General features: G+C 54.8%; 1 protein-coding gene across 6 annotated transcripts; it reads right to left on the bottom strand.

Moving 5' to 3' along the window:
• Positions 1-8,709: 8,709 nt before the first annotated feature.
• On the bottom strand, positions 8,710-46,023 carry OVCA2 (OVCA2 serine hydrolase domain containing). 6 transcript variants are annotated; one of them, XM_078871135.1, is made up of 10 exons: positions 45,876-46,023; positions 43,824-43,846; positions 41,891-41,961; positions 40,772-40,855; positions 39,661-39,813; positions 34,633-34,698; positions 34,029-34,232; positions 18,258-18,383; positions 14,148-16,306; positions 8,710-13,339 (listed from the first exon to the last, which is right to left on the bottom strand). In XM_078871135.1, the coding sequence occupies exons 1-9, from the start codon at positions 45,912-45,914 to the stop codon at positions 16,080-16,082; spliced, it is 993 nt and encodes a 330-aa protein (XP_078727261.1). In that variant the 5' UTR covers positions 45,915-46,023; the 3' UTR covers positions 8,710-13,339; positions 14,148-16,079. The 6 variants fall into 6 exon arrangements, with proteins under 6 accessions (XP_078727261.1, XP_078727263.1, XP_078727259.1 ...); XM_078871137.1 differs by lacking the exon at positions 41,891-41,961 and having other exon boundaries at positions 45,876-46,017; XM_078871133.1 differs by lacking the exons at positions 43,824-43,846; positions 45,876-46,023 and having other exon boundaries at positions 8,710-11,953; positions 13,229-13,339; positions 41,891-43,816.
• Positions 46,024-56,143: the final 10,120 nt, after the last annotated feature.

Consider the following 56,143-nt stretch of genomic DNA (forward strand, 5'->3'; position numbering starts at 1 on the left):
ACGTAACAGGACAACTCCACCTGAACCTTACGAATCTCCAGCCCACTGTTTCAACGCACCTCGGAGTGTCTCACTCTCCGGGCCGTCAGGTCAAGCCATCAGACACAGCATGATGGGACCACACTCTCTGAGCCATGTGAGCGCACAGCCCACTTGGCTAGACAAGCCACGGAGTGTCTCGATCTCCGGGCTGTCAGGTCAAGCTGTCAGACAGCATGACGGGACCACACTCTCTGAGCCATGTGAGCGCACAGCCCACTAGGCTAGACAAGCCACGGAGTGTCTCACTCTCCGGGCCGTCAGGTCAAGCCATCAGACACAGCATGATGGGACCACACTCTCTGAGCCATGTGAGCGCACAGCCCACTTGGCTAGACAAGCCACGGAGTGTCTCGATCTCCGGGCTGTCAGGTCAAGCTGTCAGACAGCATGACGGGACCACACTCTCTGAGCCATGTCAGCGCACAGCCCACTAGGCTAGACAAGCCACGGAGTGTCTCGATCTCCGGGCTGTCAGGTCAAGCCGTCAGCCATTGCATGACGGGACCACACTCTCAGAGCCATGTGAGCGCACAGCCCACTAGGCTAGACATACCACGGAGTGTTTCAATCTCCGGACTGTCAGGTCAAGCCGTCAGCCATTGCATGACGGGACCACACTCTCCGAGCCCTGTGAGCGCACAGCCCACTAGGCTAGACATGTCACGGAGTGTTTCAATCTCCGGGCTGTCAGGTCAAGCCGTCAGCCATTGCATGACGGGACCACACTCTCCGAGCCATGTGAGCGCACAGCCCACTAGGCTAGACATGCCACGGAGTGTTTCAATCTCCGGGCTGTCAGGTCAAGCCGTCAGCCATTGCATGACGGGACCACACTCTCCGAGCCATGTGAGCGCACAGCCCACTAGGCTAGACATGCCACGGAGTGTTTCAATCTCCGGGCTGTCAGGTCAAGCCGTCAGCCATTGCATGACGGGACCACAACGTTCATGTTAGACACGCAACACTCACTGGGCCATCCTGGTCAGGACCTGCGCCCCAAGATAGGTGACAGCCAGCAGCACAATTCCAAATCCCTGGCCGCATGTCACCATCACAATTTAACACCATCACAACACATACAATTTGAATTCTGATCCCCCACAGAACTGATCCAATGCCGAACAGGTACGCACAATTTGTGACGATCCCGAATATTCAATGGGTCACAACAATACACCTCACATCCCGTATCCGTACACATCATCTCCGAGACTCGCATTGCAGCATGCAGCTGTACCAACCGAGTGGAGAGCAACGCAATTTGACGGCAATTAACGGAAACGGACCCCCGATCCATGTAGAACACAAGGAGCATTCTCGCACAAAAGACATCATCTGTGCAACAACGGACAGGAACCAACCAGTGAGTTTGAAACGAATCGAACCTGTCATTTCAAAATCTCCTTCAACATTAACCATGGGACTCAGGGCATTCGAATTTTGAGAGCAAAAAAACTATACACAAACCCCGAGAATCGCCAAATTGATTAATACAGTATATGCAGTATATGAAATTCGTACAGTGAATCATTTGGCGCAATGCTCCATCCAGTCCCCACATGGCAACACACACAATCAATACTCCAGACAATCCGTACATAGTAAATAATCACAAGCAAGTACCCAACATTCCATACACTGTTAACAATTCCAAGCAAAGCTCCATACGGTCTGTACCTTGGCAACAATGACGATCAAAGTTTCTTACAGTTACACGTGGCAATCACGAGCGAAACTCCATACAGTATACACAATAACAACGGCGATTTCGCAACAAAACGATGTAACAACACGAGTCATTAACACGGCAACATACAGGATATCAACGGAGCTCGGGACACCAACACGAATTAATCACTAACTACATCCAGAAGATACCGATCTCGACGCCGTATTTAACAACAACACTTGTTACAAGCAGAAACCCGCATGGTCGCCGCGTCACTTTATCACGCACACAACCGGACGAACACGCTCCGCAAACCAGCGAGTTAAAAAAAACACACGCGATCGCAACCCGGCGCACGTAAGATGGGTGAAGATTATTATTATTTTTCTTGGGGCCGGGTGCTTGTCATGTCACGACTCGCCTGGCAAACTGTGAATAGCGGAGGGCGGCAAGGTGGAGCACTGGAACGGCCCGAAGAATCTTTCATGGTGAACACGGCCTGCTCTTGCGAACCCATCCACCTCTCGCGCTCGAGCAGAAGGCTGGAACTCCCCCTCTGCAGGCGTTGATGTCGGCGGGAGCGGCATTTCGGCAGCAGGAGCGGCGTTTTGGCGGGAACCGCGCCCCGACCAGCCCTCACGTTGGCGGGAACCGCGCCCCGACCAGCCCTCGAGTTGGCGGGAACCGCGCCCCGACCAGCCCTCGAGTTGGCGGGAGCGGCGTTTTGGCGGGAACCGCGCCCCGACCAGCCCTCGAGTTGGCGGGAACCGCGCCCCGACCAGCCCTCGAGTTGGCGGGAACCGCGCCCCGACCAGCCCTCGAGTTGGCGGGAGCGGCGTTTTGGCGGGAACCGCGCCCCGACCAGCCCTCGAGTTGGCGGGAACCGCGCCCCGACCAGCCCTCGAGTTGGCGGGAGCGGCGTTTTGGCGGGAACCGCGCCACGATCAGCCACCGAGTTGGCGGCCCCACCGCGTGGCCCGCATGCCTGGGCCTCCCCCCGCCAGCCCCGCAGAGACGACGGTGTCCTCTCCCCGCGGCTCCATCGCTCCGTTCCCGATGGCGGCGAAGCAGCGGTGCGATGACAGTCCCGCCGCTCCGCGTGCAGCGCCATCTCTCTCCCTCTGTCACCGGGGCTGCCATCCCCGGGGCTGTCCGAAGGATGGTCGTCACACCATCCCCGTCGTACGAAGGCGTCCAGATGAGTTTTGTCTTTGTTTTTCGTGTGCCCATTTTACTTCCCTAGGATAACACCTAGCAATATTTATATTTCCACAACTTCTGACGCCAAATGTAGTAGGTTCAAATTAGGTGCACACACACGCAACTTGGAGGCAACACTATTTATTAAACGGTAAATAATATAACACTCTACATGAGGTGGTGACCACCTTCCTCAACTCACTAACACTCTGGAACACGACACAGACTGGACCAGGCAGGCATCGGCCTGCCTGGCCCAGGACGACGACTCGGGACTTGACGACCGAAGATGTCTTCACCTTGGAGTACAGTACAACAGCAGCCTCGCTCTGCGTTCACACCACGCTTATATTTGGTTTGGCGTGGCTGGCTCCGCCCCGGCGTGGCTGGCTCTCTTCAGGCCACGCCTCCCTTCCCAGGACACGCCTCACTTCCCCCACCTCTGGGAGGGTCCGGATCCCTCCACCACGCGACCCCCCAGGCACCCCCTTGGGGCCCCCAGCCTTCGTACGGGCCGACACAGTAGTGACCTTTCTCTGTCACTACATATGTACTGTGTGTGTGCTGTATGTGTATGTACTGTGTTTGTGAGCTGTACGTGTATGTGTATGTACTGTATGTGTGCTGTACATCTATGTACTGTGTGTGTGCTGTATGTATATGTACTGTGTGTGTGTGCATGTACTGTGTGTGTGTGTACTGTGTGTGTGTGCTGTATGTGTATGTGCTGTGTGTGTGTGTACTGTATGTGTATGTGCTGTGTGTGTGCTGTGTGTGTATGTACTGTGTGTGTGTGTGTGCTGTATGTGTATGTACTGTGTGTGTGTGATGTATGTGTGTGTACTGTGTGTGTGCTGTATGTGTGTGTACTGTATGTGTGCTGTATGTGTATGTACTGTGTGTGTGTGTGCTATACGTGTATGTGCATGTACTGTGTGTGTGCTGTATGTTTATGTACTGTGTGTGCGCTGTATGTGTATGTACTGTGTGTGTTCTGTGTGTGTGTGCTGTATGTATATGTACTGTGTGTGTGTGCTATACGTGTATGTGTGTGTACTGTGTGTGTGTGTACTGTGTGTGCTGTATGTGTATGTACTGTGTGTGTGTGCTGTATGTGTATGTGTGCTGTATGTGTATGTGCTGTGTGTATGTGTGTGTGCTGTATGTGTATGTGCTGTGTGTGTGTGCTGTGTGTGTATGTACTGTGTGTGTGTGCTGTATGTGTGTGTACTGTGTGTGTGATGTATGTGTGTGTACTGTGTGTGTGCTGTATGTGTATGTACTGTGTGTGTGCTGTATGTGTATGTACTGTGTGTGCTGTATGTGTATGTACTGTGTGTGCTGTATGTGTATGTACTGTTGTGTGTGCTGTATGTGTGTGTACTGTTGTGTGTGCTGTATGTGTGTGTACTGTTGTGTGTGCTGTATGTGTGTGTACTGTTGTGTGTGCTGTATGTGTGTGTACTGTTGTGTGTGCTGTATGTGTGTGTACTGTGTGTGTGTGTGCTGTATGTGGGTGTACTGTGTGTGTGTGTGCTGTATGTGTGTGTGCTGTATGTGTATGTACTGTGTGTGTGTGCCGTATGTGTATGTACTGTGTGTGCGCTGTATGTGTATGTACTGTTGTGTGTGCTGTATGTGTGTGTACTGTGTGTGTGTGTGCTGTATGTGGGTGTACTGTGTGTGTGTGCTGTGTGTGTGTACTGTGTGTACTGTGTGTTGTGTGTGTGTGTGTACTGTGTGTTGTGTGTGTGTGTGCTGTATGTGTATGTACTGTGTGTGTGTGCCGTGTGTGTCTACGGTGTGCGTGTGCTGTATGTGTGTGCTGTGTGTTTGTGTGCTGTATGTATGTGTGTGTGTTGTGTGTGTGCTGTGTGTGTGTGTGCTGTGTGTGTGTGTGCTGTGTGTGTGCTGTGTGTGTGCTGTGTGTGTGTGTACTGTATGTGTGCTGTATGTACTGTGTGTGTGCTGTATGTACTGTGTGCTGTATGTACTGTGTGTGTGTGCTGTATGTACTGTGTGTGTGTGCTGTATGCACTGTGTGTGTGTGCTGTATGTGTATGCACTGTGTGTGTGTACTGTATGTGTATGTACTGTATGTGTGTGCTGTATGTGTATGCACTGTGTGTGTGCTGTATGTGTGTGCACTGTGTGTGTGTACTGTGTGCTCTGTATGTGTATGCTCTGTATGTGTGTGTGCTGTACGTGTGTGTACTGTGTGTGTACTGTGTGTGTGCTGTATGTGTGTGTACTGTGTGTACTGTGTGTTGTGTGTGTGCTGTATGTGTATGTACTGTGTGTGTATGTGCCGTGTGTGTCTACGGTGTGCGTGTGCTGTATGTGTGTGCTGTGTGTGTGTGTGCTGTATGTGTGTGTGTTGTGTGTGTGCTGTATGTATGTGTGCTGTGTGTGTGTGTACTGTGTGTGTGCTGTATGTACTGTGTGTGTGTGCTGTATGTGTATGCACTGTGTGTGTGTACTGTATGTGTATGTACTGTATGTATGTGTGTGCTGTATGTGTATGTACTGTGTGTGCTGTATGTGTATGTACTGTGTGTGTGCTGTATGTGTGTGCACTGTGTGTGTGTACTGTGTGTGTGTGCTCTGTATGTGTATGCTCTGTATGTGTGTGTGCTGTACGTGTGTGTACTGTGTGTGTGCTGTGTGTGTATGTACTGTGTGTGTGTGCTGTGTGTGTGTGCTGTATGTGTTTGTGCTGTGTGTGTGCTGTGTGTGTGTGCTGTATGTGTATGTACTGTGTGTGTGCTGTGTGTGTGCTGTATGTGTATGTACTGTGTGTGTGTGTGCTGTATGTGTATGTACTGTGTGTGTGTGTGCTGTATGTGTATGTACTGTGTGTGTGTGTGCTGTATGTGTATGTACTGTGTGTGTGTGTGCTGTATGTGTATGTACTGTGTGTGTGTGTGCTGTATGTGTATGTACTGTGTGTGTGTGTGCTGTGTGTGTATGTACTGTGTGTGTGTGTGCTGTGTGTGTATGTACTGTGTGTGTGTGCTGTGTGTGTATGTACTGTGTGTGTATGTACTGTGTGTGTGCCGCAGGCTTCGGTGGGTTTGGCTCGTTTGGCGGGGCGGCGCTGGGCGACGAGTATTCTCCGTTCCCGTCATTCTCGGGCGCCCAGCGGCCCCAGCCGGCGGGCTCCTTCCGCTCCGTGTCCACGTCCACGCGCTTCATCAACGGCCACAAGATCACCACCCGCAAGTACGCCACCATCACCGCGTCCCCTCACAACATCGTCATCACAAATCATCGCAACATCATCACCACCCGCAAGGATGCAACGCCGCCACCCATCACCACGCCATCACAATGTATTTATCACGACATCATCACGACATTTTCGCAGCATCATCACCACCCACAGTTACGCTACGCCACCACCATCGCCACGTCACAGCATCTTATGACATCATAATGACATCATAATGCCATCACAACATCATCATCACATCATACCGACGTCATCAGTTACGCCACACCACCACAGCATTATCATCACAACTTCATCACACCAGAAGTCGCCACATCACACCGTCGTCATCACATTAGAACATTTTAACAACATCACACCACCTGCAAGTATGCCACATCGCCATCATCACCACGTCATAACATCACCACCCCCTCTCAAGTATGCTGCACGACAGACATGGGCTCAACATCGCATCATCAAAATACCGTCACCACACCTCCCGCAAGTATGCCAAGTCACCATCACAATCAAGACACACATCACCATCGCATGAACATCGCAGCATCATCATCTGCAAGTATAAAACATTCGTAATCTAATTGTCATGGTCACATCATGCAGCACCATCACAACATCACAGCCATCACACCACCACGTTAACCCGCAAGTAAGAATGATTATCACATCACACCGACCTGCAACATCACACCATCACACCGTTTCCCCGTCTCCTGCGTCCCCGTGTCTGGGTAACCATGAGCCCCCCCACCCCCACCTGGTTAACCCGCCTCCGCGTGCGGCTGCGGTGGCGCAGGATCGTGGAGAACGGGCAGGAGCGCGTCGAGGTGGAGGAGGATGGACAAATCAAGTCCATTAAAGTGGACGGTAAGGAGCAGATGGCCAAGCTCACGTACTAGAGGGCCGCCTGCAGTGGCGGCGGCGGCGGCAGCAGCACGGCGGCCCACAGCGCCCGGCCTCCTCCTGGGGCCGTCGAGGGCATAGGGGCTATGCTGGGGCTAGGGAGCACATCCCAGGTTGGGGTTGGGGGGGGGATAGGGTGGGGGGTGGCGGGAGCAGGGGTAAAGTACAGATGACTGTGATGGGGGTGGGGGGGGGCTGGGCTGTGCGAGCACCGCGACCCTGAGCCACGCGTGGCCGCCCCCCCACGCTTCTCGCACGCACTCGCACTCGCACGCACACGCACGCACTCTCTCGCACACATTCCTTCTCCGTTTTGTCCTCCTGGCGGTTGCCGGTAGCTCGGCCTCGGGTGCCGCCGCTCCTCCCTGGTAGCGGCGCCAGCTCCGTATTTTTATTTTCACCGTGGTGGCGGTGGCGGTGGAACCACGCGGAGACGCTGCCCCCCCCCCCCCCCCTGGGTCTGGCGGACGAGCGGCACGCGCGATTCGGTACAAAAACTAAACTAAATAATGAAACCCAAAAATATATTTTGTATTTCTCTCGTGACAAGCGTCGGCTAACGCTCCGCGTGCGGTCAAACTTCCAAGCCGTCAAAGTTAATACCCGAGAGCAATAATCTCGTGCATTCCCCTCGTACGAGCGCGCGACGCGATCTGTGTGTTCACCGTTATTATTTATGCAGAATTTACGTGTGCACGGGTGTGCAGCTGTGAAACTAACTGTCATTTTTTAAGTGACGCCACCATTTTTTTTGTTTTGTATCGCGTGAGGTCACTTTAATAAACACCCTTCCACGTTTGCGAGTGCATTTATTGTTTAAATTCTGTTTCACCTCCATTATTAACACCGCCACTCACGCTTGCCACCCCCCCTCCTCCGCCGCCACGCTCGCCACGCTCACCCGCACGTGGTGAGCGTGGCGGCCACCAGAGCGCCATCGAGGCGCTCTTGGCCTTGCCCGCGGCGCAAGCGTCGCGCCTTCGACACCGAGAGAGGTCACCGCGGCCCGGCCGTCAGGCGGCCGGTCGTAAACAGAGACGTCAAGCCCCGAAGACGGTCGATCTTAGGGTAAACCGGCGCCCGGTCCATCGTAAACGCCGCCATAGAAGGCCAGCCAACAACCCCAGCCGAAATGGCTGCCCGTGACGGTGACTGCTGCGGGAAAGATTGTGGGCCCGCGAGAGAACTCGCTGTGAAACATCCAGCCGTCAAGATCGCTGGCCATTCCTGAAAACGGCCGTTTTCTAAAAGCAGCAGTGTTAACTAAAAGTAGCAATCCCTAAAAATAGCCGTTACTAAAAATAGTTGTGACCTAAAGGTAGCAATTGCTAACCATAACCAAAGGTCGAGGGCCAAAGTAGCGGCCGTCACCGAGTGCGTGGGCCCTGTAGAGGCGTCGCTCCGTGCGGCATCCCCGTCGCTCCGTGCGGCATCCCCGTGGGGGTGGGGGGGGGAGTGTTGCATCGCACGGGGCCTCCCCACCCACGCCCGCACGCGTGTGTCCTGCCCCCCCACCCCGTGTGGCCTGCCCCCCCACCCCGTGTGCCGTGCCTCCCACCCTCACCTCAACCCTTGCAACTCCCCAACCCTCACCCCAATTCTAACCCACACCGCACCTCCCACATAACCCGATTGCTAACTGCAACCCTAAACCCAACCCTAACCTCAACCCTTGCCCCGCTGCTACAAACCACAACCCAAACCCCCGCGAATTCGGCTGGCACAAGGGATGGTCCGTACACTGGGAGGATTTGCTAAAGGCACGTCCACACTTAGGGGTTCGACTCCTGTTGCCCTCGGTGCCCTTGGTGGACAACTTGTTGGTTTGCAAACGTCACCCGTTCAAAAACATCACTCGTTCGTGTCTTGTGTTTTTATTTTCACCGGTGTTTTGCTCGTATTGTCTTTTCTGACCACAAATAGTGCTCCTCCACCCGACGTTTTCATCACCATCCTCATCACCATCCTCATCGCCATCATCGCCACCACCTCGGCACCTTCGTGAATGCACGATGCGTTTGTGAGCAACGTTCACTGAAAACGAGAAAATCCGCTCCAGCAAAGCTATCAGAGACCAGTCTGCCAGTCTATTACTGGCTAGAGACCCCACCAGAGATCAGTCTGTCAATTTCTTCCTATCTAGAGACCCATCAGAGAGCAGTCTGCCAGTCTATCACTGGCTAAGATAGATGGTGTTGCTGCAGTCGTGCTGAAGGACCCGGTGTGCTTGTGTCTTTGTGCTGCTGCTGTGTGCCCTGGGTCCTCAGGTGGGTACAGTGTGGCAGGCTGCGCACGCGTGGGCCCCGTGTGCGGCGCTAGCAGGGAAGCCGCGACCCCTACACCCGCTCCCCCACGCACGCACCTCCGCACGCATGGCTGGCCCTCGTCAAACAAACCTGCCTACTTGGCGTTCGTGGTTATAATGTTTTGGGCGAGGCCACGTTATTGATTCTGTCTGTGTCGTAAGACCCTCCACCATCTGACGTAGCCAAGAAAATTGAATTGTCACGTGTACAAGCGTTTCGGGACGAGCCAATTGTTTTTGGCTCGCTCGCCGTGGGTCAGAGTCGAGAAACAACTGAAGGCCAGATTTAGCAGCAGTAAGAACCCCGACCTTTCGCTTGAAACTGTGCCAAGCCCTCTTCAGGCCTCAGGTCCAGGAACTCGGAATAGACTCCAGGAAGACAACGGTTTCAGCCAGTCCACTTATGTTTTGGATTTGTAGCAAATTCATCGGGCGTCGTCATTTCAGCAAAAATTGCAAGTCGCAGTTGGGTTGCGGTTGAGTCGCTGCCTTGTGGCACTGCACTTTGCAGACCGGCAGTTTTGGCTGCGATGCTGGTGAGATTTTGGGGTCATTCAGTATTGGTCAATCAGATCCTCACACCAATAACTTTTTTTAATAAGGGTTGGGATGAAACGTATGAACTTGGATTCGATCATCACGCTCGCTTTCGTCTCGGCGTGATCGTCCCCGACCCGGGTGGTTGTGTGTGTGCTGGTGGGCACGGCGAGGGGTCGTGACCCCACCGTGAGGGGTCCCGTTTAACGCGTGTCACGGGGAGCGTGTGTGTCAGCGGTGAGCAAGGGACGGTGTCTTCTACTCGCATTCCAGGTCTCGCTGAGACGGCTTCTGCGTAATTATCGGATAGCACCGTGTTCGCTTCTAGAAGAGAGAGGGAATGATTCGGAGGCCGTGAATGCCGCGCTTTGCATGTATGTACGCTGAACTACTTTGCACCGTACGTAGCTAAACCGTGAAAATTGGAGGTGCGAGGGAAGAAAAAACTAAACACAAAGCAGTTCTAAAGAACATGAGTTTGTTAATCTAGATGATTTAAAATTGCATAGCTCCAGTGAAGGCAGAGCGTTCCAGATGGCCGGAGAAGCGCATCTGAAAGCGCACGATGCAGTGGCCAGCTATGTTCAATGGTTTACCAAAATCCACAGCGAGGATGACCTGAGTTCGCGTGATGGTTTCTGTTCCTTGAGATCAGCAAGTTATTGTGGTTCATTTGTGGCACTCGCTTTGTGTGCAGTGAGCGTGACCTCAACGTATGCGTTCGGTAACCGGAAGGTTTCGATTCCCGACTCGGGCACCTCTCTGTGTGCTGTCTGCGTTCTGCCCCTGTTCTGCGTGGGTGTCCTTAAGGTTCTGAAGTTTTCTCCCATACCTATTGGCCAGAAATGCGAATGTTGAACAATGACCTGCAAATTAGCCAATTGGGATCGTCAACAGCAGCGGCAAACATCCCTCCTGAAAACGAGCCTGCAGGCTCGGCGAGGGCTTTCCTCCCGGGTGAACGAGCAGAGGAGAAGCAATTGTAGCAGGCCACGTGGCACCAGTTGGTTGGCGCACCCAAGTCGTCGTCGTCGAATAGTACCAAGGTCACGTGTTGATTGATGGTCGACTTGGCCTAGCGTCAGAATATGTTGTCTATTTCGTGGAGGAGAAACCTGATGAAGCTCTTCTTCACCAGCGACGGGGCGGGTGGGGGGACAATATAAGAGCAAGACAGCGAAAAAGTCGCTATAAATTATTACAACGAAATAAAGTAGACGTACAAATAGCACAAGTACAAACATTCCTGCCGATTTGTCAACACCAAATGCAAGCTTGGGGCAAGGCAGCAAAACAGCAACAGCAACAGTCCCAGATCACAGCAAGACAACAACAACACACAAGCCCCTCAATTACATTGAACAATGAACTATCGATGATACACAGGATGGGGGGTCAAAGTTCCACATCACATTTGTATCGGGCACGAGTGGTTTGCTTCAGGATGTTCTTTGAAGGAAGATTTGCGATGTTCAGGGAGGAACCGAGGTTCGACAACGTGAACGGTGCTGCAAAGACGTCGTCCGTGGGGGGGGGGGAGGGGGGGGCGACCGGCACGTGCTGCGGGTCGACTTGACATCCTCATCCCCCTCGGGCCAGTGGAGTCACGTGACACGACGTGACGTCACAGTTCAACTCCAAGCACGCGTGCATTTGGTATTCGCGCCACTCTCCAAGGCCACATCGTCAAGGTGTTTCACAGACGCGGTGTGCAGTAGTTCCACAGTGGGGCGGTAAAGTTGCTATGGTGATGTGTAATCCCAATTAAGTAATTTGCGGTGTAATTTTTCAACATACAATGGCCTACTGTATTTAAAGGTCTTGAACGTCTTCTGCGAAGAAGGCAAGTACAGTACGTTTAATACGGCCACACTATTATCCAGGGCGGCCCCTGGGTGCAAACCACGAACCCCTGCAACAATCGGTGAACGCGCTACGGCCGTGCCACGTGACCGCCTTGAGTTCTCACCCGGCGAGGCGACACGAGAGACGTCTGCACATTCAGCGCAGGACTCCGTCGGTCTTCCGGGTCGCAGGCGGACTTGGCGCTGGAGTTGTTTGCAAGCTGCACACACGCAGGGTGAGTGGTGGGGTGGCGGGGCGTTGACGCTGGATGAAGATACAGATCTGGGGCTGCCAATGAGACCATGGCCCGACCTGTGAATGTTTGCACAATATCGCGTTTCATAACAGGAACTTTGTTCGCCCGAGGCAGCCCCTGTCGCGTGACTGATATCAGAGGCAGTGGTGGAGCCAAGCACAAGTTACAAAAGAGGAACCCGAGATGAGACGCGGCCAGCGAGCGGAGGAGGAGTAACCAGGAAGACGAACCACGCGCACGCCTGGTATCCGCAGCACCGTCTGGCACACGTCTGGGCGTTTGGGTTTCCTAACAGATGGCGTGTGGCCTGCTGTGGCCTGCTGTGGCCTGCTGTGGCCTGCTGTGGCCTGCTGTGGCCTGCTGTGGCCTGCTGTGGCCTGCTGTGGCCTGCTGTGGCCTGCTGTGGCCTGCTGTGGCCTGCTGTGGCCTGCGGATCACGACGTGGACGTACGCACAGGAAGTGTAACAAACACGGCGACGAGTCTCCGGGGGGTGGCGGGGCGCGACGTCCTTGTGCGGGGAGCCACACGAGCTGCTGTGGTGATGGCGGCAGAGCCCCAAACAAGGAGGAGGGAGTCTCGGGGAATTTTTGGCCAAACATCCCGTGTAGTTGGACGCTTAGCCAATTCCTCATAGATGGTTTTGTTTACGTTTGATGTGGTGGGGGGGAGCCAGGGTGCCTGCAGAAATGCCAAGATTGCAAGGAGATCGGCAACATCCCGCTTGCTGCACCGCACCCCGACGAGCACTGGGGCGTAGCCCCGGCAGGGGAGACGTCTCGGCGTGATCCCGGCGAAAGGAGGGCGACGAGCTGGGCGGGCCCCTCGATCTCGCGAGTGTTGCGACACTTTGCGTTGTTTCCTGCAAAAAGCCAAAATATCCCCCCGCTCCCCCCTCCCCCAGCCGCTCCGCCGCGGTGGGCGCACGGCGAGCGCAGTGGCACGGAGGCCGTGCGCCGCTCGCCCCCAGGGGTGCCCTGCTCCTGCAGCCACGCGGCCCTTCCCCTGGCTTCGCTCGCCACGCAGGCTCCACGTTCTTCCGCTTGTCGGAAGTTTTCTCGCTCGCTCTCGCCACTCCTGGCCGTAGGGCCTCCTCTTTAGGGAGCTCCAGAGAGAATTTGGTCTACTCTTTCATGCTGACCGGGCGTCTTGATGAATTGCCCACACTCTACCCCACCACACGTCACCTACTGCTGCTGGATGGACAGAGGAGTTGGGGGTGGGGATTTAAGAAACTCACCATTGTTTCAGCCGCTTCGCCAGGAGATGAAATCGAACCGGCGACCTCTGGATTGCTGGAGTCCAGTCCAGTCCATTGCGCTGACCGTTGCACCACCACAGTGGCAGCTCCCTGTGTGTGAAGACGTAACGAAAAAACAACGGTTATCTCGTAGCTCCACAGCCAGGCTGTGTGGTATGGGCTGCACCTACACGAGTGTGAAGCTGTGGGTTCGTCTGCCTGTCTACGTGCTATGGAGAAGGACCGTCGCCGATTTTTTTCTTATTGGTTTTTTCAAGGCCACAGCGTGATTGACATGTGTAGAGATTTGTGTTGTTAATTGTGCTCGTGCACTACTGGCAATGCAGCTGCTGTAGCAGAGCAGTAGTGTAGCATCAGCAGCAGTGTATCAGCAACAACGCAGCAGCAGCAGCAGTGTATCAGCAACAACGCAGCAGCAGCAGCTGCCGCCCTCTTGCGCACGCGATGGAGGTGGCGTTGTTTCAGCAGACCCGCCTCAGTGAGGCCTCTGACCCCGCAGGAAGGTCACGTTTCCCTTGGCTCTGCCATCGCCCCCACACCCCAACGGTTTAGTCGAGTCCATTCTCATTCAGAATAGATTATTGGGTTAGCCGACCTAGTGACCGGGCCACATTTTGTCGTGGAACCCTCCACCACTCCGCATGGCCAAACGTGCCACGTGTCCGTGCGTTTAAAGACGCGCCAGCGGTCACCGTTTCAGCTCGCACACCTCAACACAACCAAAGTTATCCATCAGACACGTGACGTTTCGCCGGGAACTGCGTTGGGCATCTTCGGGTCGGAGACCAAACAATTAAAAAAATCAAATTTGAGCAACCTTCTACGTGTCGAGTGAATGTCGTTGAAGCAGGTGTGAATTCAAGAGACCAGGACTCGTTAGCTCACTTGGAAGTTTTACCTGGTTTGGGCTGACACCTGGGTGTGACCTGGGACAGTCCCGGAATCGGCATCACCTGTCATCGTCTGCCGTCGTGTTCCGGTGGCACCGTAGTTGCTGCTGTGTGGAACTCTCCTGCGGGAGATGGCAGCACAGCTCTGAGAAACGTGTCCCGGTCTGGTCTCAAGTGGAGAAGGTGGCGACCGCAGACCTGCATGACCAACCTCACAACAATGTTTAAAACTAAACTGGTTTATTGCAGCAGGTGAAGCCCACTGAGCTATGAGCTCTTTTTTCAGAGGCATCAAGCATTGGGATTCATCGTAGCTGCCAAAACAATCTGAATGCGCGTTTCTAAATGCAGAGCGCAAAACCTGAGGACCTGGAGAAAAATACACGCGACCGCCATGGGGCGGGAGAGAGTGACGCAAACTCCAAATGCACAACAGGCAATGCCTGGGTCCGGGATGGTATCCAGGGAACCTGCGCACCGCGGCGAGGAACACGAAACAAAATCGGAGCAGAGCAACCACCGCGTTTCCAGTGTCGACGTGGGCCAGCGATGCCGGGTTCATGGCGCCAGCCGGAGGGAGGAGCAGCGGCTGCACGGAGAGCCGGGGCCGGTACCACACACAGCTGGGCCAGCTGCTGAGACAGGGAAGCCAGATCCACTCACGCACGTAGCAGGGCCTCGGATTCGGTGCGTTGTCAGGAGTTGGGTTCATGCTACAGTCTGGTTGTACAGGGTGTTGCAAACAGATGGACCCGATTTGAAATCGCTATATCTCTGCAACCACGAACCTCCCATGAAAAAAACTCTTACCACTGGAAAGGGCGGGGCACGGAGTTTCAAATGATTACCGATAGATGCCTCTCCCAGCGCACAAACAGCCCTTAGCCTCAGTCATTCACAAGACACTGCCTCAACGTTGGATAGATCGCACAGGACCCCAAGACTTGGCGCTACACTCTTGGCCCCCAAGATCCCCAGACATCATCACACCCTGCGACTTTTTCTTGTGGGGATACGTCAAAGACGGTGTTTCTGTGCCACCATTAGCGACTAATCTGGACGACCTCAAAAAGAGAATCACGGCAGTGGAAGAAGGCACTTTGAGAGGCGTTTGGGACGAATTCAACTATCTTCTCGATGTTGTCCGTACAGCAGGTGGAGGGCACATAGATCATTTATAAAATGGTTAGTAAAACTTTATAACTTATTAAACCGTTTGTAACTTTTTGTGTAATTGTAACATGTTGCCATCGTAAAATATACTGCTTTGAAATTGGGTCCATCTTTTTGAAACACCCTGTACAATTTAGTTAGGGCTTGGTGGTCGGGTTCGTTGTTTTCGCTTTCATTTCTATTCGCTTCATCACTGTAACTTTGTTTTTGCTTGCGTCGGTTTGGTGACCCAGGTCACCCTCGCAAATGAGGCCCTCTCCTGCCTGGTCTCATTCCGGTTACACAAAACCTACGTGTGACTGGCTGGTCTTAGTGTCGCTGTAGGATATTATTGTAGGGCCAGCGTCTGGCTCACTCGTGCGCTATTCTCCCTAATGATGGCGTTGCATAACACTGCCAAGTATGGCGAGAGTGGAGCGGCGCGGACTGACGTCGCCTGAAGCTGGCACACACCACGGCACGAGATGGGAGTGCGATGGGAGGGCGATGGGAGAGCGGGCAGTGTCATGCCACCCAGTCTGGCTACTTCAGGTCAAGAGGTCATAGGTCAGCCCTGTGGACAATGGTTGGCACGGACGTGCACAGGCAGACGCTGCCTGCCGCCCTAAATCAACACAGGAGGGATCTTTGTAGCCGCGTAACAAAAAATAGACCCTCACACTCGTGAGACACGCGCCCGATCGTGTGCGTGATAACTAATTAATTTGCACACATCGCATGCCGTGAGGTTGATGTTGGCAAGGAGAAGCCTCCAGTGGATTTGCAATTCAGAGGTCACAACGGTTCGATTCCATCTCGCTTCCGCTGCAGTTGAAATTATCGATTCCCCAACGATCTCGCAATCCCCGAAGATCGTGCCAGCTCGACCCTCCGCTCACACCCTGCGTCCCGCGGCCCCTGGAGAAGCGGCGATGCCGGGCGGCGATGCTGGCGCCTTGGGGTGGTGGTGGGGTGGATTGCAGCTGGTACCACCGACGCTGTGCCACGCGTGCACCTGGGCAGAGAAATATCTTAATGATAAGGCAAAGGGTCAAGAGGTCAACGGATGACCACAGCTGTTGCACAGTTGACATCTGACCCACAAAGGTTTACGCGCTCGCCGCCACCAGCGCCTCCTGGCTTGAGGTCTCCTCTACCTCGCTGTGCCGCCTCTCCATGCCGCTCGAATGCGCGGTCTCAGTGACCTGCCCTCCGCTTTCTTCCTCCTCTAAACTGCTCACGTGTCCCACCCATCACAACCTCCAAGTTGCTTGCCCTATCCTGCTACACAATTCCTAGCACCTCCCTAACTCTACGGTACCGATACGGTACTGATATGGTCACCGATAAGGTAGGGCAAGGCCGTAATTATAAGATATATTGGGGGGGACACATCCCCCCCCCCCCAATATTCCAATATGCTCAAAATGTCCCCCCCAATATATTGCTATAAAATAGATTTCTGTTTAAATTATTGTGGTTATGGTTGTACTTTATTAATCCCTAATATATGCCATTACATACAATTAAACAGGAAAAGGTAAAAAAGAAAAAACAGAGCAATAGAATACAATACACTATTAGACATTATTGTCCATCCTATGTGTTAGTGAATTTTTAAAAATATTTTAGGCAGGAAATGGCAGAAAATTCGTTTTCAAATTTAGATTTTTTTTCTGGGGGGGGGCAGACCCCCAGACCCCTGGAAGATTTGGTCCCCCCCCAATGTTGACTCCATGGCTACGGCCTTGAGGTAGGGTACCCATCGGGTACCATTTGTGGTGCCGCTATGATATCGATACGGGACTCGGCCGTCCAGACGCTGGTCTCCGGCTGCCTTGGGAGCGAGTTGGCTGCGGGGAGGGCGCAGTGCGGGTAGCGGCCACGTGGAGGGGATTGGGTTTATTTATTCATGAAATCGCCTCTGACGCACAAAATGCACATTTCAGCAGCTTCCTGATTTGGCATTTATGGCCAATTAGGTGAACTCGCGCATGCCGGAGGAAACGAAGAGAGAGGTTGGGGGGGGGGCAGAGAATGGGAGCCGTGCGTGAGAAGGCACAGATAGGTGGTGAGTCATGTGCACGTGACTGCACACTTGCCAATCAGATTGAGGCATGTACCAGATCCCAAACTCAAACCATGTTAACCAATCAGACTATAGCCCTGATCCTCCCCAAACTACCTACACCAGAGCTCGAACTTTACCCAAACCACCAGCCCACAGTTGTAGCCCCACCCACACCACCCACCCCACAGCTGTAGCCCCACCCACACCACCCATACCACCCACACCACCCACCCCACAGCTGTAGCCTCACCCCACACCACCCACACCACAGCTGTAGTCCTACCCCACACCACCCACCACACAGCTGTAGCCCCACACCACCCACACTACAGCTGTAGCCCCACCCCACACCACCCAGCCCACAACTGTAGCCCCACCCACACCACAGCTGTAGCCCCACCCACACCACCCACACCACCCACACCACAGCTGTAGCCCCACCCCACACCACCCACTCCACCCACCACAGCTGTAGCACGACCCCACACCACCCACACCACAGCTGTAGCACGACCCCACACCACCCACACCACCCACACCACAGCTGTAGCCCCACCCCACACCACCCACACCACAGCTGTAGCCCCACCCCACACCACCCACACCACAGCTGTAGCCCCACCCCACACCACCCACACCACCCACACCACAGCTGTAGCCCCACACCACCCACACCACCCACACCACAGCTGTAGCCCCACCCTACACCACCCACCACACAGCTGTAGCCCCATCCACACCACCCACACCACGCACACCACACAGCTGTAGTTCTACCCCACACCACCCACCACACAGTTGTAGCCCTGCCTCACACCACCCACACCACAGCTGTAGCCCTACCCACACCAGACAGACGATGACCCGGGCCCCAACCGCATGGCACGATGGTTACCTCCGTCCCCGCCGCGTCTCTCACCGCTCCCCACGTCTCTCGTGGCGACTCGGCGACTCCGAGAGCTGCCGCTCACCGCCACCCTCCTCGCCCCCTCGCCACCCCTCAACGTCCGCGTGAGCGTTGCTGAGCACACAGTCGACATTGGGCGAGAGAGCAAGTGCAGAGGTGGAGAGAGAGAATAAGACAGCGAGAGAGGGGAGAGCAGTCGAGATGGTAGAGGTGCAAGAGAGAGGGGGATGGAGAGCTCTGCATGCAGATATGAGCGACCCGTCGGAGGCCGTAGGCCTGCAAGAAGGGCTGGGTGCAGATGCAGCACTTGTCCTAAAAAATACATTTTTTTTATAATATTACAAATATTACATACAAAACATAGGGGGAACATAAACATGGAGTAGGGAGAGAGGGGGTAGAGAGAGAGGAGGGGGGGTAGAGAGAGGGGGTAGAGAGAGAGGGAAGGGGTAAAGGAGAGCAGAGCGAGACCTCTCTTGTAAAATCTTTCATTTAAAAGGAGGGGGGGGGGGTTACATAAAGCAAAGCATTAAAAAAAACACTAAATGATGACCGAAGCAAAGTGCCGACTACACCGAGCATCTTCTTGTTTCCTCTGATCGTAAAAAAAGAGCGCAAGAGAGGCAGGTTTGAGAGAGGGGGGGGGAGCACGTGATCATGAAGTTGGGAGCGAACGCTCTGGCCAGGAGCCGAGCGCGGAGCGTGGAGCGCGACTGCAAAACAGAAACACTGAGAGACACAAACACCCACAGAGGTGTCCTCCCCACGCAGCGTGGACCCAGGGCCAGGAGCGAAACTCCCCTCTGTGTGTCTCAGCAGAGACTCCCCTCTGGGTGTCTCAGCAGAGACTCTCTCCCCTCTGGGTGTCTCAGCAGAGACTCTCTCCCCTCTGGGTGTCTCAGTGAGACTCTCTCCCCTCTGGGTGTCTCAGTGAGACTCTCTCCCCTCTGTGTCTCAGCAGAGACTCTCTCCCCTCTGGGTGTCTCAGCAGAGACTCTCTCCCCTCTGGGTGTCTCAGTGAGACTCTCTCCCCTCTGGGTGTCTCAGTAGAGACTCTCTCCCCTCTGGGTGTCTTAGCAGAGACACCCTCCCCTCTGGGTGTCTCAGCAGAGATTCTCCCCAATCTGGGTGTCTCAGCAGAGACACCCTCCCCTCTGTGTGTCTCAGCAGAGACTCTCCCCTCTGGGTGTCTCAGCAGAGACTCTCTCCCCTCTGTGTGTCTCAGCAGATACTCTCTCCCCTCTGGGTGTCTCAGTGAGACTCTCCCCTCTGGGTGTCTCAGCAGAGACTCTCTCCCCTCTGGGTGTCTCAGCAGAGACACCCTCTCCTCTGGGTGTCTCAGTGAGACTCTCTCCCCTCTGGGTGTCTCAGCAGAGACTCTCTCCCCTCTGGGTGTCTCAGCAGAGACTCTCTCCCTTCTGGGTCTCTCAGTGAGACTCTCCCCTCTGTGTGTCTCAGTAGAGACTCTCTCCCCTCTGGGTGTCTCAGTGAGACTCTCCCCGCTCTGGGTGTCTCAGCAGAGACGCTCCCCCCTCTGGGGGTCTCAGTAGAGACTCTCCCCCCTCTGGGTGTCTCAGTAGAGACACTCTCCCCTCTGGGTGTCTCAGCAGAGACTCTCTCCCCTCTGTGTGTCTCAGTAGAGACTCTCCCCCCTCTGGGGGTCTCAGTATAGACTCTCTCCCCTCTGGGTGTCTCAGTAGAGACTCTCTCCCCTCTGTGTGTCTCAGTAGAGACTCTCCCCCCTCTGGGGGTCTCAGTAGAGACTCTATCCCCTCTGGGTGTCTCAGCAGAGACTCTCTCCCCTCTGGGTGTCTCAGCAGAGACACCCTCCCCTCTGGGTGTCTCAGCAGAGACTCTCTCCCATCTGGGTGTCTCAGCAGAGACACCCTCCCCTCTGGGTGTCTCAGCAGAGACTCTCTCCCCTCTGGGTGTCTCAGCAGATACTCTCTCCCCTCTGGGTGTCTCAGCAGAGACTCTCTCCCTTCTGGGTCTCTCAGTGAGACTCTCTCCCCTCTGTGTGTCTCAGTAGAGACTCTCTCCCCTCTGGGTGTCTCAGTGAGACTCTCCCCACTCTGGGTGTCTCAGCAGAGACTCTCTCCCCTCTGTGTGTCTCAGTAGAGACTCTCCCCCCTCTGGGGGTCTCAGTATAGACTCTCTCCCCTCTGGGTGTCTCAGTAGAGACTCTCTCCCCTCTGTGTGTCTCAGTAGAGACTCTCCCCCCTCTGGGGGTCTCAGTAGAGACTCTCTCCCCTCTGGGTGTCTCAGCAGAGACTCTCTCCCCTCTGGGTGTCTCAGTGAGACTCTCCCCCCTCTGGGTGTCTCAGTGAGACTCTCTCCTCTCTGGGTGTCTCAGCAGAGACTCTCTCCCCTCTGGGTGTCTCAGTGAGACTCTCTCCCCTCTGGGTGTCTCAGTGAGACTCTCTCCCCTCTGGGTGTCTCAGTGAGACTCTCCCCCCTCTGTGTGTCTCAGTAGAGACTCTCTCCCCTCTGGGTGTCTCAGCAGAGACTCTGTCCCCTCTGGGTGTCTCAGTGAGACTCTCCCCCCTCTGGGTGTCTCAGTGAGACTCTCCCCCCTCTGTCTCAGTAGAGACTCTCTCCCCTCTGGGTCTCTCAGTGAGACTCTCTCCCCTCTGGGTGTCTCAGTGAGACTCTCCCCCCTCTGGGTGTCTCAGTGAGACTCTCTCCCCTCTGGGTGTCTCAGCAGAGACTCTCTCCCCTCTGGGTGTCTCAGCAGAGACTCTCTCCCCTCTGGGTGTCTCAGTGAGACTCTCTCCCCTCTGGGTGTCTCAGTGAGACTCTCTCCCCTCTGGGTGTCTCAGTAGAGACTCTCTCCCCTCTGGGTGTCTCAGCAGAGACACCCTCCCCTCTGGGTGTCTCAGCAGAGATTCTCCCCAATCTGGGTGTCTCAGCAGAGACACCCTCCCCTCTGTGTGTCTCAGCAGAGACTCTCCCCTCTGGGTGTCTCAGCAGAGACTCTCTCCCCTCTGTGTGTCTCAGCAGATACTCTCTCCCCTCTGGGTGTCTCAGTGAGACTCTCCCCTCTGGGTGTCTCAGCAGAGACTCTCTCCCCTCTGGGTGTCTCAGCAGAGACACCCTCTCCTCTGGGTGTCTCAGTGAGACTCTCTCCCCTCTGGGTGTCTCAGCAGAGACTCTCTCCCCTCTGGGTGTCTCAGCAGAGACTCTCTCCCTTCTGGGTCTCTCAGTGAGACTCTCCCCTCTGTGTGTCTCAGTAGAGACTCTCTCCCCTCTGGGTGTCTCAGTGAGACTCTCCCCGCTCTGGGTGTCTCAGCAGAGACGCTCCCCCCTCTGGGGGTCTCAGTAGAGACTCTCCCCCCTCTGGGTGTCTCAGTCAGACTCTCTCCCCTCTGTGTCTCTCAGTAGAGACTCTCCCCCCTCTGGGGGTCTCAGTATAGACTCTCTCCCCTCTGGGTGTCTCAGTCAGACTCTCTCCCCTCTGTGTCTCTCAGCAGAGACACCCTCCCCTTTGGGTGTCTCAGCAGAGACTCTCTCCCCTCTGGGTGTCTCAGCAGAGACTCTCTCCCCTCTGGGTGTCTCAGTGAGACTCTCTCCCCTCTGTGTCTCAGCAGAGACTCTCTCCCCTCTGGGTGTCTCAGCAGAGACTCTCCCCCCTCTGGGTGTCTCAGCAGAGACTCTCTCCCCTCTGGGTGACTCAGTGAGACTCTCTCCCCTCTGGGTGACTCAGTGAGACTCTCTCCCCTCTGGGTGTCTTAGTGGATACACTCTCCCCTCTGGGTGTCTCAGCAGAGACTCTCCCCCCTCTGGGTGTCTCAGCAGAGACTCTCCCCCCTCTGGGTGTCTCAGCAGAGACTCTCTCCCCTCTGTGTCTCTCAGTAGAGACTCTCTCCCCTCTGGGTGACTCAGCAGAGACTCTCTCCCCTCTGTGTCTCTCAGCAGAGACTCTCTCCCCTCTGGGTGTCTCAACAGAGTGTGAGCGCAGGCGTAGGTAAGAGGGTCTTGTTTAAATTACTTCAAAATGTGTTTTCATCTTTCAAAAAATTTACTAAAAGCCTGTGTCGGATAGCACGTAAGAGATGATAAGCGATGGTATAGATGATAAGTGATGGTGTTAATGACGATTTGAGATGGTGATGATGATGATAAGAGATGGTGAAGGCAGCCACTGATGTGGAGTCGATGGCAGGGCTGCTGCCTCCCATCGGTTCTGCAGGCGAGGGCTGTCAGCGGGCGCCATCGCTGCTCTGTTTCAGTTCTTGCGCACGATGGGAGCAGCAGCAGCATCAGCGATGCGGTGCAGGGGCTCGAGTATGCCAATGTCGAGCTCTGCTGCTGCTGCTGCTGGCCACGACGAGAGGGCTTCATCAGAGAGAGTTCGCGTCGGTTCTTCCTGCACCTATTGCAGGGCTGCAGACCGCGGTGGTTCACCATGCGTGGTCAGGAGTTCGCACTCCCCCGTGGCTTGCGTCTTCAATGTTCCATTCGTGTGGTGGACGTGCGCATCGGTCTGTTGATGTCCTGATGCGGTTGATGGTCCCACGCTGTCTTCGAGGAGGAATGTCAAAGCCAGGAGGTGCGATGATGTTTGGGTCTCGAATGAGGAGGCGGTTATTGTGGACATCCGCGCGATTCCACTCTGTTCACCGGCGTTCTTGGAGCGAGGCGCTGTATACATCTACATGAGTAAGATCTGGGTTAGATTCTAGGAGGGAAGCAGAGTGATCCCAGAAGGAGCCGACGGCGATCCACGTGGCGAGGCCTTGGCCCGCGGGTAGCCCGTCACTGGCAAGGAAACTCCCTCGCAGTCTGCAGAATGCCCGACGGAACAGCGAGCCAGGGGATTGGTGTCCGGTGCACATCGCCTTACAGTTCTGTGTGTGGAGCGCAGTGACTCTACCAGTCAGCAGCACGTCAGCGTCCTTGGGGGCATTGCACGGTCTCCGTGACGGCACGGCGGTTTGATCTTCGCTGGAAACGACATCCGCGAGTTGCATCGCTGTGTCGCGATCTCTGGGCTCACGGCTCCGTCGCTGAAGCGTGCGTATGTGCGTCCATCCACGTGTGCCTCCTCGTGTCCGCGCGTGTTTTGTGTGCCCGAGTTCGATACCCACTCACGACCCAATAACGGCGAATATCCGAACTGGGTCTGGGCCTCCCCGAGGTGGATCTCGGCCTTAAATGAGTACCTGGTGCGGTGTGGCCGGGCGTGATGCTGACCACCCACCCACCCCTCCCTCGCGTGCCGTGCCGGTCTTCGTAGGCGCTGCTCGCCAACACCGCTTGCAACCAGCAACCGAGTGAAGGCCACGCGTGGCGCGGGGGGTCTTTGTGCGCTGTGCGCGTCCCTGCAGGCGTGGAGGATGAGATGGCGCTGGTGCTGGAGCTGAGCCGGCGCGAGCAGCAGCAGCAGCAGGGGGGCGAAGGGGGGCCCCAGGCGATCGCGGGGGACGGGGCCCCCCAGGCTCGCCGCACGGAGCGCACGCAGAGCTGCCCCTCCGAGTACTTCTACGTGTCGGACAGCGACGAGGACGACGAGGAGATGCAGCTCGCCATGGCCTACAGCCTCTCCGAGCAGGAGGCGCGGCGCACGGGTGAGGAGGAGGCGGCGGCGGCCGGTCGGGGCGAGCGCCGTTAACGAGGAGGAGCGGCGCCTGCGAGAGCCCCCGGGGGGCGGCGCATGGCGGCGCACGGCGGCGTGGGTTCGGCCAGAGACCGCGACCGGCCCCGCCTTTGTCTTGCTAAGTGGCGATGTTTTACGCATAGCACCAGGTACTCGTTTCAGGCCGAGTAGACCTAGGGGAGGCCCAGGACCGATTTAGTCGTCGCCGGTGTTGCTGACCGCGAGCGGGAATTGAACTCGGGTCGCCGGTTTCGTAGCGCAGAACGCTAACCGCTACCGCGCCCCCTCGCACAACAAAGATAAAGATCCCCTGTATAGCCATAACAGACTGTTGGGGTGCGTGCTGTTAGCGAGTAGCAGCACCTGTGAAGGCCGGCACGGCACACTCTCCCGTCTTCGCACTCTGCACGTACTCCTCCACTCGCGCTCTCAAGGCAACGTTACGAAACCATCTACACCACGTTTCCTTCACGCGAATCTGGCGATATTGGTTGGGAAATCATTCCGCCGTACCCCAGTGGGGCTCGTTCCAGTCACTGGCCGTGCAGAACGCTCGCACACGCACACACACGAGTATTTGACTGCATCAAAATGGGCGCAGTTGTTGAAGGAAGCTGCCAAGTTCGGTGCAAGTGTCCCCGCGCTCTGCCCTTGACGCTGAGCCCTGCCCCCCGTGTGTCGCTCCGCAGGTGTGGTGTGAGCCTGGGCCAGCGTGGACGCCTCCTCGTCTCCTCCTCCTCTGCGTCGCCTCCTCCTCCTCCTCGTATTTATTCTCGACCCCACAAGCGCGCGCAACCCCAGGACCCCTCGCCAGCCCCCCTCCCCCCGCCCCCACTAGTGGATGGTGCACCCCTGCGACCCCCGCGACCCCGCTGACCCCTGCTCGCCCCCCCCCCCCTCCACTCTGTGGCGTGGCCCCAGGTTCGCACCATTGCCAGACGTGGAGATTGAGATCCCCGCGAGTAACGCCGCCACTTTTTGCGCGATGTTCACGGCTTCAGATCCGCAAGCGTCTTGTTGGGTCGGTCCACGTGGCGACCTCGCCGGGCAGTAGGCGGCCGCCGGACGTGAGGCCTCGTTCGCACTTCGTGATTCGCACTTCCTGGACCTCGCCCTGAACATGCCTGGCGCAGTTTCGCGTGAAACGTCCGTCGATCTAAGCACTAAATTTGGCTGTGACAATTGGTCTCTAACCCACTGGGTGAGTAAGTTAGTGAGCGAGTGTTTGGGTGGGTGAGTGAGTGAGTGGGTGAGTGAGTGGGTGAGTGAGTGAGCAAGCGAGTGGGTGAGTGTGTGAGCAAGCGAGTGGGTGAGTAAGCTAATGAGTGAGTGGGTGAGTGGGTGAGTGAGCTAATGAGTGAGCGAGTGGGTGAGTGAGCGAGTGGGTGAGTGAGCGAGTAGGTGAGTGGGTGAGCGAACGAGTGGATGAGTTAGTGGGTGAGCGAGCTTATGAGTGAGCGAGTGGGTGAGTGAGCGAGTAGGTGAGTGGGTGAGCGAACGAGTGGATGAGTTAGTGGGTGAGCGAGCTAATGAGTGAGCGAGTGGGTGAGTGAGCGAGTAGGTGAGTGGGTGAGCGAACGAGTGGATGAGTTAGTGGGTGAGCGAGCTAATGAGTGAGCGAGTGGGTGAGTGAGCGAGTAGGTGAGTGGGTGACCGAACGAGTGGATGAGTTAGTGGGTGAGCGAGCTAATGAGTGAGCAAGTGGGTGAGTGAGCGAGTAGGTGAGTGAGCGAGTAGGTGAGTGGGTGAGCGAACGAGTGGATGAGTTAGTGGGTGAGCGAGCTTATGAGTGAGCGAGTGGGTGAGTGAGCGAGTAGGTGAGTGGGTGAGCGAACGAGTGGATGAGTTAGTGGGTGAGCGAGCTAATGAGTGAGCGAGTGGGTGAGTGAGCGAGTAGGTGAGTGGGTGAGCGAACGAGTGGATGAGTTAGTGGGTGAGCGAGCTAATGAGTGAGCGAGTGGGTGAGTGAGCGAGTAGGTGAGTGGGTGACCGAACGAATGGATGAGTTAGTGGGTGAGCGAGCTAATGAGTGAGCGAGTAGGTGAGTGAGCGAGTAGGTGAGTGGGTGAGCGAACGAGTGGATGAGCAGGCGAGCGAGCGAGTGGGTGAGTGAGCAGGCGAGCGAGCGGGTGAGTGAGCAGGCGAGCGAGCGGGTGAGTGAGCAGGCGAGCGAGCGGGTGAGTGAGCGGATGAGAGAGCGAGCGGGTGAGTGAGCGGATGAGAGACTGAGCGGGTGAGTGAGCGGATGAGAGAGCGAGCGGGTGAGTGAGCGGATGAGAGAGCGAGCGGGTGACTGAGCGGATGAGAGAGCGAGCGGGTGAGCAAGCGAGTGGGTGAGTGAGCGGGTGAACAAGTGAGTGGGTGAGTGAGCTAGCGAGTTAGGTGAGATGAGTGAGCGAGTGAGTAGGTGAGTGAATGGGTGAGTGGGTGAGTAAGCTAGCTAGTGGATGAGTGAGTGGGTGAGTGAGCTAATGAGTGAGCGAGTGGGTGAGTGAGCGAGTAGGTTGGTGGGTGAGGGAACGAGTGGATGAGTGAATGGGTGAGCGAGCGAGTGGATGAGTGAGCAGGTGAGCGAGCAAGTGGGTGAGTGAGCGGATGAGAGAGCGAACGGGTGGGCGAGCGAGTGTTTGGTTGAGTGAACGAGCAAGCTGAAACAGCGACGATCGATGGGCTCTTCGCCAAATGCCCGCACACCCACGTGACTATTCAATTTGTTTGGCCGCGCGTCGGGCGGCGGGCGGGGGTTCTTGCATGACACAAATTTGTTTCGCGATCAACATTACGCGTGAACTAACCCGAAATAAAACCGATGACGAATCGCGACAGTGGGGCCGCGCAAAGCTGCCGGGCCACGCGACTACAACAGCGGCCGGCAGCTTTATTCCCGCGGCCCCTTTGCCCTCGATTCGTCTCCGCGGACGGCAAGCGGCGCACTTCGACTCGTCGTGGCCGCCGTCGTCGTCGCCACGACTGACGGCGGCTGCCGCGTGCGGCGACTTTGGCTGCCATCGGCCCGGATGAGGTGACACGCGCGGGGGAGCGGGGGGTCAACGGGCGTCACGGCCCGCGCGATTAACAATTGAACTGCAGCACGGTGGAATTTATGTTGCATGTGGAGAGGTCCCGAGGTGTTTGACAACGGAAAAAACTAAACTGGAGCTATTTATCTCTGAAGGTAAACGACACTCGACACTCTCGCCCCGCCCCCTACCTGAGTTATTGTACGCATTTTTCTAATTTGACATTTCTCAAATGTTTCGTTGCGTAGCCTGCGAGTCCACACTCGCGCGCGTCTCGATCTTCGTGCCTGGCTTGGGTCAACTCATTGGCCTGGGGCCGTGCAGGCCCGAGGGCAGGGTTGGGGGCACGGTCTGGGGAGTCCCACGCCTCTGCTGCGTGGTGACCCCACCTTGCTGTCGCTAGCCGAGTCGGGTGGCAGCAGGAACCGAGTCGTGGTTACCGCTGCTGCCGGGTGTGCCACTCGACTGCAGCCACAGCCCGGTCGTCGGTCTCGGTGAGACGCTGCGCGAGCCGCGGTGACGATGGCCCCCGGGGCGCTTCACGGTCTAAGCGGTGCCCCCCCCCCACCCCCCCCCACCCCATCGTGCGTGTGGTTCACTTGGCGCCGCTGAGGCCGCGGCTTATTATAGCTCGGCCTCCTCCATTGACGGGGGGGGGGGGGGGTAGCCGGAGAGAATCAAAGCCATCGCGAGCCAGGGTCCACTGCCCCCCACCCAGCGTGGAGGGCAGGATTCCCCAAACTCCAGTCCTTGCGAATCCCCCCCCCCCCGCTCACCTGCAACGCTGCTGCGTCTTTCCGCGTATATCAATCGACTCCTCCCGATTCGAAACTAAAAACTATCAAACAGTTTTTGTCTTGTACCAGGTAAGGACCCACTTCAGCTGTACAGCTCTTTCTCAGAACCGATCTGGCCGCTCCACGAAGTGGCTTGTCACGTGGAAATGTTTAGCAACCAAATACTCTAAACGTGTGTTTCTAAATGTGGAGGGAAAAACCGGAGGACCCAGAGACAAGTCCATGTGATCACGGGGAGAGAGAGACACGCAAACTCCAAATATACAGTAGCAGGCGTCAAGATCAGGATGGAACCCACGACCTCCTGCATACCAGGCGAGGTAGTTAACATCTCCTAGCCACTGTGGCGCCCCACAAATCAACTCGTTGCACGCATGGAATCGGCTCCGTTGACGCAGCGCTCGTCGCTGAGCGCATCGCGTGGGTCGGGGAGCGAGTTCATTCGAATGTGGAGGAGCCCGTTGGTGGACGTGGAAAGACGGAGTGGGGTCGTGGGTCTTGAGGATTGGAGTTTCGGAAACCGTGGCGTCGGGATAACCTCTCATCTGGTAACTGCAGGCGTATCTTACCCCCACCACCCCATCGCTTCCCCCATTTCCCCACGAGCCCTCCGTGAATCCAGCTCGGCGATGAGCACCGAGCCGCCCTGGACCCTGCTCGCAAAGCCCCGGAGCGGAGCACCCAGCCCCCGGAGCCGGAGTTCGCACCCCCCCCCCCCCTCGATTGATCTCCTTCGGTGGCGGAACTCGCGCAGAGAGCCGCGCGCGTTGAGGCGGTGACCCATGCCGTCGCCAGACCCCCTGCCCCCAACGCGAATCCTTCAACCCCAACTCGAGCCATAATCCCACCGTCAACACTTACCCCGAGTCCGATCTGCTCCACACCCCGAAAGCAAATCAACAATCTGGTCCTAACCCCACCTGTCCCCGAGCGATAACTCTGGCCGTAGACCCAAACCCCCCACCCCATGACACCGACCTCAACAGCCACTCCAGCCAGAGTCCGAGCCCCCCACGGTGACCACCACAGCTCCTATCGTCACCGCCATCGTCGTCACCACCACCACCACCACCATCGTTATGATTATTATTGTAATTGTTTAGGATTTACTGTGTTTGAAGTATGCGAAGCTTCTTTAAGGCTGCTATATTGTAATGAGAATTGCAACTGAAATTTAAAATACGAAATGTACTCGAGAGGATCGCGTCCCTGGTGTTGTTGTGTCCGGGAGTGGGCTGGGCACACAAGGCGCCACGCGCCCACCGGCTGGCACCACCCACGACGGCTTCTACACTGCCATGCACCCCCCCCCCACCACACAGGAGACACGGCAGTGCACGTGGGCTGCAGCAGAGCACGCACAGGAGAGAAGCGTCGACATTGCAACTTCGACCAGTGCGCCGTCTGGGTGTGAGAGTGGGGAGGGGGGCACAGGTGGCGGTGTGGATCTGCCAGTCATCTCAGTCCGTCAACCCATGGCACCTGGGTCTGCCCCGTGACCTCCTGTTGGCAAGCTTTCGACACTTCACGTGGCCTCAGTGCACCTGGCCTGGCACAGGCGCCGGAGTGATGTCACCTCCACTTCGTGGTGAATGGCGAGTGTTGTTGTTGTGGGGTGATGCACGGTTAGCGCACTTACGCCATGAATCCAGCGACCCGAGTTCAATTCCCGCCCATGGCCACCAACACCGGTGACGATTATCTGAACCCGTCCTGGGTCTCCCCTAGGTCGACTCAGTCTCAAATTTTCTAGTGCGCTGTGGAAACATCGCCACTCGGGAGACAAAGGCGGCCGAGCGTGGTGCTGACCACCCGCCCTCTCATGTGCCCTGCCGGCCATCGTAGGTGCTCGCTAATGGCACTTTCCACAAGCGTCTGTTCAGGCTATGAGGTTTGCTGTTTTGGTGTGCGAGTGGCTGGTGTACGGCCATAATGGGGGAATTGCTAAAGGAAAATGGAAGGGTGCTGTGGACGCCAGAAACGATAACCAAAAGCAAGTTTTACCGAGGCACGAAACCTCGTGTGGGCATACGGGGTGTTTGTGGCAGATGGTACCATACACTCCACTTGTACCGTACTGGCGATCGTGCTGTCCGTGCAGAACATCCCGGGGAACTCTGCAGTAAACCTCGCTCGTGCGGAGAGCCACTTAAAAGGGATATATCTCAGCAGTGGTTCTTTGATGTCACCTTCCACGGGCCGTTCTCCCGACACAGGGCAATGCACTGCTCCACTGGAGTTCCGAATGTGCGGTTCGTAACGACATCAACTCGTAACGCCGCGCGAACGCCGCCACACGATATCCGCTGCTCGCTCTCGTAGAGAGGGGATGACTCAGAGGCGCCGCCAGGAGGAGGAACCACATACGGGGAGCGGGAAGGCAGCAGCAGCAGCCACGCGACGAGGAGCCGGCGCTACCAACAATCGCCCAAGCTCCCCAGTCCTCTATATATGAAGGTGTTATCGGCCAATTAGCGAGTGTTTATACACGTGGCAGGTAATTATCAGAGCACCCGGAGAAAACCCACTCGTGCACAGGGGACAACACTCTATCCCATGCAGACGTCCTCGGGAAGGGAGTTTCACAACATGTGTGCGTGATCCACCAACCCTCGCTGCCTCCACAGAGCTGGACTCCAGGCAAGGCAAGTGCTAATCGCACCTCCGATTAGCACGGTTGGCGACGTACGGTGACGTTCAACGTACACACACGTACAGCCGCCCGGCTCCAGTGGCATAACGCCGTTCGGGCAACCGCAATAGACTTGGGGAATCTCGTTAAATTCCTATGAAATCCGCTAACACAGTTTACACTCCGCGCTCCCGCTCTGCTTGGGCACCAACTGCTTCCGTGAAGCCATTGAGGATCCGTCAGCTCAACACGTCGGCTTCCGCGACCAATTTCCATCCCGACTCATTGCCTGATGAAGCTGGTTGTTGTAATCGCCAGCGACACGTCACAGTACACGAATTGTAAATGTCGTGGGTTTACTGTCCAACACCGGTGTAACAAAGTCGTAACTGATTAGCACGTTTTGTTTACGGGACAAACCTTCCTAATTGGTCATGGTGGCGGGTTTTACGACACATTCATATTTATGCGATCTAACCCAAAAAAACCTGTAAGAGGATCCATCACCTCTCCAAAGATACCCTGCGTAGCCTTCAAAAGACTGCCAGGGCAAGTGCTGTTCGCGAGCGCCTATGAACGGCGGCACAGCACACGAGGGGGTGGGTGACCAGCACCACGTTCGTGCCACCTTTGTCTCCCTGCTATTGTTTTACGCACCATGCCCAGGTACTCATTTAAGGCCGAGTTGACCTCGGGGAGGCCACAGGACCTGTTAAAATATTTACCAATGTTATTGGTCGCGAACAGGAATCGAACTCGGGTCGCTGGGTTCGTAGCGGAGCACGCTAACTGCTGCGCCGCCGCTCCCCACGCCTATCTCCCAACACACGGCGTGCGTCGCTCCACACGGACAAATACGCAGGTCTCCATTGCGAGGGGAACAAGTCGCGGACATTTATTAGGGCTGTGGAGGTGGACACTGGGAGAGAGTTTGACGCAGTCGCTCGCAGCAAGTGACCCACCCACGGGCCCCCCCACGGCCCCTCCCCTCCACCATGGCCCCCATACCCACGGCCCCTCCCCCGGTCACTGCTGCCCATTCTGGTCTCTTTGAAACCGCTCCAGAAACTCGAGGTAGATGGCCTTCTGGGGCGGGGACGCGGGGACGAAGTGGCCTGGGGACAGAGACGGGCAGAGTCCTCACTCAGCCGAGGAGGTCAGAGGGCACAGGTTCACGTCCTGGTGCGCAATCGGCTTATCTGAACCTCACCGCCCCTATCATCGCCATCATCATGGTCATCAGCATCAATCACTGATCATAATCAACCTTCAATCACTGATTATCATCACCATCAATCACTGATCATCACCAATCACTGATCATCACCAATCACTGATCATCACCAATCACTGATCATCATCACCACCAATCACTTGTCATCACCATCGATCATCACTATCAATCACTGACCATCGTCTTCACCATCATCACCATCATTGATCACCATCAATGATCACCGTCAATTCGCACCAGCCACTCCGTGCAGCAGAGTTGATGTGCACAAGGGGAGGGATCAGATTCAGGGTTTGGTAAGAGTGGTGCGCAGTGAGGGCAAGTGGGTGGTGAGTGAAGGCGCGTCGTGAGTGTGTGAATGTGGGCAGTGGTGAGCGTGTCACTCCACACCTCCTGTCTGGGTGCACGTGGCTGAAGTGAGGGTGTAAGTCACCTCATTGCGTGAATAACGATGTGTGTTGACCGCCCAGATGTGTGAGTGGGGGTACGTGTGTGTGTAGCAGTTAGCGCGTTGTGCTTAGAACCCGGCGATCCGAGTTCGATTCCCGCTCACAGCCAACACCAGTGACGATTATCTGAATCTGTCATGGGCCTCTCCTAGGTCGACTCAGCTTCAAATGAGTACCTGGTGTGGTGTGGAAACATCACCACGTTCCAGCCTGCATAGGTTCACGCTAACAGCACTTGTCCCAACAGTCTGTTCAGGCTACACGGGGGATCTCTGTTGTTATTTGTTTGTGTGCCAGTGTGATTGTGAGTGGTCATCATTAAGGACCTTCATGATCGTGGTCAAAGCCATTCCCTGTTCACCACGGGGTGCGACAGGGATGTCCTCTCGCCCCTACACTATTTAACATCTTCTCTTACCATGTGGTTCGATAAACTTTCCATCTGGTACAGATATAATGGAAGGCTGATCGATGCCCAAGTGCAGTCATGTTACGCGGATGACCTGGTAATTGCTGCTCAATTACCAGAGGGGTTGGGGCCACTATTGCGGAACTTGGAGTGCGCTACTGAAAGGTGGGGACATACCATCAGCCCCACCAAAACTAAACACCTGCCTGGCTATTTTGTGTCATAGAATGCTCCACCCCATCCACTCCCCATGAGTGATGGGGCATTCGTGGAGAAATGTTCGTACCTGGGCAGTGTGCCTATAACCAGCTCCAGTGTGGCAATGTAAGTCTCACTCGGTCGAGTGGCATGGGCTTTTTTCCTTATCAGCACCGACCTTATTACAGACCAATTCAGACCTTCTTGGTCACTCTGTGCCCTTATAAATCTCAACCTTCATCTTACAAAGTCCCATCACAAGGGATAAACACAAAAATGTTAGTTTGCCCGTATTGAAACGGCTGTACGCCATATGGACCTGAAAACTCAATTTCCCTTTACAAGAATACAGGTAAACAATATGGGTTGACAGCTATGCATAGTTGTGCCCTCTATGTTTGCGAAACATGGATCCCTTTAAAGGAACATCTGTGCCGTTTTGAAACATTCAGGCTGGCCTGCACCTATGATTCATCCTGGGTTTAACCGGACTGGATTGAGCTCACAGTCACATCAGTGAGCTCTTCCACCAGCCGAGGCTGCGTTGGCTGGGTCACGTCGCCCGCATGCCCAGCCACAACTTACCAATGCAGGGGACTAAACGGGCACGACACGGGCCAGAGAAGAAATGGAGTAATGCGGTACAAAAGGATTTGGAGCTGTGTGGAGTTGCCAATGACCGTTACCAGCGGTGTCAAGATCGGCCTCTTTGGAGGAGGCTCTTGAAGGACGCTACTGTTGAGTTCGAGGCAGTCGCCGTCCAACAACAACGGAGGGCAGAGGAGCAACGCTCACAACAACGAACAGAGCGCTGGGCAGCAAGTTGGCACAATGGATGGAGAGCACAATTAGTGCATCTGCCACCCATCTCCATCAACCCACAGCACTTGGATCTGTTCCGTGACCTAAAAGCGATCCTTCCTTCAACACTTCACGTGATCTCAAAGTGCACCTAGGTTGGCACAAGTGCTGTGCGCACATTACTGGTGAATGGCGGTTGTTGTTTACTTCCTGAGTGTAAGCGCATGTGATGAGTGTGAGTGTTGTGAGCGAGAAAGCGAGCGAGCGCGGAACAAGTTTGCCCCCCCTGCTGGATGAGCTCACTCGCGTGACGGTGAGCGAGTGCGGGGATGAGTGAGTGGGTGAGTGAGCGAGTTGCGGGGATGAGTGAGTGGGTAAGTGAGCGAGTGAGTGAGTGAGCAAGTGGGTGAGCAGGTTAGCAAGGTACCTACTGGTTGGACGAGCTCGCTGGCATGCGAGTGGGTGGGCGAGTGGGCGAGTGAGCGAGCGAGCGGATGAGCAAGCGAGCGGGTGAGCGGGTTAGCAAGGTACCTCCTGGTTGGACGAGCTTGCTGGCGTGCGAGTGAATGAGTGGGTGGGTGAGTGAGCGAGCGAGCGGGTGAGTGGGTTAGCGAGCGAGGTACCCCCTGGATGGACGAGCTCGCTGGCGTGCGAGTATCCCTGCTGCAGCTCGGCGCTGCGCTGGTGGGCGATGACGCGGTCCGTGAGGCCGCGCACGTGCAGGCTGGGCGTGGGGACAGCGCCGCCAGCGTACGCGCCCCTGTGCTCCGTGGAGCTGCTCCGGAAGCCGGACACCAGCACCGCGAAGCCAAACGAGAAGCGCGCGTCTGGCACCATGCCGGGGGGAGGGAGGGGTAGTAGTGGTAGTGATGGTGGGGGTGATGGTATTTGTGGCGCTGGTGGTGATGGTAGTGGTGTTGGTAATGGTACTGATGGTGCTCGTGATGGTAGTGGTGGTGGTGATGGAAGTGGTGATGGTGGTGGTGCTGGTGGTATTGGTGGTGAAGGTTAGTGGGGGTGCTGGTGGTGATGGTAGTGGTGGTGATGGTAGTGGTGTTGATGGTAGTTGTGGTAGTGGTAGTGATGGTAGTGGTGCTGATGGTAGTGCTGTTGATGGTAGTGCTGGTGGTAGTGGTAGTGGAGGTGATGTTAGTGGTGATGGTAGTGGTAGTGGTGGTAGTGGTATTGGTGCTGGTGGTGGTGACGGTAGCGGTGGTGATTGTTCACCATTATCCCTCTGCATGGCGAGGATGAGAGAAGCCATTGAGGCTCCTTGACTGAAGCCCAAAATTCCTGATGAGGAGGAGGAGGGGTGGGAGGGGGAGGAGGACGAAGAGGAGTCAGGACACACTCCAACTTCCACTACACTGGGACCGGTTACTGGTTACCGGTTAACAACCCTAAGGGAGACATCGATAGGGAGGTCCGGAGGCGAGCGACGGCGAACGAATGGACAGACACGCGTGCCAGTTAACTGTACGCAAAGGGCTGTGGGGGGTGCAGGGAGGGTGCAGCGGCCAGAGACGGAGAGGCCTGCAGGGCTGCACCGTGGAAGAGGCACCCCGAGAGAAATGTGCAGAGTGCACGAGCGACACGGGCGGCGTGGAGAGAGAGACGGAGGGAGAGGTGCCGAGAGTGTGGAGACGCCGAGAGTCGCACAGAGCGACGTGCGGAGATGCGATGGGGCGCCCGACGCACCACAAACCCAGCGACCCGAGTTTTACTCCCGGCCGTGGCGAACACTCGGTGGCGAGTGATATCTGAAGCGGCCCTGCTACCCCCCCCACCGTCACCATTTGCCAAACCGCACTGACCAGAGCGGTGAAGTATGGTCATACAACCCTGATGACCGACACGGCACGGGGAGATGCTTCATGCAGGTTTGTATTGACACACAGAGAGGGAGACGTGTGTCAATACAAAGATGTAGAGAGATGTACATGCAGCAAGATGCACAGAGAGATGGTGGTAGTGGTGGTGGTGGTGATGTGTGTAGAGGTGGCGTTGATGATAGAGGAGGAGGTGGTGATGGTAGAAGAGGAGGTGATAGTACAAGAGGTGGTGATGGTAAAGGAGGTGGTGATGGTAGATGAGGTGATGATGGTAGAGGTGGTGATGGTAGAGGAGGTGATGATGGTAGAGGAGGTGGTGATGGTAGAGGAGGTGGTGATGGTAGAGGAGGTGATGATGGTAGAGGAGGTGATGGTAGAGGAGGTGATGATGGTAGAGGAGGTGGTGATGGTAGAGGAGGTGGTGATGTTAAAGGAGGTGGTGATGGTAGAGGAGGTGGTGATGTTAAAGGAGGTGATGATGGTAGAGGAGGTGGTGGTGGTAGAGGAGGTGGTGATGGTAGAGGAGGTGATGATGGTAAAGGAGGTGATGATGGTAGAGGAGGTGGTGGTGGTAGAGGAGGTGGTGATGGTAGAGGAGGTGATGATGGTAGAGGAGGTGATGGTAGAGGAGGTGATGATGGTAGAGGAGGTGGTGATGGTAGAGGAGGTGGTGATGGTAGAGGAGGTGATGATGGTAGAGGAGGTGGTGATGGTAAAGGAGGTGGTGATGGTAGAGGAGGTGGTGATGGTAGAGGAGGTGATGATGGTAGAGGAGGTGGTGATGGTAGAGGAGGTGATGATGGTAGAGGAGGTGATGATGGTAGAGGAGGTGGTGATGGTAGAGGAGGTGATGATGGTAAAGGAGGTGGTGATGGTAGAGGAGGTGGTGATGGTAGAGGAGGTGATGGTAGAGGAGGTGATGATGGTAGAGGTGGTGATGGTAGAGGAGGTGATGATGGTAAAGGAGGTGGTGATGGTAGAGGAGGTGGTGATGGTAGAGGAGGTGGTGATGGTAGAGGAGGTGGTGATGGTAGAGAAGGTGATGGTAGAGGAGATGATGATGGTAGAGGAGGTGATGATGGTAGAGGAGGTGATGATGGTAGAGGAGGTGGTGATGGTAGAGAAGGTGATGATGGTAGAGGAGGTGGTGATGGTAGAGGAGGTGATGATGGTAAAGGAGGTGGTGATGGTAGAGGAGGTGATGATGGTAAAGGAGGTGATGATGGTAGAGGAGGTGGTGGTGGTAGAGGAGGTGGTGATGGTAGAGGAGGTGATGATGGTAGAGGAGGTGATGGTAGAGGAGGTGATGATGGTAGAGGAGGTGGTGATGGTAGAGGAGGTGATGATGGTAGAGGAGGTGGTGATGGTAAAGGAGGTGGTGATGGTAGAGGAGGTGGTGATGGTAGAGGAGGTGATGATGGTAGAGGAGGTGGTGATGGTAGAGGAGGTGGTGATGTTAAAGGAGGTGATGATGGTAGAGGAGGTGGTGGTAGAGGAGGTGGTGATGGTAGAGGAGGTGATGATGGTAGAGGAGGTGATGGTAGAGGAGGTGATGATGGTAGAGGAGGTGGTGATGGTAGAGGAGGTGATGATGGTAGAGGAGGTGGTGATGGTAAAGGAGGTGGTGATGGTAGAGGAGGTGGTGATGGTAGAGGAGGTGATGATGGTAGAGGAGGTGGTGATGGTAGAGGAGGTGATGATGGTAGAGGAGGTGATGATGGTAGAGGAGGTGGTGATGGTAGAGGAGGTGATGATGGTAAAGGAGGTGGTGATGGTAGAGGAGGTGGTGATGGTAGAGGAGGTGATGGTAGAGGAGGTGATGATGGTAGAGGAGGTGGTGATGGTAGAGGAGGTGATGATGGTAAAGGAGGTGGTGATGGTAGAGGAGGTGGTGATGGTAGAGGAGGTGGTGATGGTAGAGAAGGTGATGGTAGAGAAGGTGATGGTAGAGGAGGTGATGATGGTAGAGGAGGTGATGATGGTAGAGGAGGTGATGATGGTAGAGGAGGTGGTGATGGTAGAGAAGGTGATGGTAGAGGAGATGATGATGGTAGAGGAGATGATGATGGTAGAGGAGGTGATGATGGTAGAGGAGGTGGTGATGGTAGAGGAGGTGATGATGGTAAAGGAGGTGGTGATGGTAGAGGAGGTGGTGATGGTAGAGGAGGTGGTGATGGTAGAGGAGGTGGTGATGGTAGAGAAGGTGATGGTAGAGGAGATGATGATGGTAGAGGAGGTGATGATGGTAGAGGAGGTGATGATGGTAGAGGAGGTGGTGATGGTAGAGAAGGTGATGATGGTAGAGGAGGTGGTGATGGTAGAGGAGGTGATGATGGTAAGGAGGTGGTGATGGTAGAGGAGGTGATGATGGTAAAGGAGGTGATGATGGTAGAGGAGGTGGTGGTGGTAGAGGAGGTGGTGATGGTAGAGGAGGTGATGATGGTAGAGGAGGTGATGGTAGAGGAGGTGATGATGGTAGAGGAGGTGGTGATGGTAGAGGAGGTGATGATGGTAGAGGAGGTGGTGATGGTAAAGGAGGTGGTGATGGTAGAGGAGGTGGTGATGGTAGAGGAGGTGATGATGGTAGAGGAGGTGGTGATGGTAGAGGAGGTGGTGATGTTAAAGGAGGTGATGATGGTAGAGGAGGTGGTGGTAGAGGAGGTGGTGATGGTAGAGGAGGTGATGATGGTAGAGGAGGTGATGGTAGAGGAGGTGATGATGGTAGAGGAGGTGGTGATGGTAGAGGAGGTGATGATGGTAGAGGAGGTGGTGATGGTAAAGGAGGTGGTGATGGTAGAGGAGGTGGTGATGGTAGAGGAGGTGATGATGGTAGAGGAGGTGGTGATGGTAGAGGAGGTGATGATGGTAGAGGAGGTGATGATGGTAGAGGAGGTGGTGATGGTAGAGGAGGTGATGATGGTAAAGGAGGTGGTGATGGTAGAGGAGGTGGTGATGGTAGAGGAGGTGATGGTAGAGGAGGTGATGATGGTAGAGGAGGTGGTGATGGTAGAGGAGGTGATGATGGTAAAGGAGGTGGTGATGGTAGAGGAGGTGGTGATGGTAGAGGAGGTGGTGATGGTAGAGAAGGTGATGGTAGAGAAGGTGATGGTAGAGGAGGTGATGATGGTAGAGGAGGTGATGATGGTAGAGGAGGTGATGATGGTAGAGGAGGTGGTGATGGTAGAGAAGGTGATGGTAGAGGAGATGATGATGGTAGAGGAGATGATGATGGTAGAGGAGGTGATGATGGTAGAGGAGGTGGTGATGGTAGAGAAGGTGATGGTAGAGGAGGTGATGATGGTAGAGGAGGTGATGATGGTAGAGGAGGTGGTGATGGTAGAGAAGGTGATGGTAGAGGAGATGATGATGGTAGAGGAGGTGATGATGGTAGAGGAGGTGATGATGGTAGAGGAGGTGGTGATGGTAGAGGAGGTGATGATGGTAGAGGAGGTGGTGATGGTAGAGGAGGTGATGATGGTAAAGGAGGTGGTGATGGTAGAGGAGGTGGTGATGGTAGAGGAGGTGGTGATGGTAGAGAAGGTGATGGTAGAGGAGGTGATGATGGTAGAGGAGGTGATGATGGTAGAGGAGGTGATGATGGTAGAGGAGGTGGTGATGGTAGAGAAGGTGATGGTAGAGGAGATGATGATGGTAGAGGAGGTGATGATGGTAGAGGAGGTGGTGATGGTAGAGAAGGTGATGGTAGAGGAGGTGATGATGGTAGAGGAGGTGATGATGGTAGAGGAGGTGGTGATGGTAGAGAAGGTGATGGTAGAGGAGATGATGATGGTAGAGGAGGTGATGATGGTAGAGGAGGTGATGATGGTAGAGGAGGTGGTGATGGTAGAGAAGGTGATGGTAGAGGAGGTGATGATGGTAGAGGAGGTGATGATGGTAGAGGAGGTGGTGATGGTAGAGAAGGTGATGGTAGAGGAGATGATGATGGTAGAGGAGGTGATGATGGTAGAGGAGGTGATGATGGTAGAGGAGGTGGTGATGGTAGAGGAGGTGATGATGGTAGAGGAGGTGGTGATGGTAGAGGAGGTGATGATGGTAAAGGAGGTGGTGATGGTAGAGGAGGTGGTGATGGTAGAGGAGGTGGTGATGGTAGAGGAGGTGATGATGGTAGAGGAGGTGATGATGGTAGAGGAGGTGATGATGGTAGAGGAGGTGGTGATGGTAGAGAAGGTGATGGTAGAGGAGATGATGATGGTAGAGGAGGTGATGATGGTAGAGGAGGTGGTGATGGTAGAGAAGGTGATGGTAGAGGAGGTGATGATGGTAGAGGAGGTGATGATGGTAGAGGAGGTGGTGATGGTAGAGAAGGTGATGGTAGAGGAGATGATGATGGTAGAGGAGGTGATGATGGTAGAGGAGGTGATGATGGTAGAGGAGGTGGTGGTGGCGGCGTCGTGGTGCTCACCGTGGAAGGGCCCCAGCTCGGTGAGGGTGCGTGCGATCGCGAGCACCGAATCGTCGAAGCCGACGCTCAACGCGGAGGCCGCTGTGGAGTCGAAGAGGCGCTCGCCCGGCGCGGCCCGGGCCGGGTCCACGGTGAACCACCAGGCCCGCTGGTCTGCACCGCACCACACACCGCATCACACCACACCGCATGACACCACACCACGCATCGAACCACACATCGCAAAATGCACCAAACCACGCACCGCACCGAACCACAGAACGCAACACACATCACATCGCTCCACACATCACATCGCACCACACACCATACCGCACCACACACCGCATCACACCACCCCACGCACCGAACCACACACCACATCACACCACACCGCATCACACCGCACCACACATCACAAAATGCACCAAACTATCTTCTTAGGTTCTTTCGGTAAAGTCACGTAGAAAGTAAAATAAAATAAAAACAAAAATCACGACGTTTCGGAGGCAACACAAGTCTCCGTCATCAGGTGGGACCGTCACAGCCAGATTAGCTGTATCACATCGCTCCACACATCACATCGCTCCACACACAATACCGCACCACACACCGCACCACACACCGCACCACACACCGCACCACACCACACACTGCACCGCCCCCTCACACTGCACCACACACCGCATCGCTCCACGCCGTGCACACCACACACCCCACCGGACACACCGCGCACATAACAGCCGCCATTCGCCACTAAGTGGCAGAGACGTCACCATGACGCTTGTGCCAGGCTAGGTGCACCTTGAGGCCACGTGATTTGTCGAATGCTCACTGCTGACAGCAAGTCACGAGACAGACCAAGGTGCCATGGGTTGATTGGCAGATGCACCACCTGTGCCCCCTACTGTGCCAACTTTGTTTTAGCTGTCCCTTGACCGTGTGTGCGTACTGCTTGTGTGTGCCGTGTGTGTGTACCGTGTGTGTGTGTGTACAATGTGTGTGTACTGCGTGCATGTACCGTGTGTGTGTACTGCTCCTGTGTGCCTTGTGTGTGTGTACTATGTGTGTATACTGCGTGTAGGTACCGTGTGTGCCTTGTGTGCGTGCGAGGGCTGGGCGCGTTCCTCACCGTCTGTGTGAGTGTCTCCGTCTCCACCCGCCGCCTCCTCCTCCTCCCTCTGGGCTGGGATCACGTTTGGAGCTGAAATGTAAACTGCAGTACACACAGACACACAAGACAAAGATCCCCCTATAGCCTTAACAGACAAATGGGGCAAGTGCTGCGAGCGATCACCTTTGAAGGCTGGAACGGCACGCGCAGGGAGCGGGTGGCCAGCGCTACGCTCCATCGTCTTCGTCTCCCCAGTGGCGATGTTTGCACACCGCACAAGGGACTCATTCGAGGCTGAGTTGACCGAAGGGAGGCCCAGGACCGGTTCAGATAATCGTCACTGGTGTTGGTCGTGAGAGGGAATCGAACTCAGGTCGCCATGTTCGTGGCGCAGCGCGCTGCTAACTGCTACACTCCCGCTCCCACTAAATTCATTCGCCGTGGCTCCTGTGCCCGGCTAGGTGCACCACCCGCGTTGCACAGCACGGGAAGGGGAGTAGAGTGCAGGGGGGGGAGGGTGAGGGATGGGAGAAGAGAAAGGGGAAAGTAGAGGGATGGGAGCAGAAGAGAACGCGTGGGGAGTGAGAGGGCAGGGGCAGGAAGAGGAGCGGAGGGGTGCACGAGAGACGGGGAGAGGGAGGAGGAGGCTACACGAGGGCTTCGATGCTGCTGCTGCTGCTGCTGGAGGAGGAGGAGTGGCATCTGTTTTCACAGTGGGCGGGGAGAGGGGGAGAGGTTCAGAGTGGGGTGCTCCACAGGAGTCAATCTGTGTGTAGTCCGAATCACAGAAAGGGCGATTATCGCTATGTAGATTGCAATTGAGTAATTTTCGATGCAATTTGTCAAATCTGGAAATAATTCAGACCCTGACGCTGGCCACACAATGGCCTACTCTTGCGAACGACGTCACGTGATTTTTTGACGTCTGCCGTAAAGCAGACGGTGCGTGGTATCATCGCTGTTATTACGCGCACCGCTGTAATAACCAGGGCGGCCGCTCGATTCTAAACCATGAACCCACGCGGCCAGCGCGCTGCCGCTGGTGAGGGCCGCTGCATGGTGACAGCGGTAGCGGCAGTGGCAGGCACTACCGCCGGCGGAGTCCGCGGTGCCGCCCCGTGCCGCTGGTACCCTCACCCAGCTCTGCGTGCTTCTTCAGGATCTTGCGCAGGGAGCCCGTGCGGTCCCGGAAGGTCTTGCCATTCTGCCTGCTCGCAGACACGGATTGGCGCGTCACCGGAAACACCACGACCACCGCGACTGGCACGAACCACCTGCCGGGAGCGCCGCTCCGAAAGCCCGCGGCTCCCCTTTGCCACAGACACCTGCCGCCTGCGGGGGGGGATCGGCGCCTTCGCCGATAATCGCTCCCAGGCGTGAGCCCAGTGGGTTTTTGACAGCACGTCCATCCGCGGAGATATACGGGACGGGATGGGATCACGCACAGGTGCTGGATGGATCGTCCCATCCAGCACCTCGCCTGGTACACAGAAGGTCGTGGGTTCCATCCCGACCCAGACGCCTGTAAATTTGGAGTTTGTGTGTTGTCCCCATGGTCACGTGGATTTTTCCCTCCACATTTAGAATCTACATCATGCGTTTCCTATAAATTTCCACATGATATGCAGAACCAAACTTAATGCAATTGTTATTTTTGTGCATTCTTTGGTGACCGGGCCGAGGGAGACCATCAACTCGCCACATTTGAGCACCTGGGTTCATCACGGGTGGCTGCCTGGACTCAGATCCAGGATCTCGGCGGTGCCAACTCGGCACCGACTGGTTCGTTGGCTTCCCCCGTCACTCTCCAGAAGGGGGCGAATCACCAAAGTCGATCAACAGGCTAAGGTAGCGTCGCCGGGAATGACCTGCGGAGAGCCGAAGGCGCAAGGGCAGCGCCTGGCGAACTCCAGTGGTGATAACAGCCGTCTCGCCGGGCACGCAAGAGACCCAGACTGAGCTGGGACTGAGCTTAATGGGTGCCATTCAACGGCCAGATCACGTTGCTAGATGGGACCGTGCAGGGAGGCGCAACGACCTATTTGTAACGGTGGCTGTGCAAGATAAGACTGTGGGCCCGCCCAAACTCCTTTCTCCCGACTCACTTTACTGAAATAGCTACGGATGTTTTTAACCCGTATATATAATGTTAGGCGAAAGCTATATATATTATTTTAGTTGTACCGTGTATTGGGTTTCGTGGAAGACAGTCTTACAGTGACAGTATTAATACAAAATATTTCAGTAAGAATCACCAGCAGTAGTGCTACTAGATTGTACGCTGTATTTTTTTCGAAAGTTTTTTTATTTGTAACAATGTTTTTTGGCATTCATGGTTGTTGGAATTTTAAAAATAATTATTCTTATGCTCTTTCATTATCTGTTACTTTGGGGCCCCCGTGTGGCCGACTGGGCCCCTCTGCGTCGCATGACGCTGCCTCGTACCCCCCCCCCCGCCATAGTTGCGCCCCTGGGTCCATGAAAAAACCACCCCGTGGGTCGTGATCGAGAATACTGCTACTCTCCGTAACGACCGTGCAGCCGGTGACTGGAACGAGCTTCCCGTAGCACAACGGGGGATGTTGCGACCAACGGCGGTACATTTACAACAAGACCGCGTGACCCGTGATACCGTTTGACCCGTGGTACCGTTTACTCGTTTCCTTGCGACACGTGGTTACCGTGTCCACTGTCGTTCACCACCGGACAACGCTTCCGTGACCTGGCACGGTAGGGCCAGGCCACCGGTGGCCGTGCCGAGCGATACCTCGCCAAGCAGGACATCCGCGTTCGGCCTCCAGCGGCGCATTCCGGGATTCGCCGATCCTGAGCGGCGCTGGCTCAGTGTCTCTGACCCGGCCGTTATGGGCGACGCCGGTAAAACCGCAATAGTTCGGCACCTCACGCAGAAGCGCCGGCTCCGTGTCTCCAATGCTAGGCCATTATGAGCACCACTGAGAGGGTTGCCAGGCCCAAGGGTTGGATCTGAGGGCCTTAAGCTGCGTTCTCTCTCCATGTGCCCGGCCGGAGCGTCACGAGCCACGCGGCGCTGCTGCCCAGAACCCCTCACCTGTATCCATGCAGGCACAGGATCTGAAAGGAAGCAAACGCACAGACAACGCCGTCACCAACCACGTGAGCGCAGGCGGCATTCGCACGCAACGGCCCCCTGTCAATCCACCGCTGGATGATGGCCTCCCCCACGCTGTCACGGGGGGGGGGGGGGGGACGAGGTATTTGACCATACTTCACCCGCGAGGATTGCCAACTCTTGACTGAAGCTATTCCACAAAATTCTGATGTCATGTCATTTTAATTGTTCTGGAAGCACGTCCTGTTTACACGACACGCTATGTCATTACGCTGCAATGGGAAAGGAAAACGCAATGAGATGACGCCGTTTTGTTCGAGCAATGAACTTCCGTATGAATTGTGTGCGTTCATTATATTCATTGATCTCGTTAAATATCCTACCATTGAAATCTCCCCGATCACTTTCAATCGTCACCGAGAGATTGATGCCAAATTCCGGTTGAGACTCCTGGCCACTCTGGGAAGGTTGGCATCCCTATCCACGCAGGCCTGTCAGCGTGGGTTGGTGAACGTGAGCAACATACAGTACAATGGATGTCTCTGCTGCCCACAACGTAGCCCTGCAGCAGCAGCCAAAACACGTAGTTCATGCGTGGTGCTTGCCACCTCATGGCAAGGGTTGTTCCATTGAGGTGGAACTGTTCCCTGCCATAGGAATGTGGAATTCCCCCTGCTGGGTGGGAACACACCACAGATACATTTAGCTTGCGGTGCGTCAGCACGGCCAGCTGCGGTTCATGGCTGTTACCATCGCTTTCGTCTTCGGAGGGGATTCCTAATGGGCTGCAGGAGCAATGAGGGGGTGGATGCGTGAGGGGGCTGGAAGCCCCCCCCGGGTTGGGTTCACGCAATGCCAGCGGCAGCCGCCACTGCATGCGAATCAGAATCAGTATTTATATTGGGGAAATCCGATGAGCTATGAAGCTCTTTTTCACACATCTCCAGTCGGGGCGGGTAAGAACGTTGCAACAACAAACGGTACAGAAACACGACGGTAGTGCTCAGTGCAAGAAAGGTAAACAAGTACGACACTAAACCATCCCCATTCTACCAGGCGAAGCCCACTGGAGTATCACAACGCGACCTGGCCACGAATTGTAGCTGAACAAAGTGGCTTCTCATTTGGGCATTGACAGCAGACAATAATCTAAACAGACTGAAGGCATGTTTCGGTGGAAACCCACTCAACACTTGCCGCGCCTGCAACACAGAGACCCCCTCAATAGCACTGCTGTGTGGCCTTAACGTGATTATCATTATAGACGACGTTTCGGGCAATGGTCCTACTTAATATCAATTCACCACGCACGGTTATACAGCCCTGCGTCAATCCACTGCTGGATGAAGGTCCTCCACACCACGCCGTGTTGGTCACGGCGGGGTGTCGTTTGACCATACTTCACCACGCCGGTGAGTGCGCTTTGGTGAAGGCGTTCAGCATCGACGCGGGGTGCAATCGGAGTCGAGTCGAGCCACGGCGTGGACTGCACTGCCCTCTGCTGACCCCACCGTGCCGACACACCTCGCCGCGTGCAGGCGGTGCTTGGCCTGGACGCTCACGACCACCGTCGAGCCCCTGGCCGACCCTCGCTCGCGATCTGACCCAGGTCGCGACCCCCATTCCGCCGGGCCCAGGGCGAACCCAGGGCCGCAGGATTCAGGGGTTCCACAACCCAGGTGGCGAACGGACCTGAACACCGTGGCAGGAGCCGTTGGACCCACGTTGTTGGCCCGACGTGTTTATGATTACTGGGTAGGATGCTGGCCCCGGGATCAGAAGGGGCCCAGGGCCAGAGCCGGAATCAAGGCCTCGGGCCCTGAGGCCTTGGGGCCCACGCGGGACCCTGGGGCCCAGGCGGGGCCCAGAGGCCACGGGAGTTGGGTCGCCTCCAGCGGGCCCGGGACTCGGTTCGCTCGGGGACCCCCCGAAACTCGGGGGTGAGGGAGCCTGGGAGACGGAGACCCAGGGAGCCCCAGGGCCCCGGGGCACCCTGGGGGTTCGGGGAATCGGCACCGCGGATGTCCTCACCCGCAGCAGAGGAGGAGACGCGGCGCGCTCGGCGGCCATGGCGAGGAGGGCGACACCTGGCGGGGAGAGCGCAGACAGCACCGCACTGTACACACACTGCACACACACACTGTACACAGTGCACACGCACTGTACACACCGTACACACTGTACACCCGCACTGTACACACACTGTACACACACAGTACACACAGTACACACACATTATACACACAGTACACACACACAGTACACACAGATAGAGTACACACACAGTACACGCACAGAGTACACACAGATAGAGTACACACACAGTACACACACATTATACACACAGTACACACAGATAGAGTACACACACAGTACACACACATACACACAGTACACACAAACAGTACACTCAGATAGAGTACACACAGTACACGCACAGAGTACACACAGATAGAGTACACACACAGTACACACACATTATACACACAGTACACACACACAGTACACACGGACTGTACGGAGCCCCCCCCCGCGGCGAGAGGAGACGGAGTGGGGGGCTCCGGGTAGCCGCGGCCACGAGAGGGCGCTGTGGTGCAGATAACAACAGCGTGACACACTGTGTGTGTGGTGACACTCTGTGACACAGCGTGACACACAGTGACACAGCGTGACACTGTGTGACACTCTGTGACAGCGTGACACACAGTGACACAGTGCGACACGGTGTGACACGGCGTGACACGGTGTGACACGGCGTGACACGCTGTGACACAGTACACAGTGTGACACAGTGTGACACAGCGTGACAGCGTGACACAGCGAGACAGTGTGACACAGCGTGACACAGCGAGACAGTGTGACACAGGGTGACACAGCGTGACACTGGGACACTTTTGATTTAAAGCTTTCGTGACTGCAGGGATTCATATTCTTGGTTCTTTCGGTAAAATCAAACTATAAAAAATAAATTCTCACGACGTTTCGACTGCAACACAAACAATCATCATCAGGTGTGAAAAACACAGCTTGTGTTGCAGTCGAAACGTCGTGAGAAATGAATTTTTTTTATCGTTTATTATTTAATTGTTTTCCTTCTACGTGACTTTACCGAAAGAACCAAGAATATACTGTGGAACACTGTGTAACACTGTGTCACACTGTGTAACACTGTGTCACACTGTGTAAAAAAACATGTTTGTTCCTGGGTAGTAAGTGCTATTTCCTAATTGCTTATGCCTCAAAAGTACAGAAAGAGGCTATTATTCTCCACATACTTTGCTTTTGTGATATTTCGAAATTTACCTATTTTCAATGAAAAACGTGGTGTGCATTTGTGTATTTCGTTCACTTTAAGTCCTGGTCACAAAAGCAAAGTTTGTGGGGAATAATCGCCAATTTCTATACTTTTCAGGCATAAGCAATTAAAAATAACATTTAGTACCCAGGAACAAAAATTGTGCTACATAGTGTAATTATTGTTGTTGTTGTCATTCGGTCCCCAGCCACAGCTACCGCTAACTCCACCTTTTTCCCGCACCCACAAACCCACAAACCCCATCCCTATAGACAACTCTACCCATAACTCCACCTTTGTCCCTCACCCACAAATACCATCCCTATACACGACTCTACCCATAACTCCACCTTTATACCTCACCCACAAACCCACAAACCCCATCCCTATAGACAACTCTACCCATAACTCCACCTTTATCCCTCACCCACAAACCCCATCCCTATACACGACTCTACCCATAACTCCACCTTTATCCCTCACCCACAAACACCATCCCTATACACGACTCTACCCCGACCCCGTACACACACCTCTATCCCTCACCCACAAACCCACAAACCCAATCCCTATAGACAACTCTACCCTGACCCCTAACTCCACCTTTGTCCCTCACCCACAAACACCATCCCTATACACGACTCTACCCATAACTCCACCTTTATACCTCACCCACAAACCCACAAACCCCATCCCTATACACGACTCTACCCATAACTCCACCTTTATCCCTCACCCACAAACACCATCCCTATACACGACTCTACCCCGACCCCGTACACACACCTCTATCCCTCACCCACAAACCCACAAACCCAATCCCTATAGACAACTCTACCCTGACCACTAACTCCACCTTTATCCCTCACCCACAAACCCACAAACACCATCCCTATACACGACTCTACCCCGACCCCGTACACACACCTCTATCCCTCACCCACAAACCCACAAACCCAATCCCTATAGACAACTCTACCCTGACCACTAACTCCACCTTTATCCCTCACCCACAAACCCACAAACACCATCCCTATACACGACTCTACCCCGACTCCGTACACACACCTCTATCCCTCACCCACAACCCTATCCCGAGCCATAATCCCAGCTCCATCCGGAAACCAAACCCGTAATATTACCCCTAACCCTATTGAGAACCCCAGCCAATATCCATACCCGCAAATTCTACAACGAACCCCACTCTTATCATGTAGCCCTAGCCCGAGCCTCCACCCCGATCCCAACTCAGACCCTGACCACTTCTCCCGCACGCGGCGACGGGGGCCCTCCATTGAGTACGTACGCATGGAGGGGGGGTTAACCCAAATGCGTAGCTTGCATATGGGGAGTTTACTGACAATGTACACATAGGAAACGGGGGGGGGGGGGGGGTTTGTGTGAAGCCTGGATAATAATAATGCAGCCGGCGGTGGACTATCTGTTTGCTTAAACACATTAATATTATTAATCCTTGATCGTTTCTGCGTGGATTAAATATCGGCCGTTCTATAGGATTCGGGGGTGGGGGGGGTTCAGGCGAACGCACGCAGCAGCTGGGGGGGGGGGGTGTAAAAAGTCCGCGTGCATACAGGGAGGGGGGAGGGGTCAAGTTGACAGATTTTCGCGTACCGACTACTCAATGGATGGCCCCACGTTGCGCACATTAATTAATTATTACTCCGACTCTGGTGCCCGACTCCGATTGGCGGAGGCGTTGCTTTTCACACCTTCAGGTTTACTGCCCAAGGCGAGGCTTTAATGGGTGCTCGCTAACTCTAATTGCTCAAAACAGCACGCACACACACACGAGTGTAAACACTCAGTCCGCGTGCATTATGCAAATCCCATCGGCAGTTCTTAGGCCACCATCAACATCCGTGTGAGTCAATGTGACCACCGACTCACAGCAGCAGTGAGACAGAGACGGACAGCCGTGGAGCGGTTTCATCACAACGAGGCCTCATCAGCACAGCAGTCACCGACGCTTACGCTGGGAACCATCGATATGACCCAAGACGACAGGGCCACAATGGAGGGAGTTCTTCAGCAACTGCTGCTGTTTTTTGGGGATAGTGCATCGAGGCTGATTGTGGGGGGGTTCGCAACACGTTTCTGTGACTTGTTTGAGACGCGGTTTTTTTTGGTCCGGTCAGCGTTATATTATTATTTTTGTTACGATGGGGATTTTTTTTTCGACTTTTACGGATTGTTGTTGAGCGCTTCGTTCCTATAATTGGCGAGGCTAATTGGGCATGTGTCCGTGTCGGACACCGGTACGGTGACTCGCAGGTAACGTCGTGGGCAGAACACATCCTGGACGAGCGGGAACCTCTCTGCTTCAAGGCTCTCTCGCACGGCTCGTCAGGCGAGGCTGCGGCTCAATGCCGTCTGCTGTCAGTCGTAATCGCGTGGACACCCACCCACCGCGCGCGAGATGAGTCACCGATATGTAAATGCACACTTCATAGGCTCGCGCACGGATTTACGGAGACACGCTACGCATACGAAGACAAACATCCGCCGTGTAAAAAACAAGAATAGGTTTTACCCTTGCTGACAATAAAACAGGAAGTGTTAAGATGTTCAAACACCTTTTGCAAGGAGTCATGTCTGCATGAATCACGCGTACTTGTGGTGAACATGCAACCAAACATGCTCTGGTCATATTTACATTGTCCTTGAAACCGATTGGCCTACACCAGGGACAGGCTTCTTCTTGGCCTCGTCTCACCAGTGTCAGGCCAGAGGACAACGCAAACAGTACAAAGACAATGCACTATCAGAGCATAGCCTTAACAGACTGTGGGGGCAAGTGCTGTTAGCGAGCACCTTTAATATCAACCTCTATTTTATAAAGCGCCTTTCATATTGAAGTATCTCAGAGCGCTGTACATACAATGAAACTACACTCACAAATATAGATACAATCGAAGCGAAATAGAAGGCTGATAATAACAATATCAATGACGACTCTCGAACTTCCAATAAAACGAAGAACTATGATAAAAGCGAATAATAACAATTGCAGAGTAATCCAGTCAGACAGAATTGGTTTTCAAATCCCTCGTGCATGGGAGACACGGAGCCTTCTGACTGCAGAAGGCTCCGTGTCTCCCATAGAAAACCAGCACTGTGGTGTCTTTGGAATGACGCGTAAACCAGCATCAACTAAGTTTTCGCAGTGGTGTTTATAAAACTTGAGCAGATCGGCAAGATATGTAGGTGCCAGCCCATTCGAGGCCTTACGCGAGAAGCAGAATGTTGAAGTTAATTATGTACTCTACAGGGAGCCAGTGCAGGGACGAAAGAATATGAGCGATGTGCTTCATACGATTTAGATCTGGTTAAAACCCGGGCAGCTGGTTTTGAATATATTGTAATCTATCTAAAACACTTCTAGAAACGCCAGCAAGCACATGGTATTACAGTAATCTAACCTAGATTATATATAGGCACGCACCAGCCTGTCGGCATCGGGCCTGCGCAGTATAAGCCGGAGTCGAGCCGTGTTGTGTAAAATAAAAAACGGGATTTTGGTGATATTATGTACGTGAGCTTCAAATGCCAAACTGGGGTCGAGGATTACACCCCAGTTTCTGACCTGAGATTAAGAGCGAATTACAGTCCCACCGATGGCCATACTAAAACCATCAAATGTACGCACTTGATGTGGAGATCCCAACAACATCATCTCTGTCTTGTCACAATGTAAGTCAAGAAAGTGTCGGGGCATCTACGACTTGACCTCAGCAAGACAACGGGATATAATGGAAAAAAACTGCAACTTTGGTTATCGTCTTAAGATAAATCTGTGAGTTATCAGCATAAAAGTGCAAATGTAAGCCATGACGAGGAAAAATGTGGCCAAGCGCTCGTTATATACAGGTTTGACAACAGAGGTTCTATAATGAAGCCCCGAGGGCAATAAACCATGAGCAGATGAGCAGACGCCCATGAGACGAACTTCTCTCTGTGGGACACGCGTGGCAGCCAACAGAGAGCAGTACCTGAGATGCCCACAGAAGTCTCGAGACGATTTAACAAAATACAATGATCAACGATATCAAAAGCAGCACCAAGATCCAAGGCAATCATAAGTAAATCATTTACAACCTTAACAAGTGATTATCTTTTATCTATGAAAGTCGGCACGGCACACGAGGGGGTCGGTGGCCAGCACTACGCGCGGCCGCCTTTGTCTCACCAGTGGCGGTATTTATACATCGCATCAGATACTCATTTGATGCTGAGTCGACCTATAGGAGGCCCAGGACCGGTTCATGTTCATATAATCGTCACTGGTGTTGGCCGTGAGCGGGAATTGAATTCGGGTCGCAGCGTTCATCGCGCCCCCCCACACACACAGTCTGCTGCTCTATACGTCACACGTGCCAGCCATCCATTCACTAATGCCGTACATGTCAGTAGAGTATACACAGATGGATATCCTTCCCACGCACATCCATGTGGAGAGCACAGCACAGGCAAGCATCAGTGGCAAGCCCATGGTTACATCAGCACGTGATAGCACCCACCCAGACCTGCTCGGCCAGCCGGTGGGTTGGGGACGTCGGTTGCATAACCCAATCCCGAACACATCACCTGCCCGGGGTGCCCCTTCGTCCAATCTGGATGAACCAGATTGGACGAAGGGGCACCTTGCATGGCTCACTGCTTGCACCATGCCTGGCCACCTTTGTCTCCACGCAACGCGCTCACGTGAAGCTGAGATGGGCGAGTGTTACATCGAGGGCAAAGGTGCCATGCGGTGTCGTTTGCACGTCGGCGCCTGCCAATCGGTGAACGCATCCCGAACATTTCACTGGAAACGAAGATTACCGATTCATTTTGGAACCGGTACGAGATTTTTTTTTTGAACGACTTTCGGTTCCCACCAAGCCTGCTCGAGGCGATGAGGAGGCGTGGTGGTCTCCCTCCCCTCGTGGACCAACTGCAATCACCGCTGTGGAAAACAACGCCTCCGCCAATCAGAGTCGGGCGCGAGGCTCTAAACACGTCACAAAGTGCGTGACGTCACCGCGCGCGCGCGGGCGAAGGGGGCAAGGTGAGGGCGGGAGGTCTGAGTTGGGGGTTGGGATTCGGGATGGAATGCTGGCTAGGGGGGTAGAGTTGAGTGATGTGATTTGAGTAATGGATGGAATTGGGGATTTTGGATAGGACTGGGGTTAGGAGTAGGGTTTACGGATGGAGCTGGGATTGTGGTTAGGGATGGGGTTGGGGTTCGAGATTGAGATGGATTTTGGGGCATGGATTGAGTTGTGGTCACGGATAGGGGCCTGGGTCCGAGGTTAGGGATTGAGATGGAGTTGTGTATGTATGAAATGCATTCTGGGATCTCAGCTCGGTGCACAAAGGAAACGCGTCGTCGCATGGCCTTTAATAAACTCTTTGATGGCAGTGGAATTAGCAAGCACCAATTAACGCTGTTTGGGCGCACAAAGGGGTGATGTGGCCAGAATCACACCCGGTCGCCGGGTTCGTAGTGCAGTGCGCGCTCGCCACGACACCACTCCACGACGCCACACACGCACAGGAGCACGCAGTTGGCGACACGAGTGATCTCGCGAGCACACGGCAACACAGCCACAGCCGAGGGTAGACGTGTGAAAACAGAACCTCTGTGGAGTATCACGCAACCGCGGGGTGGGGAAGCGCTGTTAGCGAGCATCTATTAAGGCGAGCACGACACGCAAGAAGGGGGCGGTGGCGGTGGCAGTGTTGTGCCATCCTTGGGGGCCGCCTCTGTCTCTCCGGAGCAGATGTTCACCACACAACCGCAGCGGGCACTCGCGTTGAGCTGAGACGACCAAGGGGGGAGTCTCAACCAGGTTCAGATGAAATCAGTCGGAGTATTTGGGTGGCAGGGCGCTGGCGGTGTGGTGGTAACATTGGCGCCTCGCAGCATCGCGCGCCTAGGTTTGATTCCCCGACTCGGGAACCTTTCTGCATGGCGCGTGTGTAGTCTCACTCTGCTCTGTATGGGGCGTGTGGAGTCTCACTCTGAGTGGAGTCTCACTCTGAGTGGAGTCTCACTCTGAGTGGAGTCTCAATCTGTGTGGAGTCTCACTCTGAGTGGGTCTCACTCTGTGTGCAGCGTGTTGAGTCTCACTCTGAGTGGGTCTCACTCTGTGTGGAGCGTGTTGAGTCTCACTCTGAGTGGGTCTCACTCTGTGTGGAGCGTGTGGAGTCTCACTCTGAGTGGGTCTCACTCTGTGTGGAGCGTGTTGAGTCTCACTCTGAGTGAAGTCTCATTCTGTGTGGAGTCTCTGTGTGGAGCCTCACTCTGCTCTGCATGGAGCATGTGGAGTCTCACTCTGTGTGGGTCTCACTCTGTGTGGGTCTCACTCTGTGTGGGTCTCACTCTGTGTGGGTCTCACTCTGTGTGGAGCGTGTTGAGTCTCACTCTGAGTGGGTCTCACTCTGTGTGGAGCGTGTTGAGTCTCACTCTGAGTGGGTCTCACTCTGTGTGGAGCGTGTTGAGTCTCACTCTGAGTGGGTCTCACTCTGTGTGGAGCGTGTTGAGTCTCACTCTGTGTGGGTCTCACTCTGTGTGGGTCTCACTCTGTGTTGAGTCTCACTCTGGAATGGGTCTCACTCTGTGTGGAGCGTGTTGAGTCTCACTCTGCTCTGCGTGGGTTTCCTCCGGGTTCTCCAGTCCCCCCCCCCCATAGCAGCAAAATTGCCTCCCCACTGGAGGAGTTGAACGTTCGTCAGGCTATCTTGAGTAAACAAAGGCGAATAGAACTGGGGAGGCGGGTCGAGAGTAAAGTCCGCTCAAAGATACCGCGCCAAAGACAAAGATCCCCCGTACGGCTTTAACAGGCTGTTGGGGCAAGTGCTGTTAGCGAGCACCTATGATGGCGAGCACGGCTCACGAGGGGGTGTAAAGTTTACCCACCACACCAGCTACTACTTTATGGCCGAGTCAACCGACGAGAGGCCCACAACGGGCTGAGATATTCGTCACTGATGTTGCGCCACCCCATCGTAGCATGGCTGTTTGTTCAAACACCCACGCGACGGTTACACACAGACACACACTCAGATTACACACACACACGACTAGAACACACCCACACAGACACACACACACTCAGATTACACACACACACGACTAGAACACACAGACACACACTCAGATTACACACACGACTAGAACACCCACACACAGACACACACACTCAGATTACACACACACACGACTAGAACACACACACACAGACACACACTCAGATTACACACACACACGACTAGAACACACCCACACAGACACACACACTCAGATTACACACACACGACTAAAGCACACACACACAGACACACACTCAGATTACACACACACGCGACTAGAACACACACACACACAGACACAGACTCAGATTACACACACACGACTAGAACACCCACACACAGACACACACACTCAGATTACACACACACACGACTAGAACACACACACACAGACACACACTCAGATTACACACACACACGACTAGAACACACCCACACAGACACACACACTCAGATTACACACACACGACTAAAGCACACACACACAGACACACACTCAGATTACACACACACGCGACTAGAACACACACACACAGACACACACACTCAGATTACACACACACACGACTAGAACACACACACACAGACACACACACTCAGATTACACACACACGACTAGAACACACACACACAGACACACACTCAGATTACACACACACGACTAGAACACACACACAGACACACACACTCAGATTACACACACACGACTAGAACACACACACACACAGACACACACACACTCAGATTACACACACACGACTAGAACACACACACACAGACACAGACTCAGATTACACACACACGACTAGAACACACACACAGACACACACACTCAGATTACACACACACACGACTAGAACACACACACAGACACACACACTCAGATTACACACACACGACTAGAACACACACACACAGACACACACACTCAGATTACACACTCACACGACTAGAACACACACACACAGACACACACACTCAGATTACACACACACACGACTAGAACACACACACACAGACACACACTCAGATTACACACACACACGACTAGAACACACCCACACAGACACACACACTCAGATTACACACACACGACTAAAGCACACACACACAGACACACACTCAGATTACACACACACGCGACTAGAACACACACACACAGACACACACACTCAGATTACACACACACACGACTAGAACACACACACACAGACACACACACTCAGATTACACACACACGACTAGAACACACACACAGACACACACTCAGATTACACACACACGACTAGAACACACACACAGACACACACACTCAGATTACACACACACGACTAGAACACACACACACACACACAGACACACACACACTCAGATTACACACACACGACTAGAACACACACACACAGACACAGACTCAGATTACACACACACGACTAGAACACACACACAGACACACACACTCAGATTACACACACACACGACTAGAACACACACACAGACACACACACTCAGATTACACACACACGACTAGAACACACACACACAGACACACACACTCAGATTACACACTCACACGACTAGAACACACACACACAGACACACACACTCAGATTACACACACACACGACTAGAACACACACACACAGACACACACACTCAGATTACACACACGACTAGAACACACACACACAGACACACACTCAGATTACACACACACGACTAGAACACACACACACAGACACACACACTCAGATTACACACACACACGACTAGAACACACACACAGACACACACACTCAGATTACACACACACACACGACTAGAACACACACACACAGACACACACACTCAGATTACACACACACACGACTAGAACACACACACACAGACACACACACACTCAGATTAC

This window comes from Lampetra fluviatilis, chromosome 31 (assembly GCF_964198595.1).
Source record: "Lampetra fluviatilis chromosome 31, kcLamFluv1.1, whole genome shotgun sequence".
Taxonomy (NCBI): domain Eukaryota; kingdom Metazoa; phylum Chordata; class Hyperoartia; order Petromyzontiformes; family Petromyzontidae; genus Lampetra; species Lampetra fluviatilis.

Coding starts and splice junctions, on each gene's coding strand:
- OVCA2 (XM_078871133.1), bottom strand. CDS start 42,221: ATGGGACGATCCATCCAGCACCTGTGCGTGATCCCATCCCGTCCCGTA. Junction 18,384..34,028: donor CGAGCTCGTCCATCCAGGGG/GTACCTCGCTCG, acceptor CTGTGTGCTCAG/CAACGCTCACGCGGACGTTG. Junction 16,307..18,257: donor GAGACGCGGCGGGGACGGAG/GTAACCATCGTG, acceptor TTCTCTGCCCAG/GTGCACGCGTGGCACAGCGT.